This window comes from Sarcophilus harrisii, chromosome 3 (genome assembly GCF_902635505.1).
Source record: "Sarcophilus harrisii chromosome 3, mSarHar1.11, whole genome shotgun sequence".
In the NCBI taxonomy this organism is placed as follows: domain Eukaryota; kingdom Metazoa; phylum Chordata; class Mammalia; order Dasyuromorphia; family Dasyuridae; genus Sarcophilus; species Sarcophilus harrisii.
In genome coordinates, this window is record NC_045428.1 from 570737699 (window position 1) to 570809787 (window position 72089).

At 36.3% G+C, this 72089-nt stretch overlaps 2 protein-coding genes across 2 annotated transcripts; both read right to left on the bottom strand.

Annotated features, from left to right (window-relative positions):
- Nucleotides 1–21188: 21188 nt before the first annotated feature.
- Nucleotides 21189–34969, bottom strand: C3H1orf158 (chromosome 3 C1orf158 homolog). Its single transcript, XM_003766762.4, has 4 exons — nt 34639–34969; nt 32862–32975; nt 22312–22489; nt 21189–21444 (listed from the first exon to the last, which is right to left on the bottom strand). The coding sequence occupies exons 1-4, from the start codon at nt 34741–34743 to the stop codon at nt 21272–21274; spliced, it is 570 nt and encodes a 189-aa protein (XP_003766810.1). The 5' UTR covers nt 34744–34969; the 3' UTR covers nt 21189–21271.
- An 18702-nt stretch (nt 34970–53671) lies between these two features.
- Nucleotides 53672–69464, bottom strand: LOC100929146 (arylacetamide deacetylase-like 4). The gene is made up of 4 exons (XM_003766763.3): nt 69300–69464; nt 61645–61873; nt 55051–55114; nt 53672–54627 (listed from the first exon to the last, which is right to left on the bottom strand). The coding sequence occupies exons 1-4, from the start codon at nt 69462–69464 to the stop codon at nt 53853–53855; spliced, it is 1233 nt and encodes a 410-aa protein (XP_003766811.1). The 3' UTR covers nt 53672–53852.
- Nucleotides 69465–72089: the final 2625 nt, after the last annotated feature.

The following is a 72089-nucleotide window of genomic DNA, read 5'->3' on the forward strand; positions in this document are numbered from 1 at the left end:
TTAACGTCACACAAATAAGAAGAATCTGTGTCTGGAATGTAAACCCAAGTACTCATATTCTAGATCCATCTCCAAATCTCTTATTCTTTGCATTGGCATCTCATTATTCTCTATCTCTGCCTTTGTTAATGTAGTGTTATAATAAGATAAAATAAAAAAGGGAGCTAGAACCAGAAAGAAATATAATAGGACATTGAGGGCATCTACCATATTAAAAGTAAGGCATTTGGAAACAATGACATGTTTAAAATACAGCAGTTTAGGTGGTTCAGTGGCAGAGGGCTGAAGTCAGGAAGACTTACCTTGTGTTCAAATCTGGTTTCACATACTTACTAGCTGTGTCACCCCGGGCAAGTCACTTAATTCTGCCTCAGATTCCTCATCTGCCAAATGAACTGGAGAAGAAAATGGCAAACCATTCCAATATCATTGTCAAAACAACAACAACAACAACAACAAATAAACAACCCAATGAGGTCATGAAGAGTCAGACATGACTGAACAACAAGTATGAGTAATTATGAAGAAGCTTCTTTAAATTAATCAGAAAACCTAACTTTCCGTTTAGCCTGATTTGCAACCAGATTACCAAATAAAGCATTAACTTAATAAATATTAACCTAAGATAATAATAATTGATACTTGCATTTTCATTCTAAAGTTTTCAGAGCTATTTATACACAGATAAGGAATTTCTCATTTGGAATTTAAGCTTGGAAGAGGTAAAATATACACATTGAAAGGTAAAAGGGAAGCTCTAGTGAGTTTTCTTCTATTTTTTTCTTATGGAGTTTGGGTGACTTGTGTTCTTTTGGAAAGTTAGTGACTTAAATTCTTTCTATACATTCTGTTTTCAAGATAAATGTGTTTTGCTTATATAGATTTAATGTTTTCCTTTAATCTGCCCAATTGGGGAATGGCTGGATGAGTTATGGTATATGAATGTATTGGAATACTATTGTTCTATAAAATATAGTATACTATGTTATAGTATACTATAAAAAATGATAAGCAAGCAGATTTCAGAAAAGTTTGGAAGGACTTACATGAACTGATAAGCGAAGTGAGCAGAACCAGAAGAACATCATACATGGAAACAGCAAGATTATATGATGGTTAATTTTGATAGATTTAACTCTTCTTAACAATACAGTTATCTAAGTCTACCCCAATAGATTTGGCATGGAAAATACCATCTTCATCCAAACAGAAAACTATGGAGACTGAATATGAATTGAAACATATGACTTTCACCCTTGTGTGTTTGCTTAACTGATTTATCTTTCTTTTGTTTTTTTTTTCCGTTTGGGTCAGATTTTTCTTTCACAACATGACAAATATGGAAATATATTTTAAAGGATTGTATATATTTAAGCTACATCAAATTGTTTGCTTCTTGGGGAGGAGCAGAAAAGAGAGGAAGGGCAAAAAAATGTGAAACTCAAAATCTTTGATTACATTAAGTCTATTTATTTTTTTTACTGAGGCAATTGGGGTTAAGTGAATTGCCCAGAGTCACACAGTTAGGAAGTGTTAAAGTATCAGACCAGATTTTACCTCAGGTCATCCTGACTTCAGAGCTGGTTCTCTATTCACTGTGCCACCTAGCTGCCCCTGAAACTCCAAATCTTATAAAAATAAGTTGAAAACTATCTTTACATGTATTTAGAAAAAATGAGATACTATTGAAAAAATAAAAGTATAATTAGAGGTAATTCATTTTTTCCTGGAGAGTCTTCTGTTAAGCAATTAGCACTCCTACTAAAGGCAGTAAAACCTCTGGTTTTAGAGAAGGTGTCAGTCAAATCAGGACATGTCAAAAAACATTTATTAAGCAACTACTATGTAAAATGGTATGTTAAGCACTGAGAATAAAAGGAAAGAAAATAATCCCTGCTCGACAAGATTAGAAGGGAAGCAATAAACTGGGAAAATATTTTTACAGTCAAAAGTTCTGATAAAGGCCTCATTTCCAAAATATATAGAGAATTAACTCTAATTTATAAAAAATCAAGCCATTCTCCAATTGAAAATGGTCAAAGTGATATGAACAGACAATTCTCAGATAAAGAAATTGAAACTATTTCTAGTCATATGAAAAGATGCTCCAAGTCATTATTAATCAGAGAAATGCAAATTAAGACAACTCTAAGATACCACTACACACCTGTCAGATTGGCTAAGATGACAGGAAAAAATAATGATGATTGTTGGAGGGGATGTGGGAAAACTGGGACATTGATGCATTGTTGGTGGAGTTGTGAACGAATCCAACCATTTTGGAGAGTAGTTTGGAACTATGCTCAAAAAGTTATCAAACTGTGCATACCCTTCTGATCCAGCAGTGTTACTACTGGGACTATATCCCAAAGAGATTATAAAGAAGGAAAGGGACCTGTATGTGCACGAATGTTTGTGGCAGCCCTTTTGTAGTGGCTAAAACTGAAACTGAATGGATGTCCATCAGTTGGAGAATGGTTGAATAAATTGTGGTATATGAAAATTATGGAATATTACTGTTCTGTAAGAAATGACCAACAGGATAATTTCAGAAAGGCCTGAGAGACTTACATGAACTGATGCTGAGTGAAATGAGAGGACCAGGAGATCATTATATACTTCAACAACAATACTATATGATGACCAGTTCTGATGGATCAGGCCATCCTCAGCAACGAGATCAACCAAATCATTTCTAATGGAGCAATAATGAACTGAACTAGCTATGCCCAGAAAAAGAACTCTGGGAGATGACTAAAACCATTACATTGAATTCCCAATCCCTATATTTATGCACACCTGCATTTTTTATTTCCTTCACAAGCTAATTGTACAATATTTCAGAGTCTGATTCTTTTTCTACAGCAAAATAATGTTTTGGTCAGGTATACTTACTGTGTATCTAATTTATATTTTAATATATTTAACATCTACTGGTCATCCTGCCATCTAGGGGGGGGTGGGGGGGTAAGAGGTGAAAAATTGGAACAAGAGGTTTGGCAATTGTTAATGCTGTAAAGTTACCCATGTATATATCCTGTAAATAAAAGGCAATTAAATAAAAAAAAAGAAAAATAAAGTACACAAAATTATATGCATGAAATATAAATATAAATGAAAAAGAAGAAGAGGAAACTAGAAGATGCTTGGAAGGTCTGAATGCCACATGTTAAATCATTACATTAAAAAAAAAAAAGAAAACTATATAATAGTATAATATTGTATAATCATTTTTTTTGTTTGTTTTCAGAAATGTTTGTTTTATTTATTTGTCTAGCTCATTGCAAAAATTAAAATTTTAAGTTAAATATAAAATAAAAAAAAATAATCCCTGCTCTCAAGGAACTTACAGTTTAATGAGAAAGATAATATCTAGATAGCCATAACTAAATAACCAAGATAAATATAGAATAAATTGGAGATAATCAACAGGAGTAAGGCACTAGCATTAATGAGTGTCAAAAAAGGATTCTCTGTAATGTTCTTCTTTTCTAAAATATAATCGTTCTCTAGGAACAGGTTTCTTGGGGAGCTGCTGGAGGCAGCCTTAGTTTCAGTTCATTATAATAATCACCTCGAATGCAGCCAAGTATTAAAGTCCAGTCCTTTTATTGTCTCTTCCTGTTGCAATCCTTACAAAGTGTTAACTCATTAGAGGTGATAGAGACAATAATTATCTAATTTAGCATAGTTCAGTATGATTGATCTGATCCTATGAGATGTTATGGGCCAAAACTTGAAACAAGGTACTAAGTGGAATTGAGGAGACAATGTTTAAATCTAGTTTAGCATTGATTTAATCATACAACAAATAATGGTTTCCCAGTGATATAATGATTGGTGTGTCTCAGTGAACAGCATATAAGCAAGAAGCTCTCAGGGCCAAAGAGCACTCTAAGAGATACAGAAGCCCACAAGCCCACTTTCGGAGGCAAAGTCAGATTCATTCCATCTTCCACCTTTGTGCTGGCTGGAGGCTGAAGAAAGCAGAGGCAAAGGACAAGCTGCAAGAGCTCTTGGAACCAAGCAGAGAGATAAGCCTCTAAGAAAGCTAACTGGGCCCAAGGAAAGGGATAAGAAATAAACATTTGGATTTTATCAGCTGGCTGTATTTGAAGTGATTATTACTCTGAACTGAAATTAAGGCTGCCTCCCAGAAAACCTCTCCAAGAAACCTGCTCCCAGAGAGAATCATTTATATTATATAAAAGAAAAAGAATACCACATCTTCCAAAATAGCTTGGTTAGCTTTCTTAGAGGCCTATCCCTCTCCTTGGTTCCAAGAGCTCTTGTTGCTAGTCCTTTGCCTCTTCCAGCTTCAGCCTCCAGCTCTCTCTGAATCCTGCCTCTGAATCTCCCCAACTGAATTCTGACTCTCAATGTCTCAAAAGTCTCTAGTGTTTGTCTTTTTATATGCTCTTTTAGAGGTGTAAATTCAAAGGTTGACTCCTCCTCCGAGAGTGGGATTGTGGGAGCTGTGACTTGTGATTCTCCTTCACTGAATTTGTGAATCTCATACTGAATCTTGACTTGTGAATCTCAAACGCTAATGTGTGAATTAATGTGTGAACTCTTAAAGGTGTGAAAGGTGTGAACTCTGAACTAGAGAATTGCTTGCTAAGCACAATGCTAAAATTAGACTTATCACTTTGTAAGAATCCTAACAATTCTCAAAGAAGATAGAATTTTAATTGAGACCTGAAAGAAGCCAGAGAAACCAGGAGGTAGAGATAAGTAGGGAACAAATTCTAAGCACTGGGGATAACCAGAAAAAAGATGACCAATCAGTAGATAAAGTGGAACAGCAAGGAGGCCAGAGTCAATGGATCATAGAGTTGATGGAGAAATATACCACCCTGTGGAATTAAGAGACTGTTAAAGACTGGAAAAGGTCAGATTATGAAGGGCCTTGAAATCCAGATAATTGTCTTTTTGATGGAGTACTAGAATTTATTGAATAAGGAAGCGATGCAGTCAGATCTATACTTTTAGGAAGACCAATTTGACAGCTGAATGGAGGATGGACTAGAGTGAACATACACTTGTAGAATGGAAATCAACCAGCAAGGTATCGTAAAAGCTAGATATAAGATATAAGAGCTCACACTAGTGTGGTGGCAATATCAAAGGAGGGAAGAAGGCATATAAGCAGATTTGCAAAAGACAGATTCAACAGGAGTTGGCAACTGATTGGATTAGGGGTGGGTGAAGAATAAGTATTTAAGGGATGACACTTAGGTTACAAGGATGGTAGTTCCCTTGATAGTAACAGGGAAAGGTTAGAATAAAAAACATAATGAGAATAGTTTCAGACATATTGATCTGAAGATATCTACAAGACATTTAGTCCAAGGTGTCTAGGTAGTTGGAGATATAAAAATGGAAGTCAGAAGTAGGCAAACAAATCCAAGGATCATCTGCATAGAGATGATAAGATACTGACAAGATTTCCAAATGAAATAATATTGTAGGGAAAGAGAAAAAGTCCTAGAACAGAGAAAGAAGGGATACTTGCAGTTGGCGAAAGCATGGAGAACATGGATGAAAATCCAACCAAGGAGATAGGAGAGAAGTGGTCAGATAGATAAGAAGAGAACACAGAAAGAGCAGTGTCACAATACCTAGAGAAGAAAATATAAAAAGAAGAGGGAGATGAACTACATCAAAGATTACACAGATGTCAAGAAGGATTAGGATTGTGAAAAGGTTATTAGACCTGTCAATTAAAAGATTACTGGCAACTTTGGAAAGAGCAGTTTCAGTTGAATGATGAGGTTGGAAGTCAGACAGTAAAGAGTTAAGAAGAGAAGAGAAGAAAGGAAGTGGTAGCATCAATTATAGATGTCCTTGCTAAGGAATTTAGCTATAAAGTAAGAAGGGATATTGGACATTAACTAGCAAGGGATTGACACATCAAATTTTTTGAGGGCTTTTTGAAAATGGAGGAGATAGGATGAATAATAGCCTTAGAGGTCATAAGAGAGAGAAAGATGGAATGAAAAAAGATTATAATTAGATAAAGGTATTTTGAAATTCATGAACATGAATGTTGAACACGTGGATGATGGTAAGAAGAACAAGGTTAGAACCATCTTTGTGTGTAATTAACATAGGACAGAGGAGAAGTTGTAGGAAATCAATAAGTTGAGGAAATCTTGTTTAAGGGAGAGTCAATATATATGTTGAATTCCCCTAGTATATATAAAGGAATTAAGAAGCAAAGAAAGAGTGTGAATCAGGAAATGAATTCATTGAGAAAGGAAGAAGTGTGTCCTGGAAGTCTAGTAGACAACAACCAACAGAAACTTAATTGAGTGATAAATATAGATTGGATAAACCTCAAGAGAAAAGATGTTGGTGAATAAAGATGCTAGAAGGGGAATCCAGACATGGAAATGGGAAGTAAGGAATATTGCAATCCTCATTCCCCTCAAGACCAATAAGTGGGTTGAGGTATATGAATGAAAATGTTACCAGTGCTAGAAAAGGTAGCCAAGGAAATTGTTCATATGCTGGGCAGTCAAGTCTTAATGAGTCCATGTTATGGAAGCAATCTGCTAGTGGCTGCTGGGTGTTATGGAGCCACCTATTAATGGCTGCTGGGGATTTAATTCTGACCAGCAGAATATATCCCTTCATATGAGAGGATGATAATGTTACAAGGAAACTGAGAGGCAGGTGCATTCTCTAACCTCTCTCCTCTTCCCTCTTGCCTCCAATTTATTATTTCATTCCCAATTCATAAGAAACATCTGTGTCAGTAAAAGATGTTTTGCAGTTCCTTCAAGAATCTTATGATTCACAGCTGTGGGGGCTTTCGGAGAATTGACCTGCCCCTTCACACTTAGACATAGTCCTTAACAAGTTCAAAATAATAAGAATGAAAAAAAGATTGAATTGAAATGTTTAGAGTGGGACACTGGAGAGAAATGGTTCATTTGAAGGAATGGCTATAAGAGAATGGGGTAGTGAAGAATGGGATTTTATCCCTGGGGTGTCCAGGTTATGATAGAGTAGGAGTAAGTGAATCAATAAGTAAGGAATTGAAGTTTATCATCAATCCTACAGGTTTGGTTTCAGAGTGGAGTCCTCCAAGGGCATCAGGAACAATGTGTGGATGAAAATGTTTGTGAAGGTGTTGGTGGAGGGGTAAGGAGACAAAGTAGCTAATGTGGAGCTGTTGGAGGCCAGACAGGTTGCCTGGAGTATCATGGAATGACTGTTCCAGGGAATAATAAAGTGAAGAATGTCTGCAGTTTTCCTTTAAAAAAAATCTTATTATTCTCTTGGAAAAGAAAAATAATATAAATTGAATATGCTTGTGAGATTTAATTGAAATTCCCACATAAACTCTAAAATGAATTACATAACAAAATAGAAAATTTTTAACGTTAGGATATAGAGCTAGAAAGGTGCTTAGAAATTATGTTGTTTGATACCTGGCATTTAGGATATACTTTATTAAAAAAAAATTTGTTGACTGACACGTCATATGTAGCAGACCTATGGATTCTAACTTCTGACTCCAAATACAGGACTCATTCCACAGCTTATGTTTCTACTCTTTAGGATTATCTATGCCTTAGCTTTCTCATCTCCAGAATAAAAGAGGCTAGATCAGGTCTCTAAGGTTCCTTCCAAAAGGAATCCCTAAAATCCTATAATTGTTTTTTAGAACCTGATGGGGCAGTTTGCTCATTTCAAGTGTACCACTAGATGTCAGACTTGCTCAATTATTAGTATGGCATTCTTTTCCAATCTGAATTGAGAAATCATTTTACAAAATCACAGAATATTAGTTAGAAAAGACTTTGGAGGACATCTTTTTCTACCTATATGTGAACAAGACCCTCCTACAATATATCTGAAAAGTAGTCAATAAAAGTTTACCTAAAGACCTCTAGTCACTGCTAACCCACATATTATACATTTGCATAGCTTATTTTTAGAAAGTTTTTTTTTCTTGTAAGGAATTAAAATTTATTTCTTCAACTCATTAGTTTTAGTGATGGAGTTGGAGTAGCAATTGCTACTTTGAAATATGTAGTGCAAGGCGCAAGGCATTTGTGACAAATTCACAATGACATTCTCTTTGCTAAAAGTTACCTTTATTTATGAGAAGAGGTTACAGACAAAATGAAGAGATAAAATAGACAAGGGGTGGTAAATGTGAAATAGTTTCAGAAGAGCAATAAAAAAAGAATATTATAATTAGCAAGGAAAAGGGTTTTAACAATCAACAATAGAAAAGATAAGTCTCCTAGTAGAACTCACAACTAACCAAAAGAAAGAGAATATGACATGAGGTGGGAATATGCCATTGACTAGCAAACTAACTCCATAGAGGAATTTAGCAGGCTAATCCTAAAAGGGGTTAGCAGGGGAAGAGAATTACACCATTGACTGGTAGACTAACCCTAAAAGGAATTTAGCACTCTAAAAGAGCTATAACAAGGAAAAAAATATCATGAGGCATGAGAGGAGAAGGTGAAAAGAAAGATACCATGAGGCAAGATGCTATGGCCAGGCTAAAAAGGGATTTTAACAAGGATTTAGACCATAGGCAGATTTGTAGGGGAAATTTAATTTAGGGGGGCTGACGTCATAGCTTGGGTTTCTCATTGGACACAAAAAGATGGGGTTTCCAAAGACCTCCATTGGGGATGGGACTGTAATCCACTTGAACAAAAGACCTATTTAAGAATAAAAGGTTTACTTAAAGCTGAGATGATCACTTCAATGCCCTTTCCTGCTTGCTTCAGGGAGTATTATAATTTTATCAGTACTTTAGGCTTTCTCTATTAATCTAACAGCTCAGGACTAGAACTTCCTCTCTAGCTCAAGCACATCAAACCAAATCCTTTCTTCACAAGACAGTCATTAAAATACTTTAAAACACTCTAAAGTTCCACCTTACTTAAAAAGACTAAACATAGGGCATTTCTCTTAACAAATCTTCATTCAATTCAGCAAAAATTTACTAAGCATAAATGAGGCTAGAGATACATTCCTATAAATTCTTTTGCCTCCAGGCAATGACTTTACATCATCTGGCATGAAAATACTTACAGATGTAGTGATATATTCTTTAATTTGCTTACATATATGCTTGTTGACTCAAGTTCCTTTCATTTAAAAACTTTTTTATATTCCCTTGCATGAAGTATTGAAAAGTGAAAAGAGAATGTTGTAACAGTAATATTACTCAAAGAATAATTGTATCAACTAAATTATTCTAAGAACTATAAATACTTAAATCAACTACAACAGGCTTATCTGCTATTATGTGCCTCCAGAGAAAGAACTGATATGTAGAAGTATCCATAGAATAATTTTACATATATTTATAAATTTATGTCAAATGATGGCTTTTTTTAGTGCAAGGTGGAGAGGAAACCAGGGATACAAATTAGAACTTAAAATATGACTCCCCCCCATATTAGTTTCATTAAAACACACACACACACACACACACAATTTTATATCCCTACTGCTTAATCCAGGCCCTAGAATACAATAGAGGTTTAGTAAATGTTTGTCAAATTGGAATGAGCTCTGACCTTGGTAACTACCTGATATTCAACTCCTTCAATAAAACCTAAGATATAATACATCTGGTTTGAAGTACCCACAATATTATCAGTGGAGATGACTGCAACCATACAATTAAAAAGTTACATTGGAAAATTATAAACAGCAACAAGATAAATGAAGTTACCATTCCCCCTCTCTCTGGGCAGAGGTAGGAGGTCAGTGTGTGTGGAAAAGTGTGACAGCTATTTTAACATTTTTTTCTCCCTTGTTTAGATTAATTTTGTTGATTGTTTTTTCTCTTCTTACTCTTTTTTTTCTTTAAAAAAGTTCTTTTTTGCAGAATGAAGTCAGCAGAGCCAAGAAAACAATATACATAATGAGTACCACAATGTAAATGGTGGTCTCTTGTTTCTATTCACTACACTTTTTAATACTTCTTGTAAGGAAATATAATTTTTTTTAAATGAAAGGAACTTGGGTCAACAAGAACACAACAACAAATAGCATCACAAAACAAACAAAAGTAAATATTCCTTATAGAGAACAAGCCTGACTTCACTGAGAAGAAATGAGAAAATACTGCCCTTCCCACAAGCTTCATCCTTTATAAGTTCATCATTTTCAGACTTTTTTTGGATGTATTGATCAGTTATGCTATTTTTCCTCATCTTTTTTTTAAATATTATAAGGGACTCTTTGAGAGTCCATTGTATATGGACTTACCTGTGTTTGGGAGGGAGAAAGGGAGAGATTTGGGGGAAAAAAATCTGAGTGATACAAAAACAAAAGATGTCAACAAAATTTATTTTAAAAATATTCTTTGTTATAGGGGTGGCTTCCTGGAAAGGTGAAAGAAAGGGGCAGAGGAGGAAATTTAAGTTATGTAAAAACAAAGGATATCAGAAAAATTATTTTTTAAAAGAGAGGAATAAACTTTGAACCTCAAGTGTGATATTATAATGACTTTGAGCAAGCAACATAAGCCTTCTGAACCCCAATCTCCTAATCTATACAATGAGGTTGTACCACATGACTTGAAAGGTACTTCCATGTAGAAATCAATGATTTCTCCAGCCTCTAATTGCAGTATAGTCAGTTAACAGTCTGCTAATCTGTGTTCCTTAAGGAAGATAAATTGAGTAAGATGTCAGTGAAAGAAGCAGCCAAAAAAATCCTTTGGATCTGGACTGTCAGCCTGGAAAATAAGTAAAGCTTGCTCCAAAGTCAATCAAAATTGCCCCAAATGGAGCAAGACCTATTTTACTTTGAGCAATAGGTACATTCCTGAAGAAGAAAAAATCCTGTAAATTACATTTTAATGAATTAAATTTGATGACAAAAACACCAAAGATGTTTGTTATATAATGAAAATACTCAAGTGATGAGTCTTTTTGTCAAGCAAAAAATTACTGCATTTAGTGAAAAGCGTTACCTTGAGAGGATTAAAATAGCCTTTGTTCAGCCATGGACTGGCAGGGTTCTAGTTAGGTTCTGATTCTTATTAGTGATCAGATATTTGCAAAATGTTTAGCATAGTAATCCAGTCCATAATGGGCACTTAATACATCTTTATTTCCTTCTCCCTATTCCTACTAGTTACCTTTGAAATTTTTCTCTCTGGGTCTTAGTTTACATAATTATGTAATATATAATATAATAGAGGTAGAATGTTTGGAAGCAAGGTGGTACAATGAAGAGAACACCAGCTGGAGTCAAGAAGACTCATCTTCATGAATTTAAATGTAGCCTCAGACACTTACTAGTTATATGACCCTGGGCATATCATTTACCTGTGCTTGCCTCAGTTTCCTCATCTGTAAAATGAACCAGAGAAGAAAATAACAAACACCCCAATATCTTTGTCAAGAAAATTCCAAATGGGTGTGACTCTCTTCAACATTGAGATGATTCAAAGGGACAGCCAGGTGGCGCAGTGGATAGAGCATCAGCCCTGAAGTCAGAAGGACCTGAGTTCAAATCTGATCTCAGACACTTAACACTGACCCTGGATAAGTCACTCAACCCCAATTGCCTCAGCAAAAAAAAAAAAAAAAAAAAAAAAAGATGATTCAAACCAGTTCCAATTATGCAGTGAGGAAGAAAGCCAACTACACCCAGAGAGAGAACAGTGGGAACTGAGTGTGGATCACAATATAGTATTTCCACTCTCTCTGTTGTTTTTTGCTTGCATTGTGTTTTCTTCCTCAGTTTTTCTTTTTCTTCCTTCTTGATCTGATTTTTATTGCCCAACAAGATAATTGTATAAATATGTATACATATATTGGATCTAACATGTATTTCAGCATATTTAACATGTATTGTATTACCAGCCAGCTAGGGGAGAGGGTAGGGGGGAAGGAGGGGAAAATTTGCAACAAAAGGTAATGCAAGGGTCAAGAGTCAATGTTGGAAAAATTACCCATGTGTATGCTTTGTAAATAAAAAGCTTCTGTTTTTAAAAAAAGTTTGTTTTTAAAAAAAGAGAGAGAAAATCCCAAATAGGACATGAAGAGTCATACATGACTGAAATGACAAAAAATCGGTTCCATACAGCGCTCTCAGATATTCCCTGTCAGTTTCCTATTCAAACTGTGGAACTTTGGAAACTGTTTGTAGTCTTCAATATTCTAGTTCTATATTGATGATTAAGATCCTTAATTACTTTTGGAGAAAGAAAAACTGATGAGGGGCTGCAGACCTAAAACTAAGTTTACATACAAAAAATATATTTCACTTGCTATCTCTTTACTCGATGGCTTCTATTGAGAAAAGTTGGATTGAATTACTGGAAGCAGAAAAGGCAGCTGGTTTTATATATATATATATATATATATATATATATATATATATATATATATATATATACATTTTTTATTAATTTAATTTTTATTTATTTATATATATGCATATATTATATATATAATTATATATAAATTTAATTTATATTTATTAAATTAATTTAATTTAATATATAAATATATACATTTAAATTTCTTTTATGTTTATTCTTTTCTGTTTGGTGAATGAGTATTCCTAGATGGGAATACACAGGAAATGTGATGAGTTTGGGAAATCAGGAGATCCTATCAGAAGTTCCAGTAGTATTCAGAGTGAGTAGCAAAGTCCGCTGGAAATGGTCATAAGTGACCATCAGAGCAGTAGGAGTTGACCATAAAGGAGTCTCCTGCAGAAGACTATAGGAATCATGTAGGTAACCAAGCCATACTAAGGTATGAGACACAGGGGAATGAATACTCAATCTGTAGTTAGAATTCATATCCTGATTATTGTTCTGTAAGAAACGACCAGAAGGATGAATACAGAGAGGATTGGCGAGACTTATATGAACTGATGCTGAGTGAAATGAGCAGGACCAGGAAATCATTATATACCTCAACAACAATACTGTATGAGGATGTATTCTGATGGAAGTGGATTTCTTCAACAAAGACAAGATCTAACTTAGTTTCAATTGATCAAGGATGGACAGAAGCAGCTACACCCAAAGAAAGGACACTGGGGAATGAATGTAAACTGCTTGCATTTTTGTTCTTCTTCCCGGGTTATTTCTACCTTCTGAGTCCAATTCTCCCTGTGCAACAAGAGAATTCTGCTCATATATATTGTATCTAAGATATACTGTAACTTCTTTAACATGTACAGGACTGCTTGCCTTCTGGGGGAGAGGGTGGAGGGAGGGAGGGGAAAAATCGGAACAGAAGTGAGTGCAAGGGATAATGTTGTAAAAAATTACCCTGGCATGGGTTCTGTCAATAAAAAGTTATTTAAAAATAAAAAAATAAATAAAAAATAAAGTTGGGAGGAGCAAAAAAAAAAAAAAAAAAAAAGAATCCATATCCTGGCTCTGCCATTTATTACTTGTGTGACTTTGGGCAAGTCCCTTACTTCTCTAGAACTCACAAGTTTAATGAGCAGGCTGGACTTTATTCCCTAATTAGAATATAAACTAATCATAAATAGGGATGGTTTAATTCTTTCTATTCCCAAAGCTCAGCTGTGCTTGGGACATTGTAGGCACTTCATTTTTGTTTATTGACTAATTGATTAATTAAAGCCTCTCTAAGCCTATGAAGAATGAATGAAAAAAAAAAAAAAAAAAAAAAACCACTTATCACATACAAGTCGTGCTAACCGCGCCCTCTAGTGGGAGGTGGGACAATAAGGATTGGAAACGAGGCGGCTGGGCTGGGCGAGCGCGCAGGCGCAGCCCTGAGTCGGGAGGAGGACGTGTGCTCTCGGGCTCCGTGTCACCGCGGTGGCTTGTGGGAAAAGTAGCGGAAAGTTGTGAAAGATGACTCGCGGGAGCTCTCCCGACTGGGAGCCGTGTATTGCAAATGCAAAAAGCAAGATGATTCCTCACCTCAAAGAGTTTACAAACATGTGAAATACTTTGCTGGCTGTAAGGCTAGCCGTTACTCCAGTGGAGGAGGCAAAATCGATAGTGGTGTTTCAGCTTAGAAAGACGTGGAGAAGGAGAGTGGAGCCAGGACACGATTAATTAGCACAAGGGATGTAGCCCGCATTTGGCTGGTGCGTCCAGAACCAGAGGTCACAAGAAAGGTGGCGGTGGGAGAATGGTGAGTCAGACGGGATGACGTTAAAACGGAGAGAGAACAGGGGCGGGGCGTGGGTCAGGCTAGACGTGGAGGACTCTTGCCATCCGGGATTCTCTGAGTTGTCTCTTACTGCCCGTGGGGACGGCCCGAGTCAGGCTGCCTCCCTCATCTCCTCTGTAAGATGAGAAACCGGATAGAGAGCTCCTCCAGTTTTCCGTATACCAAGAAGGAAACAACAGTTTTCAAGCACTTGCTATTATCTCACTGGGTCCTCCTGAGGATTCTGGGAGAAAGATGCTGCTGTTATCTCCATTTTACAGAAGAGGAAAACTGAGGCAGACTCAACTTGTAAGCATTTAAGGCTGGATTTGAATTGTCTTTTTGATTTCAGATCCGGCACTCTTATGAATAAGTGGTCACCTAGCTGACACTTTGGCTAAGCGACCTCCAGGTCTTCCCCACTCCAAGTTCCAGGGCGGAGTAGGGAGGTCCTTTCAGTCCTTTCAGCAGCGCCAAGTGATGGGTTTCAGAGACTATGGATAAGGGAAACCCAGGAGCAGGCTGCCCCCTAGCGGGAGGTGGGACAATAAGGATTGGAAGCGAGGCGGCTGGGCTGGGCGAGTGCGCAGGCGCAATCCGGGCGCACTCCCTGAGGAGGGACGACGACGTGTTCTCTCGGGCTCCGTGTCGCCCCGGTGGATTGTGGGAAAAGAAGTGGAAAGTTGTAAAAAATGACTCGCGGGAGGTCTCCCGACCCGACATTGCCCTGAGGTCCGAAGAGGCTGCTCCCAGTAGAGAGACCAGTGAGGGGTGGAGAACCCTGAGTCCTCAAGGAGGCGGGGGTGGGGGAGGGGAGCAGCCAAGGCACTTCCGGGGTCACGGGAGGGACCCCAATGGCGAGCCGCAGCCGAAGAGGAGGCTGCTTTCTACCATGCCTGACAATCAGCATCCAGATGAACAGCCCACCATCTAGATCTAGATTTAGAGATCATGAAGACTTCTAGTGATGAACAGCCCACCATCTAGATCTAGATTTAGAGATCATGAAGACTTCTAGTGATGAACAGCCCACCATCTAGATCTAGATTTAGAGATCATGAAGACTTCTAGTGATGAACAGCCCACCATCTAGATCTAGATTTAGAGATCATGAAGACTTCTAGTGATGAACAGCCCACCATCTAGATCTAGATTTAGAGATCATGAAGACTTCTAGTGATGAACAGCCCACCATCTAGATCTAGATTTAGAGATCATGAAGACTTCTAGTGATGAACAGCCCACCATCTAGATCTAGATTTAGAGATCATGAAGACTTCTAGTGATGAACAGCCCACCATCTAGATCTAGATTTAGAGATCATGAAGACTTCTAGTGATGAACAGCCCACCATCTAGATCTAGATTTAGAGATCATGAAGACTTCTAGTGATGAACAGCCCACCATCTAGATCTAGATTTAGAGATCATGAAGACTTCTAGTGATGAACAGCCCACCATCTAGATCTAGATTTAGAGATCATGAAGACTTCTAGTGATGAACAGCCCACCATCTAGATCTAGATTTAGAGATCATGAAGACTTCTAGTGATGAACAGCCCACCATCTAGATCTAGATTTAGAGATCATGAAGATCTCTAGTGATGAACAGCCCACCATCTAGATCTAGATTTAGATTTAGAGATCATGAAGACTTCTAGTGATGAACAGCCCACGATCTAGATCTAGATTTAGAGATCATGAAGACCTCTAGTGATGAACAGCCCACGATCTAGATCTAGATTTAGAGATCATGAAGATCTCTAGTGATGAACAGCCCACCATCTAGATCTAGATTTAGAGATCATGAAGATCTCTAGTGATGAACAGCCCACGATCTAGATCTAGATTTAGAGATCATGAAGACTTCTAGTGATGAACAGCCCATGATCTAGATCTAGATTTAGAGATCATGAAGATCTCCTAGTGATGAATCAGCCCACTGATCTAGATCTGAGATTTAGAGATCATGAAGATCTCTAGTGATGAACAGCCACCATCTAGATCTAGATTTAGATTTAGAAGTCATGAAGATCTCTAGTGATGAACAACCCACGATCTAGATCTAGATTTAGATTTGAGAATCATGAAGACCTCTAGTGATGAACAGCCCAGATCTAGATCTAGATTTAGACTTAGAGATCATGAAGATCTCTAGTGATGAACAGCCCACGATCTAGATCTAGATTTAGATTTAGAGATCATGAAGATCTCTAGTGATGAACAGCCCACATCTAGATCTAGATTTAGATTTAGAGATCATAGAAGACTTCTAGTGATGAACAGCCCCGATCTAGATCTAGATTTTAGAGATCATGAAGATCTCTAGTGATGAGACAGCCCACCATCTAGATCTGAGATTTAGATTTAGAGATCATAGAAGACTTCTAGTGATGAACAGCCCACAGATCTAGATCTAGATTTGTTAGAGATCCTTGAAGATCTCTAGTGATGAATCAGCCCAAGTCTAGATCTAGATTTAGATTTAGAGATCATGAAGACCTCTAGTGATGAACAGCCTACGATTAGATCTAGATTTAGATTTAGAGATCATGAAGATCTCTAGTGATGAGACACTCCACGATCTAGACTCTAGATTTAGCACTTAGGAGTCATCACTGAAGAACTCTAGTGATGCAAAGCCACCATCTAGATCTAGATTTAAGATCCATGAAGATCTCTAGTGATGAACAATCCTCACGATCTAGATCTAGATTTAGATTTAGATCATGAAAGACCTCTAGTGATGAACAGCCCATATCTAGATCTAGATTTAGATTTAGGATCTGAAGATCTCTAGTGATGAACAGCCACCATCTAGATCTAGATTTAGAGATCATGAAAGATCTCTAGTGATGACACTTCATGATCTAGATTTAGATTTAGAGATCATGAAGACTTATAGTGATGAACAGCCCACGATCTAGATCTAGATTTAGAGATCATGAAGACCTCTAGTGATGAACAGCCCACGATCTAGATCTAGATTTAGAGATCATGAAGACTTCTAGTGATGAACAGCCCACAATCTAGATCTAGATTTAGAGATCATGAAGACCTCTAGTGATGAATAGCCCATGATCTAGATCTAGATTTAGAGATCATGAAGACTTCTAGTGATGAACAGCCCACCATTTAGATCTAGATTTAGATCTAGAGATCATGAAGATCTCTAGTGAGCAAGAGCTCAGTCATCCCAGCTTCCCTTAAAGACTTCTAAGATGAGCAGCTCCCAGGCAGTCATCCAGCCTCCCCTTAAAGACTTCTTAGTGAGCAAGAGCTCAGTCAGTCATCCAGCCTCCCCTTGAAGACCTCTAGTGATGAACAATCCAGTCATCCAATCTCCCCCTGAAGACCTCTAATAAGCAAGAGCTCAGTCATCCAGCCTCCCCTTGAAGACCTCTAGTGATGAAGAGCTCATTATTTCCCATTCCACATTGTAAGATCATAAGAGCTGGAAGGGACTCTTAGAAGCTTTGAATCTTCCACCTCCGAAGAACTTTCCTCAGAGTCTTATGGCTTATAAAAGTCTGAGGTGGGATTCGAACCCAGCCCTTCCCAAATTCAAGTTAAATGCTCTATATACTGTATCATGCAGTGCTACTTTTTAAAAAAAAAAAAATTTTCAGATTTTTAAGCCTAAATACCTCTTTTCAACTTCGGATTCTGTCCTTTGGAAGGCCAAGCATGAAGAGGCTGCTCTCTGTTCCCTGAGAAACCCTGGCAAGTATTTAAAAATAGCTGTTATGTCTCTAGACGCTTTAAGATAGCTATTACAGTGAAAAATTTGGAAGAAGGAATACTGGCTGGACTGATTTCATTGGTGTCATATCTGAAGAAACTTTATCAGTGCCAATTGACACCTTCTCTGCAAGTTATAGTCCAGACCTACTCAGAGTACTGAGATTGCTAAGTGATTTGTCTAGGGTCACGTAGGCAGCGTGTGAAGAAATATAGAAGATCTGAAAAAGCACTCCTGTTATATCAAAGTCTGGGAAGCCGAGGGAAAAAGAGAGTCAGTAGCTAGATTTCCATTAAAGTGCTTGAGGAAAAACATCAGGCTCTGACCTCAGTCCAAAGAATAGTAACTGATATTTCATTTGATTCTCACAACTTGGCATGGTATATACTCATTCCTATTTTAAAAGAAATGTAACCTGATGAAGTGATATAACCTATGTGCTTCATTGACTTTCTCATGGTCACTTAAGTTTTGGAGACAGATTTTGAATCCAAATTCTCCTATGCTCTATGCTCTACTTTATGCTTCTTCCCAGGATAATAGGCCTCTGTCTTAGGATGACCTCAATCTTTAATTTTCCAGGATGGCACAGTAAAACTCTTACCAGGTTAGTTCAGTTATAAGGCTCTATCTCTGAATACCTTTTTCTGACTGGTTACTAGAGACAAGATTACAAAATCACCAACTAGACATGTTAGACCAGGTTGTTTCAGTATATTAGATGTCAGTTCATAAGATGCAAGAACATCTATAATTCTGGGATTTCCCTAAGACTGGCACAAGATGTACAGTTATGCTGTTGTGCAACAATAATCCTGAAAATTCCTGGCCAACTTGAGTATAATTCTGAACAAGTCAGGTATCAATAAACCTTCCCCTCCACAGTGAATAATTGCAGATCCACCTTTTTCAATTATCCTCCCTTTGGAGTTTATTGTTTACATTTAGATTTTGTGGAACTGGCTATTTCCTTAGGATTTGGAATAAAGACTTTTGTGCCCAGTTTAAACTGTAAAGGAAATCCTTTTAAGTCAACTATTTAAAAAAAAAACTTTCACATCCTATAGAATTGAGCAAATGTAGTATCAGGTTCTTTATGGAATACTCCCAAAGCCATTGACATAATTTTCAATCTGGAGGACAATTTAATTTTAGGGGGTGGCATTCACTGTCAATGTGTGATATGGGAACCCAGACAAAAGGAAAAGGAGGGGAAAGGTGAATTTACAGAATTGTCAGTGTCATAGGTAACTCCTAGCCATGAAGCAAATGAGACCCAGTATATCTTCTTTCTACTTGCCTACAAATAATAATTTATTTGAATTTTTATATGTATTCTAATATATTCACATACTTATACAATCAAGTTTTGATTATTCATATTTATGGAAAGGAGCAGGGGCTTGGATAATTCAAACCAGGAGATAATTCATATATATTTTGTAAGTTTGGAATACAAAAAAAAAAAATATATATATATATATATATATATATATACACACACACACACATATATATGTAAATAGATATTTTATAAATATATATAATTTATATAGATGTTGATATATTTATATCTTTGCTTTTTTGTTTCATGGGTTGTTATGCTGAGGATAGTCTCAGCACATTTGGGTGGACCATTGGGGTGAATCTGTGGGAAGTCTTGGACAAAACTTATTAGACTGGCAGGCATGAATGTGTTGTAGCCTAAATTATTTCTAAATCAATGAGATCAGAGATCTTTTTATGTATTGTTCATTAGTTGCAGCAGCTGATTCACCTTCATAATTAGGCTTAATTTAGATTATTGATACATGTTTCCATTCTGGATGTCCATAGGGTAATATCCCCTGCTACTGAGAATTAACAAAATGGATAATCCACACACAGATAAATGATAGTTGGCTGTTCATACCCAGACAGGTGAAATTTTACTATAAAAATAATGTTCTGTAACATTTCCCTATCTCACAATTTGGGACATAGTAACATTTCATTTTTCAATCTAATCTAGTCATAATAATTTCTTGTTTACTAATAATCCAATAAAACAAAATCTTCTTGATCCCTTTCGTGAAACCTTTATGTTTTTATAACTTAAGTATATAGTTATATGTATTTTGGGTGGCAGGAAGATAAAAGCTGCATTTACCTTTAATAAGAAAAAAGAAAAGACCAGTTCCCCTTTCCCGTTTAATTAGAGTGGAAGAAGATGTCTTCACTAAACAGGGCAGTTGATTATGTTATGGTTCAGAAGAGAATTAAGTTTCATTTTGGTGATGGTGAAAAGAAGAAAACAGAAGTAAATTTAGAATAAAAAGTTTTTTAGCAATACAGAAAGAACTTTGTAGCATGGATATACAAGAGGGCTTGGGTAAGAAGGGAATACAGAGTGCGATTAAGATGAGAGTATAGATAAGGATAGGCTTGTGCCTAAGTGGGTAGGATGGGAATAATGAGAATAGTAGACACTGAGGAATGGGTGAGATTGAATGGATGTATAAATTACACATAGGAGAATGCTCTAGGGAACCAGGATGCTGAGGGAGGATGATGACCTTTCACACACAAACAAATGCCCTTGTATCCACACAAAAGACATGCATCCACAATATCCAGGTCGGAATCAGGTGCCCCACTTGAGAATGTGGTTTAACAAACCTCAGTTTTTCCTAATTGTGGGAATTGTTCAGCTTTTTTAAACAGATCATTGTGCTGGGGGGGATGACCCTAATTTCAGACCATCACCATAAACACAGCCCCACCAGCAGAGCTAGGAGGATGAAAAAGCAGGGGAGGGGAGGTGAAACCTCTCATTTATCCCATAGAGTTTAGATTATTTAGCATTATAGAGTTAGAACTGGGAAGGACTTCAGAGATTATTTTAGTCCAACAACTTCAAACTGACCACCAGAGAGGTGAAAGAAATTGTCTAAGACCACACAGGCAGTAGGTTTGGATGTGAGATTTGAACTTAGGCCTTCAACTCCAGAGCTAGTGCTCTTTCTGCTTCAGGAATGTGATTTCTAACAATTTGGCCATTCTGGGGAGTTAAAAAAAAAAAAAAAAAAAAAAGAATTTGATCTCTGTAGAATGTGCTTAATTGCTCCCATTATACTAGAAGCCCAATGAGAGCAAGCAGTGTATCTCCTGTTAACATCAACTTTAATAGTTACCAATAAAATTTAATTGTGGAAAATAAGGGAAGAGGAGCCTACAGTTTGGAGGAGAGACTCCAAATGTCAGTTACTCAAATGTGCCAGTAAGGGAAGGAGGTAGCCATCATTTTTGCTTTCTTGGAATTTGAAAATGTTAAGATTCTTTGGTCTTGTTTCATTTTGTCCAGAGAAGATTGTGGCTGTCAGAAGGATGGGCCAGATGACTCACCGTAGGTGAGGAAGAATCGGGTTTGAATGTTGACGCTGCCACAGATTACGCCGGGACATTGGGTGTTTTACATAAGACAAGTTGTAAACGCTGTTCATGAGGTCACACCTAGTAGGCTTTTCCCATTTCTTCAAGAGACTCTCAAAAAGGCCATAGTTGGTGGGGGGAGCTGCAATAGAAATCAGCATCAGGTGGTGAAATCATGAATGAAAAACTGGCCCCAACCCAGGAGGGAGGGAGGGGAGAGGGAAGTGAATGCTTGTATTTTTCTCAAGTTAGACTGAGATAAACTTGTGACTGGAGTTTAAAAATATTTAACAGAAAGGAATCAGGTCTGGGAGATACTGGAAGGAAAGTCATGGAAGACAGGGCTGCGTTGGTATTCCCGTAGAGTCCCGTAGAGGCTATCTGCCCAAGGACTTGGGGGTAGGAAGCCTGCTGTCCTGGTGGGGAGGAAACACCTATAGCCTTAGCTATCTGCTTCAGTCAGCATTTAAGTGCCTACCATGTGCAAGGAATTGTACACTCCTTGACGCTTGCCAGAGACCTTATTGGGAAGGAGGAGCTAGTGTCATAAAGAAAGCTCCTTGCATTTCTGTGTAACTAGTTGTATAGTTGTATATCCAATACACATTAAATGAGTGAGAGGGGATGTTCAGTTTGTTCACTGAACAAATAAAGCTGGAGAAAGCTGCTTTGGGTCTGTAGGTTCATGTAGGTGTAAAGTTATTTCCCCTCGGACCAGGCACACTTCTAAAGAAGACATGTGGCAGAACCCTATATTCTGATTAGAGCATTGGAGGTGGATGGAGTTTGGCAAAGAACCTGGGGTTGGGGTAGGACACAGACCAGTCCCTGTGCCAGCTATGACGAAATACCAAGCAGCTAGAGACAGCTGCTCAGCACTGTTCAGCAGAGCCAGCAAAATGCTTGTGAAATGGGGGAAAGGGGCAAAAAAGGGAGCATGGTATCCCCATGCCTCAAAATACATCCCAGAACCTTTGAATGTTATTATAAGGGAAACTATATAAAGTACCAAGGAGGGGAAAGTCCGACTTCTCTGGCAGCCACATCTGTTTCTGCCCATTCCAGGTACGGATTGGTGGCAAAGCAGGGTTGTAGCCATGCCTGTTGAAATGGTCTTCATATGTGCTGATCAGATGCCGATGTTTGGGTTCATTATGATGGGTCATCAGGTTCTTATACGGTAGTCCCTGGAAGGGCAGACATATCACTGCAGTTTGGGGGCGAGGGGGGGGGGGAGGGATGACAAGGAGGATCATTAGGGAATCCCAGACAAGTAATTCTGGAAAGGGAGGAGGAGAGGGTATGGAGTTAGTACAATTATGAAGGTGTTACCTTTAAGGATCAAAAAATTGTTGCAGCTTCTCCAACTAATTAAGACTCCAAACCAAGGAAAACTATGCATTAATGTAATTGGTTAGTTTATTTCATTATTTAAAGTTTAACTTAGGCACTTGCTAATACCATCTTTAATAAATATTTTGTTCTCTGGAGGAAATTTTGATTTTCCTTGTATAGACTATGGCAGTGTATGTCTAACATTACTGGTATCTTAGAGGATCAGATTTTATTATTTTATTTATTTAGTAGCATAAATATACTTTCTCATGATGTGTATGCTTTTTAAAGTTACTCTGTCTTAAAAATTAAATCTGATTGTAGAAATGGTTATGAAGCTTTACTTAGTGTTATAAGTGCCAATTTTTAAAATCCACTAAGAGGTCACTGACCTCTTAGGCCGCTTAAAGATTCTGTTAAATCTTTAACAGATTTAACAGTCTGTTAAAAAAAGACATGTCTCTTCTTTGGACTTGCCTTCAAATATATGGTCTGAAATAACTTTCCAGAATTTGTTTTTCATGTGAATGAACTCCTATCTAATGAATACCAAGTTAATTCTCAGTTTGGATGCAATTTATGCATAGTTAAAATAACAGTTAGGATTGTTTAGTGGACAGAGAGTTAACTTAGTACATGTCTTTGTAAGCTGAAATCATATCCCTTTTGCTATATTCTGATTTTTCCTTCAGAAAGGTGAAATAGTATCAAGCTTGACATTTATACCATGTTTTTCAACTTGTTACTATGGGAGGACACAGAGAGATCTCCATAAATTGTCTTCTGCCACAAAAGTTTTACAGGCTTCCTCAGCTGGAAACTGAGAGAATGTTTTCTTTGGTAGCAGTTATTTATTGGGAAAAGAAAGCCATATTCTCTTTTCTTCCCTGGAGAGGAAGATTTACTTAAGTTGGTGAGTTTCCTAAGAAATCCTTTTTATCTCTGGGAAAGTGTCACAGAGAAATGGACTGATTTATCAGGAGGATAATCTTGATTTTCATGCCCTCCCTGATGGCTGGAGAAGACAGTAAGGTTTGTGTTTGCTATGGTCTGAAAATGCCAGCTAAGCTCAATATTTCAAACAGTGATTCCATAAATAAGTCTCCAGTACAATGTTAAAGAGAGAGGGGGGTGATGGCAATGAACAATTAGACAAGGATTTCCAAGATCTATATCCTCAGTGCCACCTGACTCTTCATTTTTAAGGCCAGGGAAAATGAGCTATTGGATCTCCCATTGATTAGAGAACAAATACTGATTAGGCACAATAGTCCATCTTAGACTTATGCTGAGAAAGCTCATGGGAAGGGAAGGAAATATGAACAACAAACGGTTTCCTCACTGGGAAAGCCAAAAAAGATTCTCACCATCCCCTTGGTTGGGAGTGAGGGCAGTAGTGGTGATGGTGCTGGACTTCTGCCAAGAAAAAGGGAAGGGATGTTTCTATCTAATGATTTTGTATTTTTTTCCATTAGTAGTGTTTTAAGTGGGAGCTCAGGGAAATATTTGGGATAAATAAGCAAGCAAGAGACCTTGGAGACTGTCTGAGGAAAAGAAGAGAGATTAATGGGAACAAAAGGTCTAGGTTTTAAATCCACCTAGGTTTAAGTGCATTTAGGTTTTAGCTGAGGTCAAAGAGATCCATAGATTCAGCCTAGCTCAATTCAATTCAACAAAGTTTAAAGTCCTACTATGTTTTAGACATTCAGGGCACAAAAAAATACAAAGATAAGAACAAAATAATCCCTGCCCTCCAGAAGCTTACCTGCTAGGAAGAGTAGGAGGGAAAGAAGAAATATAGCAAATGTGCAAATTATATACAAAATAATTCAAGGAGGAAGGAAAAATGTCTCTTGTAAGAGCTCATGTCTGAGCTCTGCTTTGGAAGGAAGGTAATACTGGGGAAAGTGCATTAGATTTATCAGTTTGGCAGTCTTACAGAGGTTGACTTGGAAAGAGAAAAGACCAGAAGCAGAGAGAGCCAATTATGGGGCTGGCGTAATAGATCAGAGAAAAATCTCAAAATCATTATTTTGTCTTAACCCATATCTATCTAGTCAGGATACTGCAACATTCATGTCAAATCATCCAGCCTCCTGAAGGTTTTGCAGTAAGGAACAGTTCATCACCCCCAAGGCAAGCTATTCCACTTTTGGATGGCTCTAATTGTTGGTACATTTTAAAAGTATATCCAGCCTAAATTCACCTTGCAACTTCTGGTTTTTCCTCTTTCTTGTGCCCTCTGGGGCCAAATAGAACATGTTTATTGTTTTGTCTGAATGAGAACCAGTCAAGCAATTGAAAACAACTCAAAGGACTTCTGAGTTTTTTCTTTGTCAGCATTTCCCTTGACTGACCTTTATATGGGAGGAAAGTGAAGCTCTTTGCTCTTTGGGTTAGACTGACATGACTTGGTCTTGCCAGAACCAGGCTGATTCTTTGTCATCTCTGCTTTTCCTAAATTCACTAAGCATCTCTTTAATAATACATTCTAGAATTTTTTGGGAATCACATTCACACTCCCTGGCTATAGGCTGAAGACCTCTTCTCCTTATTTGAAGATGAGATTTTGTCCTTCTCTAATCTTACCTCTTTCATTTGTTCACTACAATCTTTCTTTTTTACATTACTATTAGAGACTCAGCAAGCACATTCCACGAGTGTGTTCAGTACACGAGCAGGAATTATCTGGACCAGATGACTTGAATTTATCTTCAGTGTTGTCTGTCAATATCTTATTTAGATTGGGTTTCAACTTTTTGTTCTGTTCTTTCGAATTCAAGGGGCATCCTTCTTGGATAAAAGTAGAAATAAAATTACTGGGCAGCTTTTCCTTCTTTAAGATGTTAATTATCATTGTCTCCTTTCTTGTTCTTTTCTCTCATTTTAAGCCAATTCTTCTCACAGAGTGAGTCAGTCAATGTTTATTAAATGGCTACCATAAGCCAGGGACTGTGCTAAAAACGGGGGATACAAAAAAAGAGGCAAAAGATAGCCCCTGTTCTCAAAGAGTTCATAATCTAATGAGACAAATAGGTACAAACAAGCTAAATGGAAGATGAATAAAGAATGATTAACAAAGGGATAGCACTAGGAATGAGGTTGGGAAAGACTGCAAGAAAACATACATGAGACGTTTACAGAAAAAAATCCAAGTTAACTCCATAATACTAAGGACAAAGTCTTATCTCAAGTTTTATCTCTCTCTCAGCACTTAGCAGAGTGTGCTGCACACAGAAAATCCTTAATAAAGAAGGTATGAGTTACAAGAGAATATTTTGAATATATTTTAATTGCATTCAAGTGGATTTCAAGAGAATAGTTGCTTTGCTGTTTTTAATAGGATTTTGTTTCCTTCAACTTATTCTGAATATATAATTGAAATCATAGTCAATTAGTTTTGGACTGAGTATTGCAGTGTTTCTCCAATTGTAGTTCATGGAATTCTGATGTTCTATGTTATGTTAATAGGTGTTCTTTGAAAGCTTTTCAATTTTAGAAACATTTTCCCTTCTAACATATTAAGTATATGTGTTTCTAAAGGAGTGGAGTAAGTAAAAAATGGTGACTTGGGTTTATGCTTTTTGAGGCATTCGTATGGGGGAATCCATAGATTGTTTTGATAGATTAAAAGGAGAAGACATTTGAAAAGTAATATGCAAGTTCATACACCCTTTGCAATGCTGTTTGGAAATGGGTGATCCAGACATAAAGTGAAATATATAACGGTGTGTGGAGTAAGATAGAGTCAAGTTGGGAGATGATTCAAGGAGTGAAATGGGAAACTTATGAGATGTGGGGGCAGTGCATACTTTCTATATACCATTCACTATTGGGCTGGGAATCAGGAAATCCTGGGTTCAAATCTAACCTCAGACATTAGCTCTCTGACTTTGAGCAAATCATTTCACTTCTGTTTGCCTCAGTTCCTCAACTGTAAAATGAGGAAAACAATAGCATCTACCTCCAAGGGTTGTTGTAAGGATCAACTGAGATAATATTTTTTTTCCTTTTTTTAAAAATAATAACTTATTTTCCCTAATATATGCAAAGGTAGCTTTCAACATTCACTTTTGCAAAATCTTGTGTTCCAAATTTTTCTCCCTCCCTCCCCTACACCATAGAACATATTTCTGTAATGCCAAAAGAAACTGAGCAAGACAGAGATTAGAGACCAATTCAGTAGTTTATTAAATGGAGATAAATACTGGGACCAATGGATCCCAGGGCTATAGGAGACTATCATCTCAAAGAGTCTAGCCCCAAGTATCAGGACAGCAAGCCTTGTATGGAATAACAAGAACAACGACATAATGCAGAGACCTAAGTGGGGATAGCCTCATAGATGGAGGTTACTGATATTCTAATGACATTAAGGAATGTCTATGACACCTTTATCTCAACCATTAAGAGGGGACAGTCATAACCTTAAGGCAGAATTACGAAATAGGACAAATGGAGGAACTGGTCACCCCATTAAAAGTGACCTTTGGCATTACATTTCCATATTAGTGAGATAATATTTATAAAAAAGCACTTAGCCCAGTGCCTGAATGCTTGCCTTACAATGCCTTACAATGCTTGGCCTTGTAAATGCTAGCTATAGATAATAGTGGTGAGGATGATAATGATATCAGGTGACCCACTTCTGCCATTATTCAGAGAGGGTGTGTCAGGGGCAAATTTCAACAATTGCTAAAAGCTGAAAAGGTCTGCCAGGTATGAGGATGCTCATCACTGAGTAGAAGGCACCCCTCTTCTTCCCAGAACCATTAAGAGACGAGCATAAAAAATAGAAGAGACTGAAGACTATAGTGAGATGGGAAGCCCTGTTTCACTCCTTTTCCTTTTGAAGTTTGGACATTCAGCAGGAGATTACGTTATAGCAGGAGATTAAAGTTGATCCTACATTATAAATGACCCAAGTGTGAGAAAAGATCAAGAATGGAAGATGATACTGCTGTTCTCAGAAGAGACTGGATACTGCGCTGGAAACAAGTGATGTAGGCAATGAAATACCCATGTTCAGATGGGCGGCTCCACTTCTGATGACAACTCAGCTGACATGGAGTGAAATTCTGGTTTGAGAGTTAAACGACATACATTTAAACCCTATGCTCATCTTAGACTATGAGTAAGTGATTTCACTGCTCTTAAGGTCTTAGTTTCCTCATCTCTAATCTGAGGGAGTTGGACATAATCCTCACTAAGATACCTGCCAGTTCTAAATATTAAGATGAAACTAATTTTATAATATCAAAAGCACAGTCTGTTTCTTCTTCCTGTCCCTATTTCTCTGTCACCCTTTTGAAGTTTGTTTTTCTTTGACAGTTACTTCCTCTTCATTGACTTAGCTATCAAAATTGTGAAATTATAAGTCTTTGTAGGGTTTTAGGGCAAGGAAAATCCTGGAAGGCTTACCTCATCTGTCCCTTATTTTCAGATAGAATCTTTTTGAAGTCACCCAGTAAATGGGTGAGAATTTTGTTTTGGCAAGAGGACTGAGGCAAAGATCCCTATATCCTAACCCATTTGGGATTTTTTAGAAAAGAGGAGAAATATATTAGAGTACTGAAAAAAGAGTCAACAGATGTGACCACTGGACCTTGATGTGACCTTGGATCAGTCTACCTAAAATGAGAGAACGGGAGTTCTTGGTTGTGACTTATGGTCATTAAGTGTTTGACCCACCAGCTTCTCAATCTTCCTTTTCTTATCTGGACACTATGAATAACATCTCATCTCTGGACTTTGCTTTTTGACAGACATGGGATTTACCCCATGCATGGAAGGCACTCCCTCCTCACCCTTGAATCTTCGAAATTTCTCACCTCCTCCAGAGCTCAGCTCTAGCAATATCTTTTGCATGAGGTCTCTCATTTGCCCTAGCTGCAAGTCCTTCTCTTGTCCATTTCTTTGATTTGTTTTATACTTATTCCCCTATATAATTCTTATATTCGGTAGAATACAACAAAGTTGATTTCATTTTTCTGTTTGTATCCTCAACAGACTCTACCCAGAAAGATGCTTAATAAATGCTTATTGCTAGTTAATGAATGATTCATGAAGACTGCCCATCTGAGAACAAAATTTACTGGATGCTGAACCATCAAATGGACCCAATTAAATAAGACACAGCTAAAAGGTACTTTCATGGAACACACGGTCTCATGGACTTAAATGCTAACTTTTATTTTTATAATAATGATAGCACTTGATATAATTTATGAGTTGCTTTCATATATATTCTCATCTTTTAAATGATTGATTTTTAGTTTTTTAAAATTTTTCTGAGTGAAAATTCTGTCTGCCTAGGTCTAAAGGAAACCTTTACCAAAGTCACATGATAGAGAAAAAAGAGCACCAACTTTGGAGTCAGAGGCGCTAGGGCCAAAGCCTACCTTTGATGTGTATTATCTATGTGACATTGAATTAAAATACTTAACTTCCGGGAACTTTAGTATGGGTGTTGGACAAAATGCCCCAAAGGTTTCTTCTAGCTGTGATCCTGTGATTGGAGCAGCTGAACTGGGTAATCCTAGGTCCTGACCTTCCAAATTTAATGTCCTCTTCATTACATTATGTTGAAAAATTTAGGTTTATCCACTTTAAATCTTACAGAGCACTTTCTCAAAACCCTGTGAAATTATACCCATTTCCCAGAGAAAGAAATTGAAACTGAGAGATGAGATATCTTGTTTAAGCTAGTAATGAAGTTTATGTTTGCAGTAAACCATGTTTTGATGGTAGGCAAATTTTGAAGCTCAGAGTTATTACTGCCACTTGTTTACAGTCATGAGTTTATATAATCATTGACTAGCCATCTGAATCCTTTGTCAGCCTGAATGATATCAGAGAGATTTCCTACTATTAATGTGTACTTTATTGAGAAGGGTTCTGGTATAACTGAAAGAAAACTGTTCTTGGGATGAGCTATTGTGGATTTCAATCCTGATTCCACTGCTTGGAAACTCTATGCCTGTGAGACAATTACTTCAGTTTCTAAGTTTCAGCTTTCTCTTTTGGGGGTAGTGGTGACCAATGTTTTATAAACCTTAAAGTGCTATAAAAGTATGAATTACTATAATATATTGATAATATTATAGCAAAACAATATTTGTCAAGTAAGCATCTTATAGAGTATGTCTGTATTTTAACAGTGTGAAGTTTCACCATCCTGAAAAATTCAGGTAACAGTGTGAAGTTTCACCATCCTGAAAAATTCATGGTAAACATGATGCAGATAACTCATCAAATGATTATCCACATATAGAGTTGTTTCTGATAGGAATTATATGTTGATTTTAAAATTAATAACTACATTAATGTGCTTTTGTCAAGGGTTACAAAACACTTTATATACATTCTCTTAGTTGATAAAATTCTGTGGAGGTAGGTACTAAAGATATTATTTTCATTTTACAAATGGGCCCACTGAGGCTCAGAATGGTTAAATGACTTGCCTATGGTCACATAATTCACAAGTAATAAGCGACTGAAGCAACATTTGAATGCAGGTCTTTTTTGATTTCAGTTCTCTTGGAATAACATAAAATACTGCCTCAATATCCTCATCTACATTATTGAGAAATTATTTTCTAGTATTGCTACCTAGTAACTATTTGACTTTGGGCAAGTCATCAAATCACAGCGTTTTAAGATGAAAGACAATTTTGAGTACATCTAGCCCATCTTTTTGCTCAAGAGAGGAATTTCAATGATCTCCTTGTGAAAAAGTCTGGTCTCTACTTAAACTATTAAACATTAAGGGACTCATTATTTCCCCAAATAGCCCATTCCATTCTTGAATAGCTTTAATTGTGAGAAAGTTCTTTATTATGTTAAGCCCAAATCTGTGTCTTGGGATTTCATACTTCTATTACTGAAACTACATGGAATAATGTAATCCCTTTTCTTTATAAGAGCCCTTCAAACATCTGAATATATCTTTTCCTTTAAGAACCTGGTTGAGTCCCAGGTCCTAACATTTTGGAGAGTAGTTTGGAACTATGCTCAAAAAGTTATCAAACTGTGCATACCCTTTGATCCAGCAGTGTTACTACTGGGATTATATCCCAAAGAGATTATAAAGAAGGGAAAGGGACCTGTATGTGCACGAATGTTTGTGGCAGCCCTTTTTGTAGTGGCTAGAAACTGGAAACTGAATGGATGTCCATCATTTGGAGAATGGCTGAATAAATTGTGGTATATGAAAATTATGGAATATTACTGTTCTGTAAGAAATGACCAACAGGATGATTTCAGAAAGGCCTGGAGAGACTTACACGAACTGATGCTGAGTGAAATGAGCAGGACCAGGAGATCATTATATACTTCAACAACAATACTAGATGATGACCAGTTCTGATGGATCAGGCCATCCTCAGCAACGAGATCAACCAAATCATTTCTAATGGAGCAGTAATGAACTGAACTAGCTATACCCAGAAAAATAACTCTGGGAGATGACTAAAAACCATTACATTGAATTCCCAATCCCTATATTTATGCACACCTGCATTTTTGATTTCCTTCACAAGCTAATTGTACAATAATTCAGAGTCTGATTCTTTTTGTACAGCAAAATAATGTTTTGGTCATGTATACTTATTGTGTATCTAAGTTATATTTTAATATATTTAACATCTACTGGTCATCCTGCCATTTAGGGGAGGGGGTGGGGGGGGTAAGAGGTGAAAAATTGGAACAAGAGGTTTGGCAATTGTTAATGCTGTAAAGTTACCCATGTATAAATCCTGTAAATAAAAGGCTATTAAATTAAAAAAAAAAGAAATGATCTCCCACTCCTTAATTTTTCAGAGATCACACATAAGCATCTTCTTGGGATTTCATACTTCTATTACTGAAGCTACATGGAATAATGTAATCCCTATTCTTTATAAGAGCCCTTCAAACATCTGAATATATCTTTTCCTTTAAGAACCTGGTTGAGTCCCAGGTCCTAACATTTTGGAAATGATCTCCCACTCCTTAATTTTTCAGAGATCACACATAAGCATCTTCTTTCCACTCATTCTTATTTGTATTATAGTTATTTGTAAATATATAATTTCTCCTTTTACTGGTTATAAATTCCTAGAGTTCAGCATTTTATCTTTGTATCTCCTGCATTTTGGATAGGGCCTTGAACATATTTGGTATCCTATAAATGTTGAATTGGATTCTTTCATTCCCTATTTTACACTCAAGGAAACAGACACTTAGGTGACTTAACTAATGTCACTCATAAGTAAGTAAATGGTAGAGCCAGGATTCAAACTCAAGTTTTCTGACTTAAACTTCAGTGACTTTTTTTCATGATAATATCTGCCACATAAATGTAGAAGGGACCTTCTGTGGATTAGGGAATTAGACTGGATGAACATTTGAATTTCATCCAGCTCTAAATTATGTTGTTATATTATTTTATAACTAAGTATATTTTTCAGATCCCTTATCAGTCTGAATTCTTTTATTCTAATAAATGGCTCCTACTATCTGCCATAGTACAATATTAATATTTTAGGGTTTTCCCAATGATAAGTGAAATACAAAACTTTATAAGATGTTAAGTTTACCATCCTTTTTGAAATAATACTAGGATAGCAAAGTGTCTCAGTGAATAGAGTGCTAGATCTGAAGTCAGGAAAATTCACTTATATGATCTCAAATCCAACCTCAGACCCTTACTAGCTATGTGACCTTGGGCAAGTCATTTCACTCTGTTTGCCTTAGCTCCCTCATCTGTAAAATGGGCAAGAAAAGAAGATAGCAAACTATTTTACTGTCTCTGCCATGAAAACTCTAAACGGGATCACAAAGAGTTGGACGACTAAACAACAAAATTAAACATATGCTATTGAGAAAAAAAATAACTTTATATAGCTCTTGAATATTTATAAGGAGCTTATATGTTTATATATTACATAACATATAATATAATTATATACTATAAATATGTGCCATATTGTATACATAATTTACATTTTATTCTTTTATATGAAATATTTATAAAAGGAAGTACATTATGGGGTTTGCTTGAGAGAACTGGATAATATTTAGAAGACTAGATTTAAGGGAACATATTAGTTTGTCTTAATATATGTAAAGAGTTAGTATTTGGAAGTGGGTATTTGCTGGTCTACATTAGGGATCTAGGCCTGGATTTTATGTCCCTTGACTGCCCCAAATTCTGGGAAATGGTGAAATTGCTATTTCTCTTACCTCTCTTCTTCTCATAGAATACCATTTTGTTATACAATCTGCTTTGTGTTCTGGGTACCAGACAAAATCCTTTTGGAAGGTGCTCTCAAAACCCGATTTTGAAGTTTTGATGAACTGAAAGAGACCAGAACATTTGTTTAGAATCTGTGATCTCCTTCCTCTGAAAAATCTATACTCCCTTCCTTCTAGCAAACAACACCTAAAGTTACTGTGACAAGAAGTATTCTGTGGTATGTCCAGAATCCAGGTTTTATCTTGCTCCTCAGTGTTCTAAATTGGTATAAATCAGGAGGTCCAAGGACATCTAAAACAAAGCAGATGTTGCTAACATGTTTGGTACATCATCTGTGTTTTTTTCTTCTCCTCTGTCCTCTTACTTTAAAAAGGAAAGCTTTCTTTTTACCCTGTTTATTCTTCTCCTGCACCAACCTTAGGCCTCCTAGGGGCATCTTTGACCATTGTTAAGACTTGCTGATCATCCTCTTGAAAGGTCATATTCATTTTCCTGTCAAATGTTCCCTTTTGTCCTGGTTCTTGTGAAACCCACACACACTCAGTTATTCCATAGTAATCTGCAGGTGATTCTGTAGTAAAAAGCAATCTAGATTATCAGAACTTTGGAATTACTTCAAATGAGCTCTTTCGCCTTTCGTAATTTTATTTCTTATCTTTTTTCACAGAACATTTGCCTCTCTGTCATTTATCTGCCATCTGTTGAAACCAACAACACCTTCTCCATGATCCAAGGCATCAGTTTCATGATACTGAAGTTAGTTTTGACTCCCTTCCTTTCCCTCATTCCACTCATCAGTTGACAAATCTTGTCATTTTGCCTTCCAACCTCCCACATTTGTCTTCTCTTTTCAGCTTCCATTACAATTATTCTCATTTAGCTCCTTTTCCCCCTATTTATCAAACTTTTGTGATATCCTTCTAAACCTTGATCCATTCTATCTCTTCTCCCATATAGCCTTCACATCATATGTATACTTTATGTAATATATCTTACTCTCTTCAGTGATAGTGCAGTATAAAGTATGCTGACTTTAGAGCCAGAGGACATGAATTCTGATGCTGATTACTTTTGTGATCTTAAGAAAATCCAAAAAAAAAAAAAAGAAAATCCATGAACTTCTTTGTGCCTCAGTTTCCCCAATTGTAAATTGGGTAGTTGGATTAAGTGGTCTCTGAGATCCTTTCTAGGCCTACAATTCTGATCCCATGAGCTCTCGACTCTATAGCAAGTGAAGGCACAAACTCTTGTTCCAGGGTTAAGGACCCTGCACATAAAAATAGGGACTGGACCTGTGATTTCATGGGAGACCTGTTTTGGGTCATACAGTCAATATAGATCAGAGAAAGGACCAAGGACCAGTCTTCCTGGTTTTGAGACTGATTCCTTTATGCCATCTCACTAACATGCAGCAAGCATTTAAAAGTTCAGTACTTGTTTCAGCCTTCTCCTCCCCTCACCCTCCCTGAGTCTTCTTTAGTCTATTCAACTTAAGTAATTTTTTTGCCTTTAACCTATGTAAGACTCTCCTGCCCTTAGGATTTTTATTCAATTCAGTGGAAACTATACCAGGTACCAGAGTTCTTAAGTATATATTGACCCCAAGAATAGCATGTCTTTCACTTTGTATTTTGTTAAGGCTACAGACATCATTCCCTGAATTTCTCACAGACTATATATAGGACCTTTTCATCTCATGATCCTTTTCTCCCCCTTAAGACCACCCTGCATACCTTTGTCTCCCACCTTCACTTAGCTTCTTACCTTTCTTCTCTCTTCTCCCCAGTTTCCAATGAGCACTCTGGTTGAAAATGTTGGCTCAATTCGCCAACTGGGAGTAGACCATGATTGTGGAGATGTTGTAAGCATAGTAACAATTTTAATCAAGTTTCCCAGACCCTGAGATCTGGGACTAAAGTTAGCAACAACACTAAAGTGCACCACTTTTAGTGTCTATAATGGTACCTAAGGGATTTGCTATGGTTTTAATTTCTTTTCTAAGAGGGGACCATGGAGTAAAAATTCACTGTGGTGAACTTGTGGTACCACTTTCCCCTTGACAAGGAGAATCAAAAGTGAATTCTTCTTTGTTTACTGTTTCTATGGTGATTGATTCTGAATCTACCTAAGTTTAAAAAGAGAACTGTTGATTCCACTAGAACAAAAGAGCAGTTTGTTTTTAATCTCTCTCTAAAATACAAGGCTCAAGAGGACTGATTTTTATATTGTAATGTTCATAACAGTAATATCTCCCTTTTTGAAACAGATAGCTAGTGAAGATTTGAGGTTATTATAATTGGTTACATTAAAACTCTTTTTTGCCAGTCTGTCTTAGTTCTAAAATCCTAGGCTCTGCTCTTTCCCTAAAGGTATGCAAATGAAAGTCCTTTCAGATGGTTTATAGGACAGAGTGCTAAAGCTGGGATTAGAGGGCCACATTTAGTAGCTTTGTGGCCATAGCAAATCACAGCTTTTCTGAGTCTCAGTTTTCTCTTCTGAAAAATGGAGGCAACAATACCAGGAGCATCTCCCTCACAGTATTGTTGTAAGGTTCAGTTATATGATATATGCCAAGAGCTTTCAGGGATGTACAGACGTTATTGGGGTAATCAAGAGAATCCTTTATTTGCCGGACCCAGCCATATAATTGGAACGAATGTTCTCTCGGTCTTTGCTGAGCGGCCTGCCTTGGCTGAGTTGATATAGTAACTTCTGATTAGTTCTTGGTGATTACAGTTTGTCTTAAAAGTGATCAGTGACTGGGAAAACTTGGAGCAATAGAAAAGGAATCAGTAATAAGGGGGAAGGTTGAAGGGGAGGGAAGTGAAGGATGGAAGGGGCAATCTTCTGGAGAAAATGGAGGGATTGAAACCAAAGGCACATGTAGAAGAGTTGATCTTAGATTTCTTTTTCAGTGGCTGGGAGAAAGAAAGAGTGGGGGGGTTGATTTATTTGCATTCACAGCAATTTAGTTTCTCTCTGGTGATATTGAATCTCTAGCCATCCTCTCCAACACTGGCTGCATCTTTCTCATATCCTCTGTCTCATTGGGCATGCCTCAATGAGATTCCAGCTTTAGAAAGCTACCCCTACTACTTTTGGACTCTGCTTCCATCACTCAGCAATTTTGCTTCCTTTGAATTTCATTCTGTTAAAAAATTTTTATGTAGGAGAGATGAAGAAAGAAGAAAGAGAAAAGGCAGGGACTCACCTGAGCTCTCTCCCAGATCCATCCAAATACCTTTAAATAATGACTCAAATGAAATTCTAGAGCTGCAGAACCCACAAAAAGATGGTGTGAAACAATTTTCCAGCCTGAGAAAATTTAGGAGATTGCCAAGAAAGGTGTGTTGTACCAAGGTGAGAGTGGGGTGAAGTCTAGTACAGGCCAAGCCAGCACAGATCAGGCCCCAGCAAACCAGGATCAGGCCTTGAGAATGAATCAGTGGCAGCAGTGGTTGTTTCTCGATGTTTTAGCCCACAGTAAGGGGGTTGGACAGCCAGTCAGAAGGAGATTGCAGGAGTCCTTTTGCTGGCACTAGGTGTAGAATTCTATTGCATCACCCATCCTTAGATCTGGGTCTCAGGCCTGGGTCTCAGCCCCAAGGCAAGGAAGAGCACTTGCAACCAGAGCTTACAATCACAGGAGAGTGGAGACCCTGGTCACAATTCCATGGTGGAAAAGAGTGCTTGTGGTCACTCATAAACCAGTGCATGATACAGAAGAGTAAGAAACACACCTCTCCACAGATCATATCAATTTGAAAGAACTGCAAACTTACCAAACTTGCCAGAATTATCTCTGAAAAACAGTTGTACAAAAAACCTGAAGGTTGGGACAGTTTCCCCTTCACCCTGGAAGCAGAGTTCCACTTGAGTATAGAGTTAAAATTTAAGAAATAGATTGGAAAATGAATAAATGGCAAAAAAAAAAAAAAAAAGATCCTAACTATAGAAAATTACTATGATGACAAGGAAGATCAAAACACAAGCTCAGAAGAAGACAAAAAATTCAAAATTCTTACACCCAAAGCGTTGAAAAATATAAATTGGCTCCTGGCTATGAAAGAGCTCAAAAAGGAGTTAAAAAAAACAAATGAGAGGTAGAGAAAAAATTGAGAAGGAAATGAGGTGCTACAAGACAATAAGAAAAATCAACAGAGGAGGCACACACCAAACCTGAAGGGAATAACACTTTAAAAAACAGAATAGCCAAATGGTAAAAGAAACAAAAAATCCAATGAAGAAAAGAATGCTTTGAAAAGCAGAATTAGCCAAATGGTAAAATATATATATATATACAGATTTATAGAAAACGGAGTCAAATTTATAGAAATAAAGAGCTATTCCTCAATGGATAAATGATCAGTTTTCAGGCAAAGAAAGAAAAGCTATTTATAGTCATGAAGAAATGATCTAAATCTGCATTGATTAGAAAATGGAAATTAAAACAACTCTGAGCTACAGCTACACACCCATCAGATTGGCTAATATGACAGAAAAGGAAGATGACAAATGTTAGATGGAATATGAGAAAATTAAAACACTAATGCACTATTGGTGAAGTCATATACAATCATTCTGTAGAGCAATTTGATCAAGCAATACCACTAGTAGGTGGCCTTGGACCCCTAAAAAAGTTGGGTGGAGTCCCCAGAGTGATGGCCAGGTTTCTCCTCAGTCTGGGGTTCAGCTTTGAAAGAGGCACTTCCACTTGGAGTGTCTTAGGTTCTTCTCCCCTAGGGCAGAGCGTAAAATCAGAATCTTGCAAAAAGCTGGAAGTTCCAGTGTGAAGACCAAGTTAGCACCCTGGATACCTTAGACTCAGCCAGAGTCAGGATAAGCAAAAGTCCTTTATTCTTGGTCTTTAGGTTTAGAAGTGAATTAGATGGATGCAGGATCCCCACAACCTCCTTTTTTCCTCATCTACCCCCAAAGTGACTCTGGCTTGTCTTCCTCCACCCCCTAATCCTTCCCACAATTCTCTGTATACAGCAAAAGATTGAATCAACACAGAATGGTGGGAAGGACCATTTCCCAAGCATATGCTAATAGAGTATTGTCCAATAGGTAATTAGCCTTAAGTGCTCAGTTGTCTGACCTCAGTGCATAAACTCAAGAGTTTCAGCCCTTTACATTCCAGGATTTAGTTCAGGTGAGAGACAAAGGGATTTAGGAGTGCATTGAGATGCAAAGGAAGGCTCCTTTGTCTCTAGAGGGGCTGGATGGAGGTCCTTTTTTTTTTAAAGCAGGGATATTTTGTCTCATTTTTGCCAGGAAAATACTTAGCTTTCCCCAATTCTATAGCTCCTCATCTGTTTCTAGACATTTCTAGAGATAGAGAGCGACAAAAAGGGGCCTTTTGTTGGAGAATGTATTCTCCCTGAGAAAATACTGTCCGAACCTGGGCTCCGATGACTCAGATTTACTTGGGTGTTTGAGTGTCACAATAGCATAGACAAAAAAAAAAAAAAAAAAAAAAAAAAAAAAAAAGTTTTTTGGGGATTTCCTGGTCATCAGGGAACCAAAATGATGAGGTTTGTATCCCCTGAACTCCCAGTGGTGATGAGGTTAGTGGCAATAAAAGAGTTGTTAAAATCCTCTTTTGGTTGGCCCACAGGTTCAAAGTGAAAGAATTCATTTAATCCCAAAATATTAATTGGCAAAAATGAAAGTTTATTGTTGGATAGAAATTAGTTTGCTAAGAGACTGATTCCTATAGTGACAAAGTCCTATTAGGAAAATGGAATCTGGCACTGAGAAGAGGATGACTTCTCAGCAGGCAGGATCCCAGCAAACTACTTGGGCCCCTGCAAAGAGCGAGTGCAGAAACTGCCCTTTAAAAGGAGTTTTGAGGCTTCAGGACTCATGTTCCCAAGTTTAGATGCTTATCAATATCCAGCCCAGACCTCCTATTGGAATTAACAACACTTCAAAGGGGGTGCTTTTTGACCAGGATTTCTAATTGAATCAAAGGCTCTGGCATCCCTGAAAGATAATTTATCTGGGGGGATATGCCTCCCCCAGGAGGGGCTGAGACTCCAAAAGTGATCACAAATCAAAAGGGAATATAGTTTCAGAGTAATAATCTTAAACAGAACATGGCTTCAGTAAAAAGAACAGTTTCCTTCCCCCTTCAGTATCACATACAATTCTTGTTGAAAAAATAAAGAGATGTAGATTGGAAGACAATACAATTTGATGAATTAAAAACTGGTTGGGTAGCTGAATCCAAAGAGTAGTTGGTATCACTTTGGCAGAACTCTAGAAGAGTACACTAGGGATCTGTTTTAGACCTTGAACATTTTATTAAAGCTTTATTATTAGGATTTTTTTTCATTGTTCTATTGAAGGTGAGTTATTGGGAGAGAGAAACAATATTTTTAAAGATATTTTATTTTTTCCTCAATTACATATAAAAACAATTTTTAACATTCATTGTTTTTTCTTCATTTTTGAGTTACAAAGGCAGATGAGTCCTTTGGGATTCTCTTGGATCATTGAATTGCTGGGAACAATTAAATCATTTGTAATGGTTCATTGCACATATTGCTAAAATTTACAATATTTGCTATTTCTCCTGGTTCTGCTCACTTCATTCTATATTAATAAATGTGATTCCAGAATTTTCTGAAATCATACTGCTGATCAGTTCTTATAGCACAATAACATTTCATTGCAATCATGTATCACATTTCTTCATCCTTTCCCCATTTAATGGACTTCTTTTCAACTTCCATTTCTTAGCCACCACAAAAAGAGCTGCTATGCTTTGGGCATAGTTCCAAATTGCTGTACAGAACACTGAGTCAATTTACAACTTCACCAACAACACATTAGTGTCCCAGTTTTCCACATTTCTCCCAACATTTATCATTTTCCTTTTCTGTCATATTAACCATCTCATAGGTGTGATAAGAACCTCAGAATTGTCTTAATTTGCATTTCGCTAATCAATAATGATTTAGAGCATTTTTATATGGTTACAGATAGCTTTGATTTCTTTGTCTAAAAACTGCCTTATTTATTTCCTTTGGCCATTTATCAATTGCAGAATGACCTGTATCTTTATAAATTTGTCAGTTCTTTTTATAGTTGAGAAATAAGGCTTTTTTCAAGGATATTTTCTGTAAATTACCACTCCCTACTTCCAATTTTCTGTGTTCCTCCTAATTTTGATTGCATTGATTTTGTTTGTGCAAAAGCTTTTCAATTTAATATAATCAAAATTATCTATTTTACGTTTTGTAATGCCCCCTATCTCTTATTTGATCATAAATTCTTCCTTTATTCATAGATATGACAAGCAAATTATTCCATGCTCTCCTAAATTACTTAAGGTGTTTCTCTTTTATGTCTAAATCATGTACACATTTTCATGTTTTCTTGGTATATATTGTGAATGGCCCTATTGTTTTCCAGTTTTTTCAGCCATTTTTCTCAAATAGTGAGTTTTTGTTCTAAAAGCTTGAATCTTTGGGTTTATCAAATACCAAATTACTATGGTCATTTACTACAATATATTATGTACCTAATCTATTTCAGTATGAGATTGTTTTGATGGTTACCACTTTATAATTCATTTTGAGATCTGCTATGGTGAGGTCACCTTCCTTAACTTTTTTTTTTAATTGATTACCTTGATATTCTTGATCTTTATTCTTTAAGACAAATTTTGTTTTGTTTTTTTTAACTTTATAATTTTTTGATACTTTGAAAAGTATGACTCTAAGGAAATAGATTAATTTAGTTAGAATTGCCATTTTTATTATATTGGCTTGTTCTATCCATGAGCAATGAATATTTTTCCAGTTTTTCAGATTTGATTTTATTTGTGTGAGAAGTGTTTTGTAATAATGTTTTTGTAGTTGCTGAGTTTGTCTTGACAGCTCGACTCTGAAGTATTTATATTGTTTATAGTTGTTTTAAAAGGCATTTCTCTTATTGTTTGACTTTGTTAGTAATATATAGAGCTAATGATGATTTGTGTGCTTTTACCCTACAATTTTCCTAAAGTTGTTAATTATTTCAATTAGGTTTTTTATTCTCTAAATATGCCATTATATAACCAGCAAAGTGGTAGGTTTCCTCATTGTCTTTTTTAATTCCTTCAATTTCTTATAGCTAAAAGTTTTAGTGCAATAATAGTGATCATAATGGGAATTCTTGCTTCACCCCTGAGATTGATGAGATTGTTTTGATAGTTATCCACTTTATAATTCATTTTGAGATCTGGTATGGTTGTTTAAGGAAAGCATCTAGTTTATCCCCATTATTGATCATGCTTGCTGATGCTTTTTAAATGATTCTAATTATCATTCTAAGAAAAACTCTATTCCTTTACTTTCTAATGTTTTTAATAGGAATGGGTAGAATGTGTATTATATTTTCTCAAAAGATTTTTCTGATGCCCAAAGGGCTATCAAACTATGCATATCCTTTGATCCAACAGTGTCTTTACTGAATCTGTATCTCAAAGAGATCTTTAAAAAAAAGGAAAAGGACCCACATGTTGGAATCCTAGTGTCAACTTAACTTGAAACAAGGTGAAAACTCAAGGGAGATGTCAGAATCCTAGTGTTAACTCAATGGAATTGATATAGTGCTTATTGGTTCACACCTTAGAGTCAATCCTTACAAGGTGATAAGTCCCTAATACTGATAGACAATAATGCTGTGTTCACACCTTTAGAGAGCTCATATAAGCAAGAAGAATTTAAGTACTCAGTGGAGTTCACATGTTTGGGAGATTTCAGGGTTTAGTATTAGATATCCGAATTCACACCTCCCTTAAGCCACTTGAGGGAGTTACTTCGAACATTGCTAGGGGTCGGGAGAGGAGCACTCTGGGAGGAAGCCCACAAGCCCTCTCTCTGAGGCAAGAGAGATTCATTACAATTTCCACCTTAGGGCTGGCTGGAGGCTGAAGAAAGCTGCAAGAGCTCTCGGAACCAAGGAAAGCTGAGGACTCTATTAAAACTACCCGGGCTATTTTGGAAGGACAAGATAAATGTTTGAACTTTTATCACCTGGCTGCATTTGGGTGATTATTACTTTTAACTGAAACTAAGGCTGCCTCCAGAAAAACCTCCCCAAGAAACCTGCTCTCAGAGAGAACCATTATTATTATTTTAAAGAAAAAGAACACCACACCCACATGTGCAAAAATGTTTAGTAGCTCTTTTTGTAGTGGCAAGGAACTAGCAACTGAGATGTCCATTAGTCCATCAGTTATGATATATGAATTTTATAAAATATTATTGTTCTATAAGAAACAATCAGCAGGATGATTTCAGAAAGGCCTGGAGAGACTTACATGAACTGAAGCTAAGTACATTGAATAGAACCAAAAGAACATTGTACACAGCAACAACAAGATTATGTGATGATCAACTGTGATGGATCTGGTAGTTTTCAACAATGAGGTGATTCAGGCCAATTCTTATGATGAAAAGAGCTATCTGTATTCAGAAAGAGAACTATGGAGACTGAATATGAATCACAACATAGTATTTTCACCTATTTTGTTGTTGTTTACTTGCTTTTTTTCTTTCTCTTTTTCCCTTTTTGATTTGATTTTTTTTTTTTGTACAGCATTACAAATGTGGAAATATATATAGAAGAATTACACATGTTTACATATATACAATCCATATATTGGATTATTTGTTGTCTAGGGGAGTTTGGTGAAGGAAGAAAGGAAGAAAAATGTACATCTAGAGAACTGTTAAGGACCCTGCTAAACAACCATTGTCTCTATCAGTTTCACTGACTTGGGACCTTGTAAGAATTCTAACAATGTACCAGGTACTGTGCTAAGCACTAACAATCACTGTCCTCAAGGAATTTATGGTCTTTATAGGGGGACACAACATGCAAATAAATTTATACTAAATAAATTATATTTTGGATAAGTAGGAGATAATTCACAGAGGGAAGGCACTAAAATTAAGAGCAGATGGGAAAGGCTTCCCATAGAAGGTGGGATTTTGGTAAGAATTTAAAGGAAGCTAGAAAGTCAGAGAGAATGCCCAGAGCCAAAAAATGGAATAACCTTGTTTTCTGGAATATCCATGAGGCATGTTACTAAGGTGAAGAATACTTGTCAGACTGGAAGGTAGAAAGGGGCTAAGTTATGAAGGAGTTTGATTGCCAAATAGAGTGTTTTATATTTGCTCTTGGAGAAAATAGGAAGCTAAATAGTATACTTTCATTTCAAAGATTTTGGGAAATCTAGAAGAGTGGAGTTTTAAGAGGGAAAAGGGGGTTTTCTCCCAAAAATATAATCTAAATTTCTGTACTTAAATTTCAATTGTATATGATTAGAATCACTTTCAATACATGTATTTGGAAATAAGATTTTAGAAATATGTGTGCATTACTATTGAAGTAGTGATGAGGTTTGTATCTCCTCGTTTCCTGGTGGTAATGAGATTAGTGGCAATAAGAGAGTTTTTAAAATCTCCTTTTAGTCAGCCTGCAGGTTCATAATGAAAGAATTCACTTATCCCAAAATATTAATGGCAAAAATAAAAGTTTATTGTTGGATAGAAAGCAGTTTGCTAAGAGATTGACTTCTATAGTAGCAAAGTCCTATTAGGGAAATGGAGTCTGGCACTGAGAAGAGAATGCCTTCTCAGCAGGCTGGGTCCTTGCAAGCTGCTTGGGCCTCTGCAAAGAGTAAGTTTAGAAACTGCCCTTTAAAAGAGTCTTGAGGCTTCATGAAGCCAAGGTTCCCAGGCCTAGGTGCTTATCAGTAGCCCAGATCTCCTATTGGATAATAACACTTCAAAGGGGAACCTTTTGACCAGATTTCTGATTGGATCAAAGGTTCTGGCATCCCCGAAAGATAACTTATCTGGGGGTATATGCTTTCCCTAGGAGGGGTTAAGACTCCAAAAGGGATCAGATCAAAAGGGAATACAGTTTCAGAGTGATAAAGGGAACACAGTTTCAGTAAAAGGAACAGTTTTCCTCCCCCTTCAGCATTGCTACTAGAAATTTAAATCTTCATTTTATTTGATTTAAGGGATAAGAAAGGTTGGTTATAAAAGCAGATTATAAAAGACAAGATTAAAAAAACAGTAAGAACTTTGTATTGGAATTAACAAGAGTCAGATTTGTGGGGCTATGCTGGTAGAAATCTCAAAGTGAAAAGACCTATATCTTGAGGTAAAAACAGGCACTTAGTTTCTTCTTGGCTCACAAAAAGAGAGAAAAGGTTTGTGTGAACTGGGAAACAGCCAAAGGTAATTGAGTTTGAATGGAACATCTAATTAGAATTTAGGGAATCTCATAAACTAACGTACTATTTTATTTTAAAATAACTTTTTCCAATTGGTGTGTGTTAAAATTAGAAATTTGACTGTGAATTACATGAGATTTCTATCTATTTTTGTGATATATCATGTTATATTTGCATTTTAATACTATCTGGATACCACTTATGAAAATTGTGAAATTATTGAATTTATTTAGCGTTATTGTCATAGTTCTGAAACCTAAAGTTGATAATTATTACAGGGGTATTGTGATCTAAGAACATAGCCCACAGCAACTTTAAGGGTAGAAAGAAGGAAGCAGACTTAGCCCCTGCTCTGGAGTCCCTTCCTCTAATTTATAAACTTAACAACTTCTTTGAAACTATTTTGCTTGCAAGATCATCAGCCCTAGGGGAGAAAAAAAACCCTTGATTCCTACGTATAAAATTACCTTGCCCTGGTGAAATAGTTTTGAAATCATTCACTTTTGAATTTTTGAATATTCTGGATTAGGATTTGGGGGAGTTGATATGAAACTGAGGATTGAAAACTGTATGCTAGTTATTTGTATAATATCATGGTTTTATTTTAGATCAATTGGACCTGAAAAATAAGGCCTGAGCTTTTTGGTTGGAGGGAATGAAAAAAACTCTACTTACTCATGCTCAGTGCCCCTTCTGATTTCCCTACTGATTAATGAAATTGCTTCCATTATTTAAAGGAGTAGATAATTTCTGTAATGCTGAAGATATACTTAGGCAAGGTGATGAATATCAAGAGTTATACTCCTTAGTAATGGAAGGAATTTTTTTTAAATAAAGCTTTTTGTTTTCAAAACGTATACATATTTTTCAACATTGACCCTTGCAAAACCTTATGTTCCAAAATTTTTTTCTCCCTCTCTTCCTCCCATCCTATCCTCTCCCCTAGAGGACAAGTAATCCAATATATGTTAAATATGTGTAATTCTTCTATACATAATTCTACAATTATCATGCTGCACAAGAAAAAATCAGATCAAAAAGGAAAAAAAAATGAGAAAGAAAACTAAATTCAAGCAAACAACCAAAAAATGTAAAAATACTATGTTGTGATCCACACTCAGTTCCCACAGTCCTCTCTCTCTGGGTGCAGATGGCTCTCTCCATCACAAATCTATTAGAATTGGTCTAAATCACCTCGCTTTTGAAAAGAGTCATATCCATCAGAATTAATCATTGTATAATCTTGTTGCTGTGTATAATGTTCTTTTGGTTCTATTCCATTTAGTATCAGTTCATCTAAGTCTCTCCAAGCCTTTCTGAAATCATCTTGCTAATCATTTCTTTCTTTTTCTTTTTTTCTTTGTTTTTTTTTTTTTTTTTTTTTTTTTTTGTTTTGTTTTGTTTTGTTTTGGGCTGAGGCAATTGGGATTTAGTGACTTGCCTAGGGTCACACAGCTAGGAGGTGTTAAGTGTCTGAGTTCAGATTTGAACTCAGGTCCTCCTGACTTTAGGGCTGGTGCTCTAACCACTACACCACCTAGCTGCCCCTTGTTGATCATTTCTTATAAAACAATACTATTCTATAACATTCATATGCCATAACTTATTCAGCTATTCTCTGATGGACATCCACACAGTTTCTAGTTCCTCTGCAAGGAACTTCTAAAAGAAGTTTGTTAGATTTCTGGTAGACTAAATTCTCTGAGAGTGGTTATTTCAAAGCCCATTACTCCTACCAAGATCTTCATCTGTCTTCAACATTTATTTAATATATATTTATATGTTAATTATATATTTGTATATATTAATATATTTATAATATAAAACATATATTTAACATTTATTTAAGAGCATCATGGTCTCATTTTTTTAATGAGTATGATAACAAATATGTTCCATACATAGCTTTCTTGAAGTACTTAGAGCAGGATTTTAACCTCAACAGTGTTGGTCCTTTTACAAGCAAAACCTCTGGTTTTCCTACACTTAGTTTTGATTGTGCCTTGCAGCCATATGTGACAAGAAAGCATGACATGAAAATGTCTGCTATCATATTAGTCCTAAGATGGCTTACAAATTATTCCTTCTTTCTAGATCTGAAGCTTCTGATGTGAAACTTGGTCATCTGAGAGAAAATGTCTTGGGATTGTAACTGATATCCTTTTGGGTTTGGAATTTGTGTATGAATGTCCAATGGATCATTAAGTCAGTAATCTACCATTCAGGAGAAATGCCATAAGTTACTCAAAGGGATGCCATCCTGAACTATTACAGGGGGACATCTATATCTGGACAAGAGTTGGGAGGACACTTGTGGCCTCCCTTTAAGGTCAGATCCTTCTGACTCAGTTCCTCAGTTGGGTTCCTTTCTTTTATAGGAATGACTCCCACCTGTACCTGAGTCTGGCTATGGAGTGGAATTACAACTGCATGTGTGGTACTCATTTGTGAAGTCATACCTTGGATTCAAATAGAATTAAGGATGCCTTGCTTTTTCTCTCTTACAAAAATTTCTATATTCAGAGCAAGAGTTCATCTTAAAAGCCATGAGCAAAGTGCAAGTATGTAAAATCTTGCTGTTTTCTATCTGAAAATGCATAGTCATTAGGCAAATGACTGTTCATAAGTACATGAATATTTGACCTCATCATCTGCCTTTTACCAGAGATGTATCTTTTTTAGAAATATGTTTGTATAAGGTCTTTAAATCTTTAAAAATGTGAGGACATTTAGCTACTATTGCAACTATTTTGGGGACTCAGCTGTTATTTTATTGATCATTGAAACTAAAGCTGAAACATTTTCAGTATAGTTTGGAGAAGAGAATTTTAGTGTACTCAGGTTTTCTTAGAGAGATGTAACTTATGGAATATTTTGTTACATCAATGGAAAATTCAGTTTTATTTAAGTTTATTCCTAATGTGAGAATAACTTGTTTTTCCTGTATGTTTTATGGCACAAATACATTTTTTAAATAAATAAGTTATTTGATATTCATAAACCAAGCCAAAGGACATTGACTTCCTCATGTAGCCACAATCTGTATCAGCCTTTCTAGTATATCTTATAACAGTCCTTTATGGACTGGTCTCTCACACTACCCCACATTAGTTAGGTTTGTTTTCTTCAAGATTTTGGTCAATTATGGCTATATTGACCAACTTCAGGATATGACTCAGAACCCATTGGATGTTTTAATCACCTCCTTGGCTCACCCCTTCCCAAACTGAGAACCTCTCCAAATTGGGACCCTGTAGGATGATTCAGCTCTATACCCACTCTCAGCAGGAAATAGTTTCAAAAGATGAGATCATCATTCTATAGACCCTGGGCCCCATTTGTTTGGGAGTAACTGGAACTAATTGGTGAATGGACCCTAACCTATACACTGCTTGAATGAATTTCCAGTAAGGAGTTTATTTATCCCATGAAGAGGTTATACAGCACTAATGTTACCTCCTACCCCTGCTACAATAGTATTTGGGATTTAGGATGGGAGACAGCTGTTCAAGATTTGGGTAAATATTACTGAAAAAGATACCACTGACTGATTAAAATCCTGGTTTGGCAAATGGAGAGGAATGGCAGTGTTACTCTTCCCCTTTCTGATAATAGCTGTGGGAATTCTCATAGCTGTGGAATGCTGTGTAATCCTTTGCATTAGACCATTAGTACAAAAGCTGATTGAGACATCTGTGACAAAGGTAACAGCAGTAGGTGTATCCACCAATTTTCAAATGATGGGGTAGGGTCATATCAAAATAATATTTGAAAGGGCACATGACCATTTCCCAATGATGAGCTATGTGAACTGATGCTAAAAAAGGTTTGAAGAAGAGGCAACAGAAAAGGTATAAAAAGGTGTGGAAACCAAATCCTTATTAAAAGAGAAATGGGGGAATTGTAAGGAGTATGAGAATTTAGGTTTCCACAAATATTGTCAAAACAGGATGAAAAGAGGGATGAAATAGCTTTTCAAGGTATCTCCAATCAATCACCATGTGAGTCAAGGAATTCGCTAAACAACAAAAAAGGGTCCAGACCTAAATCAGACCAAATCAGCTAGAGTCAATGACAGGGTACAAGCATTTTCATGTATGGAACAGGCAAATTAAGAGGATTGTAAATCTAATCAATGGTAACTCAGATTGTGAATTGACTAATTGTAACTCAGATTATAAATTCTATCCAGACCAATCTGATCCGTGAACGGAAGGATAGAGAACTTGTATATAAAGCTTGTTCTTGCTTCTGTATTGAGTGTGTGTCTCATTTGGGAGCACACTTCCTTCTCATGAGAATTGCCAAATAAAGAGTATTAGTTATTGACTCAACTTTATAAGAATTCAAGCCATTCTCCAATTGATAAATGGTCAAAGGATATGAACAGACAATTTTTAGATGAAGAAATTGAAACTATTTGTAATCATATAAAAAGGTGCTCTAAATCACTATTGATCAGAGAAATGCAAATTAAGACAACTCTGAGATACTACTACTCACCTGTCAGATTGGCTAAAATGACAGGAAAAGATAGTGATGAATGTTGGAGGGGATGTGGGAAAACTGGGACATTGATTCATTGTTGGTAGAATTGTGAATGGATCCAATCATTCTGGACAGCAATCTGGAACTATGCTCAAAAAGCTATCAAACTGTCCTTTGACCCAGCAGTGTTTCTATTATATCCCAAAGAGATCTTAAAGGAGGGAAAGGGACCCACATATGCAAAAATGTTTGTAGCAGCCCTTTTTGTGGTGGCAAAAAACTGGAAACTAAGTAGATCCCCAACAATTGGAGAATGGCTGAATAAATTATGACATATGAGTGTTATGGAGTATTATTGTTCTGTAAGAAATGACCAGCAGGAGGATTTCAGAGAGGCTTGGAGAGACTTACATGAACTGATGCAAAGTGAAATGAACAGAACCAGGAGATCATTATACACTGCAACAAGCTTATATGATGACCAATTCTAATGGATGTGACTCTCTTCAACAATGAGATGATTCAAACCAATTTCAGTTGTTCAGTGATGAAGAGAGTCATCTACACCCAAAGAGAGGACCGTGGGAGCTGACTGTGAAGCACAACATAGCATTCTCAGTCTTTCTATTGTTGTTTGCTTGCATTTTGCTTTCCCAGTTTTTTTTCCCCTTCTTGGTCCAATTTTTCTTGTGCAGTAAGATAACTGTATAAATATGTATATCTATAGTGGATTTAACATATATTTTAACATTATTTAACATGTATTGGACTATCTGCCTTCTAGGGGAGGGGGGAGGGAGAAGGAGGGGATAATTTGGAACAGAAGGCTTTGCAAGGATCACGGTTGAAAAATTGTACATGCATTTGTTTTGTAAATAAAAATCTTTAATTAAAAAAAAGATTTAAATTCCTTACTACAGAATAAAATGTTGAAATTTTTAAAAACTAAAATTTTAAAAAAGATTGATGGTTGTAACACTACTTCTGACTTAACTTGCAGCTAGAGAAGCAGAAGACAGCAGCAGCTTGTCCTCTGCTTACTCCCCTATCTTGCTGAATTTCAAGGGGTCTTTCTGATCACAGCAGTAATCAAGGCTTGAGGTATGAGGGCCTGACGAGAGTTGGGACAATGTCAGAGGAGAAAAAGAGGGGTATTCAAGAGACATTGTTCTGTGATGGACTTAGCTCTTTTAAACAATGTGGTAATTCAAGGTATTTCCTCAGACTTGGGATGGAAAATGTCATTCACATCCAGAGAGAGAACTATGGAGCCTGAATATGGATCAAAGCATATTTTCACCTTTTGTTGTTGTTTGCTTGTTTTTTTTAAATTTCTTGTGTTTTTTCCCCTTTTTATCTGATTTTTTTTTTGCAAAGCATGACAAATATGGAAATATGTTTAGAAGAATTGCACATGTTTAACCTATATTGGATTGTTTGCTGTCTTAGGGGGAAAAGAAGAAAAATTTTTGAACACAAGGTTTTGCAAAGGTGAAAGTTGAAAACTATCTTTACATGTATTTGGAAAAGATACTATTAATTTTTTTAATGAGATGTTGCACAAGAGAATTGTTCAGTTCTGCACACATATATTGTATCTAGGATATACTGTGTCATATTTAACATGTATAGGACTACTTGCCTTCTTGGGGAGGAGGTGGAGGGAGGGAGGGAAAAAGTTGGAACAGAAGTGAGTGCAAGGGATAATGTTGTAAAAAATTACCCAGGCATGGGTTCTGCGAATAAAAAGTTATAATTATGAAAAAAAAAAAAGAAAGAACAATCAAAAAAAATTTTTAAAAATAAATAAATGAGATGTTGCAAAGCTGAAATCAATAGACCTTGACGACAACTTAGATATGGAGAGGGAGAGAGAGTGAGGAATTCAGGATGACTCCCAGATTGCAAGCTTAAAGGAACTAGGAGGATGGAGTTGTCCTCTAAGTAATAGGGAAGATAGAAGGTAGGGAAGGTTCAAGGGGAAAGATAATGAGTTCCATTTTAGATTCATTGAGTTTAAGATGTGTACTGAAAATCCAGTTTGAGAAATCTGAAGAGCAGTTCGATGTCACATGAAAGGTCACCAGAGGCTTTGGGGCAGGAAAGGTGGATTTGAGAATCACCAGTGTAGAGATGACAATTAAATCCACAGAAATTGATGAGGTCCCGAGTGAAGGTAGTATAGAAGAAAATAAGGGAACCCAGTACCAAACTCTGAGGGACATCTACAGTTAGAGGGAATATTCTAGAAAAATATCTAGCAAAGGAGACAGAGAAGGGGCTTTCAGAGAGGTAGGAGGAAAATTGTATGGTTTTATACTTAAGTACTAGAAAAAATCAAATATTCACCACAAAGTTTTTATTTATTAGAAGTTACATTCTTCCACCCATAAGTCATCTCTTTATAACAAAGAATTTAAAAATACAGAGGAGCTATTCAGCAGTACTTTCCAGCACATCCCTGGCAGCTTGCTGCCATAATAATCTTTAAAGTCTGAGAGATGGCCTGTGACAATTAAAAATGGTCAACAGATATTCTGGGCAATTTAATCATTTTATAAATAGGAATTAAAACTAATTAATAAAAGCAAAGTAATTTGAGCTGCTTACTTAGACCAAAGACTCCTAATGGCAGTGAAGTCAAATTTTATGTGCCCTTTGAAGAATAGGCCTTCCTGAGGGATAGCAATCAATTTGAATTGATTAACACAATGGGAGGTGTGGGCTGTATAAAAATGAAGATCTTGAGGAATGTGACTTAGATTACTCAAATACTGGTCAGAAACATTAATTTACCATCACCTGTTTTGATGATAGGGAAGTAAACCTTTCCTCAGACTTGTTTGAGCAACACAATGAGTATTCCTGGTCATTTCACAAGCCCCAACTTAGAATTTCTTTTACTGTCTGATTAGATCTTAACCTCGATAAATCTTTTAAGAGTTTTCTGGTTTCTAGATAAGGACATAAAAAAGGGGGAAAACCTTGGTCCTAATACAATAATTAAATACAAGAAAGAAATAATTAACTTCTTATAGGCCAAATGACCATCCTTTTGTTTAAATGCTGGCATTATTAATAAAACATTTTAATTATCCCAAAATTATGTCTCTCTCAAACCTTTTTAGTCATTACAATGCCTGGCACATAATAAAGTAAGAACTTAATAAATGTTTATGAGAGAATGACAATAGAATATCTGGATCAAAGAATGTGGACAGTTTAGTTATGTTGAATAAAATTCCTGATTATTTTCAGCCTAATTAGATCAATTCACAGCTTTATCAATATGTATGTATTATGTGCCCCTCCAACATTGACTATTACCATCGTCTGTTATTCTTTCCCATTTGTTGGTTGTAATTTGACGCATTAAAGTTGTTTTGATTCACATTTTCCTTGTTATTAATGATTTGGAGCAGCCTTTCATATGGTGATTAATAGCTTGCAGTTCTTCCTTAGGAACTGTTGAAGCACATATTTCTATTGGCTTCCTATGTTTCTTGGATGTCAGATAGAAGTCACATTTTAAAGCAGTTAGTTGGTGCAGTGGATAGAGCACCAGCCCTGAAGTCAGGAGGACCTGAGTTCAAATCTGACCTCAGACATTTAATACTTTCTAGCTGTGTGACCCTGGGCAAGTCACTTTACCCCAATTGCCTCAGCAAAAAAAAAAAAAAAAAAAAAAAAAATTAATCACATTTTAATAATGAATAAAAAAGCAACTGATTTTTTAGTAAATGTATGGATATGTAAATGTCTTTTTAGTTTTCCTCATAATATTTTCCTAATTTTATGTATAAACAATTTTTATCATTCATATTTTAAAATGTTGACTTCCAAATTCTCTCCCTCCCTCTCTTTACTTTCCCCTCCCTGAGATAGTAAGCAATTTTATATAGGTTATATGCAAAACATATTTCCATATTAGTCAGAAAATGTTTTTTTGGAAATACTTTTTTGTCATTATGTGATTTTTTTTTGCTGAAGATTATGTAACACTCATAAAAAAATGTACACACTTTTAAAAACTGGGGAATTGTTTTTCCCAATTCATTTTTAAAAAATCTTCCAAATAGAGATTTTTAGGGGAATTTTAAACCCATTTGTTGAAAATTTAATCTTCTGATTAGTTTGCAGATATAAATAATCAGTGTGGGGGAAGATGAAAACTTATTAGCTGAATTTCAGCAAAAATTATTGCATACTTGGTTTATGGGACTGAAACAAGAATATTATAAATTAGGACAGACAATTCTTTCATTTGAAGCTTCAAATCTTTATATGGTACCTTTGCTAGTTGTGAAAGCCATTAAAATATCTTAATAAAATTACTCTAGAATCATGTACTTATATATGTATCAATCTAGCAATCTATCTAATTTATATATCCATGTTTCTGTATGCATATGTATGGATACACATATGTTTATGTATAAGGGTAAAGATTGGACTGAGAATTTTACTGGTGTTAGAAGTTCCCTGTGAGTATTTCCTAACCTTTATCATTTAAAGACTTAGGAAGTTGCCTAGAGGGGAGCATTTGGGTGGTACATTAGATAAAGCCCTGATCCGGGAATCAGGAGGAACTGACTTCAAATCTGGCCTCAGACACTTAATAGCTATGTAACCCTAGACAAGTCACTTAGCCAAAAAAAAAAAAAAGAAAAAAAATTGCCTTGCACACTGATTCAGTGATTTGCCCAGGGTCCTATAAGGAGTATGTGTCAGAGGCAGGACTTAAATTCTGGCTTTTCTGACCCTGGGCCACTTCTCTAGACCCTGAGGATACAAATACAAAGAATAAAATTGTCCCCACTGACCAAGAGCTTCATCTTTTCAGTTCCCCATTTGGGCACAAAGAAGCCACTAAAAGTCACAAACAGCCTGTGGAACTTTCCTAGGCTACCAGAGGCACCCAGAGATTCATCACCCTGGCACTATCCATGCCTTTTTCTGGGCTGATTTAATCTTAGGCACATGCCAATACAGACTTAAAAAAGATGATGAGGATTTCCAACCTAGTCTTCCCACTGCCATGTCTATGGACAAGCACTTCTTCAGTCTTTCTTCACTCTTCCATGAATCTCTTGTGTCTAACCCAGGACTAAATTCCCAATCTCTTCCCTGTCAGCCGTAGAACTTGCCCTATCTCCTAAATCAATAAAATGAAACCCAACAGTGAACCTAACTTTAGATAGAGTCCATACTTGCCAGTCTTTCTTAAAAATCCCTGGAGTGGGATTCACAGGTTCTTTATAAAATGGACAATAATATTCAGAATTTTTAAGGAGTAGGGGAAACAAAAGTACTTTTTGTCAAAGGTGAGAAGTACTCCATGAAAACCATCTTCAATGTGGTGCCAGTTCACGGGCACCCCCTGATCCTCCAGCCTCTTCTTGTACAGCAGGGTATCATCCCATAAGATATCAAACTCACAGCTCACAAGCAGGGTTTGGGGGAGTTGGGCAATGATGTCATCGTCAGCAGTTAGGGGTGAACTGATTGTGCTTAACAGCTGTTTGCTTTCCATGTAAACTTCTTCATTAAAAGGGCTAGGTGACATGGGCTGGTACCCTCTCTCTTTAAACCTCTTTGGAATGTTGTCCGCATTTATCATTTCCTCACACTTCTTCCGCATCTCAGGGGACAGATGGGCACCATTCAGAATAGCAGTTTTCCAAGATAAGGGGATATCAAAATATTGGAATATGCAGAAAATGGCAAGATCCCGGGTGAGGAATAAAACATTTTTGTACTGCTGATGTGAAGGTAGCTGGAAATTAAATCCCTGGAGATAGGGGTAGATCATAATCTGTGCTCGTATCTTGGGGAGATCTGGTTGGGTCACAACGGTTTGGCAAATAGTAGCCGTGACTGTCCCTCCAGAACTGTCTCCACACAGGATGATATGAAAAGGATCAACGCCATAGGTTTCCAGAGTTCTCAGAAAGTGGATGAAAGCAGCCATGCAGTCATTCAATACAGAAGGGTGCCTGTGCTCTGGAGCCAAATGGTAACTAAGGAGGCATGAAAAAACATGTCTTATGATTGACACAAAGGGGTCAAGAAATCAGTATAATTCATGTTCTGATGGCCCCCTTAAATGTTCTACTTCTGCATAGGAATTATGGGATACGAGAGCTGAATGTACCTCAGAGAGCATCCAATTCAGAGTCTCTTACCTGGTTCCACAGAGCTCTGTGGATAGAACTTGAATGGGGAATTTTTTTTTTTAATTCATAAAGTAAAATACATTGAATTACAAATGAAATTAATAATTATGAAATATAGTTATCATTTTTTTAAGAACCCTTAATCTAGAAAAAGAGATTCTCCCTTTTTGATTACTCTCAGGTTCTCCTCTCTTCTTCCTCCATTTCCTAAACAACCTATCAACCTGACTACTTCTTCCCTTCTTCCTCACTTTTTCCCTTACTTACCCAATTGACAGAACCACTGAGTCAGTTTCTCTGGACAAGTAGCAGCACAGACTATTGTAGTCATCTAGAAGATAAGGAATTTTCATTAATAGTCTGGAGTTAGTTTTTCTCTCCTACCCACTGTTGTTTCTCTCACACTTTTCATTCTGCAACCCTAGGTATAGAGCAGATACAAAATGATATGTACATCATTTGTAACATATTTAACTCAATCTCATAAATTTGTTTCATTTTGTTGCATAATCTCTCTGTTGATAATTTTATCCCTCTTCATCTGTCATGCTTCTTTAAAATGATATTTCCTGGCTGGCTATGCTTACATGCTCCCAGAATATCCAGATAAAACATAATCAGTTTTAGGCAACTGATTTTTTAAAAAGTTGACTGGTTGTGTGGTCTTTGTGAAAAAGAAAATCTATTCATTGATTTAACTAAGTTTTTCTCTTTTTCACTAGTTGGTGTGGAAACTTCAGGTTTTAAGGCCTTAAAGGGAAGATTATGGTTTCTTCATCATACTCAGAAGATCGATCATGCCAGCACATGACTAAGGTCACTGCCTAAATTACTTTACATAAAAATAAGGTAAGGAGAACAGGAACATGAAAGAACTTACTTGTTACTGCTATTAGTTCCTTTTTGTGTGTGTATATTTCTTTTTTCTTAACTTTTTTATTTATTTTAAAATTAAATAGAAAATAGAAAAAGAAAAAAAACATTGTTATATGTGATATAGATATAATGTAAAGCAATAAATTTCATTTCAAGAAAGTCAATATGAAACATTGTGTTCAGAGGTATCCATATTTTCTTTGCTTCCTTGTAGGATTTTGTTTATTCTCCACTGTGTACTTTTTACTATGTTTTCTTTTTTCCCCTTCCTCACCTATTATCTCCACGAAGGCTATAAACACATACATATATATACCTACATGTACAGGCACACATATACATATAAATATCTATAATCATACATGTATATACATATATACATTCATATGCCTCTGTAAGACCATAATGTATTTGTTTTTTCTCTCTTTCTCTGAAAGTGGATAACATCTTCCTTCATAAGTCCAAGTCTTTCCATATTTTTCTAAATCTACCAATTCCTCATTTTCTGCATCACAGCAATATTCCAATCTTCTACAATCTAGTTATTTTCAATGATCTAAAATAATACTGATTCATATGATTGAAATATAATGGTTTCCCAGTTTTTCCTTTTGATTAAATCTACTTTAGCTTTAATTTTGAGATCATGATTACTACCCGTGCTATTTTTAGAATAAATTTTACTTCTGATCTTTATGTTTGTATATCTGTCTTATTTCCTATAATTCCTGACTCTTCTCCTTTACCTCTACCAATTATTTTGCCCTTCTATTACTTATCCTATCCATCCCTTTAAGGATTCCTTCCTTAAACTCTCCCATCCTCCCCCTATCCTTCTTTATCCCATTCCTGTTAATCTATATATACTCTTTTATACCCCCCCCCATCCTATTCCCTCATGCTCTTATTTCTTTATACATATGAAAGATTTTTATTCCCTTCTAAATGTATATGTTGTTCTCTCTTTAACCCTGATCTGAAGAGTAGGGTTCCTTCTAAAATCCCGTCCCTTATCCTCTCTCCCTTCCCTAATCCTTTATCCTCTTTGTTTTTTTCTGAATTTAGAAGACTTTCATACACTTTTGTTATTTGTATATGCATTTCCTCTTTAACCCATTCCTGATGAGTGTAGCATTCTAGAACTACCAGCTCTTCATTTAATTCTTCTCTCAATTCTTCCTTTCATATCTCATATGTATAAGATAATTATTCTTTTTACTTTTTCCTGTACTGAATTGCTTTTTTAGAATCACATCATACTTAGCTCTACCCCATTGGTAATGACAATCTTAGACATGTGATTTATATTTCCATATATAAAACAGAGAGTTTGTCCTTATTGAATCACTTAACTATTAGTCTTTGGCATTTACCATATATTTCTCTTATGCGTCAAATTTTCTATAAAGTTCAGGACTTTTTGAAACAAAATTCTGAAAGCCTAGCAATTATTTGAATATCTGTTTTTTAAAATTAAAAATTATGTTTTAACTTTGCTGTGTATGATATTTTCAGTTGTAACCCCATACATAGTGTTGTAAGACTTGTGGTCGTTTTATGTCACTACTGCTAGATCTTATGTGAGTCTAATTGGGGCTCCACCATATTAATTTTTTTTTTTCTTGTTGCTTGTAACATTTTCTCCATGACTGGAGGTCTCAGAATTTGATTATGATTTTCCTGTAGGTTTTCCTTATAGGATGTCTTTCAGATGGTGATCAGCAATTTTTTTCTATTTACACTATACCCTCTTGTTCTCATATTTCAGGACAATTTTCTTTAATTATTTCTTGTATTGTTGTGTCAAGATTCTTTTTTTAAAAATCATAACTTTCAGGTAGACCAATTGTTCTTTTTTTTCCCTTGATCTGTTCTCTAGATCAGTTGTTTTTCTTGTGAGATGTTTTCCATTCTCTTCTATTTTTCATTCTTTATATTTTGTTTTATTATTTCTTTATCTCTTCTAATCTTGTTGACTTCTTTTTGCCCAATACTAGTTTTTTAGGAGTCTTCCTTAAGATTTTGGACCTCCTTTTCTAGTTGCTTGACTTTCTATTCGTTATCTTCTTGTTTTTCTTGGATTTTTTTTTTTTTTTTTTTTAGTTTTTCCTCAGTCTCTCTCCTTTAATTTTTAATGTCTTTTTTGAATTCCTCTATGAATTCTGTTAGGGCAGGTAAGCATTTAATGTTAATCTTTGGGGTAGGAAAGGCTTTTTTTGCTTCAATATCCTCTGAAAATGCACTTTGGCCTTCTCTATTTCGATAGTTAACTTTATATACTTAGGTTCTTTTTCTTTTGCTTGCTCATTTTTTTAAAATTAGGAGCTTGTTAGTGTAATTATATGTAGTTTTGGAATGTGGAGGGTGTTGCCTCTGGCCTCAGGTTCTCCTTAACTTCTCCCCTCTAGCTTAGAATTGAAACCAAGAATTTTGCTCTCTTGCCAGCCTAGTCCATGTCCCATGACTGCACTTACTGGATGTGTGCTGATTCCTTTGTGGCCTATGTCTAGCCAGTACAACTGGATCTTATGTCCCTTATCAGCAGAGGTTGCCTCAATTTTCCCCAATTCAGGCACCCATCTCCTTACACTGTCCAGGAAATGAAAATTCCTATGGCTGGGTCCAAAATGATCTCCCAGTCCAGCTAGTTCCAGTACTCACCACTTCCTCTTTCAGAGGAGTTAGCCTGGATACATTTACATATTCCATGAGCCAAGCCTTCAACCTGGCAGTTTTCTTCAGATCTTCTCCAGTTGTACCAGGAAAAACATTGTTCCAACCCAATTCTTGTTTATTTTTCCCTGCTCTACATTCACCCTTAGGTTCTATTTTGTCTTGTTTGTGGGGGATATCTGTAGAGTTTGGAGTTTTCTGACCTATTCTACCATATTTCCAGAATCCTTCTATTAGTCTTTTGTTCTCAGATCTCAAAGCTAGTATATTTTTGCCCTTTTGGAAATGCTAATCTCTCAAATTATTACTTGCCTTGGGTAAATAGCTAAGACTGCTAATACTGTCTAGTTACTTTCGCTTTGGTTTCCATGGAGGAAAGTGGTTTTCAGAAAATGTAGAAGGTATAAATGGGAGAAATTAATGATTACAAATTTATAGGAAGGGACTTTCAGAGACCCCCTTCTATAAAATATTGGAATGAATTAGATTATCTCTAAGGTCCTTTCCACCTCTAAATCTTATTAGAATGCTGTAAATTTTAAAATGAGAAGATTAGTACAGTTGATACTTAAGGACTTTTCTAATCCCATGAGTCTCAGGCAAAGATAAATAGAAAAATAGAAAGAAAGAAAAAAAAGAAGGGAGGAAAGAAGGATGGAAGGAAGAATGGATGGAAGGAAGGAAGGAAGGAAGGAAGGAAGGAAGGAAGGAAGGAAGGAAGGAAGGAAGGAAGATAAATATTGAGCAGGAGAATGACATAGTCCAAACTACATTTCATTCAAATCTAAAATAGAATAGTGGCTGGGTCAGTAGAGAGAAGGTCTAAGAGATGTGAAAGTAGAATCCAAGATTTGGCAACTGATTGGATTGGATGGTGGGGGAGGTAGGGAGAGGACGAACATAAGTCAAAGATGAAGTTGTTAAAATTTGGATGTCTGGAAAGATGATGACACTTTCCATAGTAAAAGGGAAAATTTGAAAGAGGGATGAGTTTATGCAATAAAATATTGTAATATCTATAAACAAAATCACAGACCATTCATATCTGCTTATCCTGTGAGGGGAGGGGAGGAGGAAACAGAAAGGGGGATACCTTTTACTCACTAGTCATTGTTCTTAAGTAAAGAACTTCTACTCTGAAGGGGCCTACAGTAGCTTTGAAGTGATCTTTGGATAAGGAGGAGAAAACAGAATTTTTCTCTTTTTTAAATTAAAGCTTTTCATCTTCAACACACATGCATAGATAGTTTTCAACATTCACCCTTGCAAAACTTAGTGTTCCAAATTTTTTTCTCCTTCCCTTTCCCCTACTGCCTCCCCATATGGCAAGTAATCCAATATATGTTAAATGTGTAGTTCTTCTATCTTTTTTTTTTTTTTTTACAATTATCATGCTGCACAAGAAAAATTAGATCAAAAAGGGAAAAAATGAGAAAGAAAACAAAATGCAAGCAAATAACAAAAAAGATAAAAATACTATTTTGTGATCCACACTTAGTTCCAACAGTCTTCTCTCTGGATGCAGATGGCTCTCTTCATTGCATGACCATTGAGACTGGCCTGAATCACCTCATTGTTGAAAAGAGCCACGTCCATCAGAATTGATCATCGTATAATCTTGCTGTTGCCGTGTACAGTGTTCTCCTGGTTCTATTCACTTCACTCAGCATCAGTTCATATAAGTCTCTCTAGACCTCTCTGAAATCATCCTGCTGATAGTTTTTTATAGAACGATAAAAACAGAATTTTTCTCTATGGCACCTGCACAAATTCTGTGGGTAGTCCTTAGTTTAGATTTTTATTTCCCTGAAGGATTAGTGACAGTCTGAGAAAAAGATAATTGAAAGGAGGCCTATCAATTGCAAAATGACTGAACACATTGTGGTATATTATTGGGATAGAATACTGTTGTGCTATAAAAAATTGACAAGAAGGATATCTTCAGACAAACCTGGAGTTACATGAACTAATATAAAGTGAAATGAATCCAATCAGAATACTGTACACAGAAATAACAATATTGGATAATGATAAATTTGCTTCCAGAGAAAGAACTCCTGGAGTCTGGATGCAGATTGAATGATATTTTTAAAAAACTTTATTATTCTTAGTGCTTGGAATTATTTATTTGTTTTTTTTTGTTTTGGGTTTGGTTTTGGTTTTTGGCCTGTTTTCTTTTGCAACTTGGCTAATGTGGAAATGTTTTTTTGGATTTTGTTTTTTGTTTTTTAAACTATAGTTTTTTATTTTCAAAATACATGCAAAGATAGTTTTCAATATTCACTCTTGCAAAACCTTGTATTTCAAATTTTTCTCCTTCTCTTCCCCCATGTCCTTTCCCTAGATACCAAGTAATCCAATATACATTAAACATATGTAATTCTTCTATACATATTTCCACATTTATCTTGTTGCACAAGAAAAATCAGATCAAAAAAAGAAAGAAATGAGAAAGAAAAAAAAGCAAATAAATAACAATAAAAAGGTGAAAATTCTGTTATGATTGTGGAAACATTTTGCCTGATGTTTTTTGATTGTTATTGTGTTGACCAACTCTTCCTAACCTGTAGCTCACCAGGCTTTTCTATCCTCTTGAAGTCTGTTCAAGTTCATAGTCATTGTTTTCATGACACTTTCTATTCATCTTATCCTCTGCCATCAGACTATCACTGAAAGGTCAAATACTAAAGCTGAAGCCTAACTACTTTGGCTATATAATGAGAAGATGGGACACATTAGAAAAGGCTCTGATGTTGGGAATGAATGCAGTCAAAAGGAGAAGGCAATGGCCCAGCATAAGATGGATAGATAATATCATAGAAGCAACAAACATGACAGAATTCAGGAGATAACAGAAGAGAAAATCCTGCTTTGCTGTAGTTCATGGGATCACAAAGGGTCAGATATGATCAGACAATTGAACAACAGCAACAAATTTCAAATCATGTTGGAATCTAGAGGTAGAGGGAAAAATCAAGAAAAGTCTCCTGCAAATGGTAGATTTTTAACTAAGTCTTGAAGGAAGCCAGGGAAATTTAAGAAGTAGAGGTTAGAAGTGAGAGCATTCCAGCTATGGGAGCCAGGCATTAAGGTTTGGTTAGAGCAATCAACATATCAAGTCAAGTGTTTTAGGAGTTCTTTAGGGTTTTAAAAAGCATTAGCTTTTTTCACCCACCTTTTATATGATCACTTGAAGAAAATCACCATTTAATATTTCCCATAACATCACGCTACCCCCAGTATAAACAGGGTAATGGGGCAATACCTTGGTGGAATTGATCTTTTAAAAAAGCAAAGGAAAATTTATCTTACCCAGACTCCCAATTACCAAGCCACCTCCATGGAAGAAGATAATTCCTTTCCGGAGACTTGTAGATGCTGCCTTTGGTTGATATACTCTCATGGGTATTGTCCCAAAGCATAAGTTTTTTACTACAACTTTTGGATCCTTCTTGATCGGTATCAGTAAAAAGTAAAAAAACAATAAAACGTGAACAAATTTTGGCACTGAGCAAATTCCCAGCTTCTCACAGATCTTTCCCTATTAGAAGAAAGAGAAAGACATTTAAAAGAATCAGGTTTCAGGTATTGGTAGATCATTTTGGCAAATTGTAATGAGTTCATTCTACTGGTTCTGATACTGTAATGGTATCTTTTTGTATTTTTGAAACAGTTTTTCCAATTTTAGTGACTGTTTTTCACAGATCCATCCACACACCCTCATTCTATATCTTATTTTAAAAATATCACACTTTTGCCAAATGATTAACCGGGGTAGCTGAGAAATGAAGGGAATATATGTGTATCTCATCTTACTATATATTTTTTTTCATTGAAGTTCCATTATAAAAACTAATTACTGAAATTGTTATACTATAATTGTTTAAATTACTTGAAGTTAACATTGGTGAAAATAAACTGATTTAGGGCTTTAGATGGCAAAATTAAATCACCTCAACCTCTTAGGAGTACCCCTTGAATCCTGATGGACATATATACTCTTGCTTTGGTGCACCTGATTTATTCATTTGAACAACAGTTGTGATAAAGATGCTCAGATTTAATACAGGTTACATTTGAGGCCTCATGTAGGATAAAATTATACCCTTCATATTTGTGGGGATCCCCTGGAGAAATTCTTCATTTTAGACTTTCATAAATGTATACCTTAGCTTTGGAGATTCAGTAAAGAAAACTTGGCAGGTTTGTTTGTTTTAATTTGTTCGTTTTCACTTTCTCTCTCTTGTCTTTTAACCTATAATTATACACTCTCTCTCTTCCTCTCTGTCTCTGTATCTCCCTCCCTCTTTTTTTCTTAGATATGTGTTTTACAAATAGAACAGTTTCTTTCAAGGTAACTTTTGTATTTTTTGTATGTTTAATTACTGATAGCTGCAATATTACAGAATTTTTGAAAAGTAGAGATTTCATAGCTTTAGAATGTGAAGTCCAGCTGACAAATGTTTCTGTATTTGTTCTGCTTTTAAACAGGCCTAGAGTGTTTGTTACATTGTGATATCCTGTTGTTGTTGTTGTTGTTTGTCCTTCTCAAAGAAAACTCTGACCACTGAATGTGGATCGCAACATGGTATTTTCATCTTTTTTGTTGTTGTTTGCTTGCTTGTTTTTTTTTTTTTTTCTTTCTCATCTTTTTTACTTTTTAATCTGATTTTTCTTATGCAGCATGATAAATGTGGAGGTATGTTTGGAGGAAATGCACATGTTTGACCTATATTAAATTGCTTGTTATCTAAGGGACTTAGGGAGGGAGAGAAAAAGATTTGGAACACAGTTTCATGGGGGTGGGTGTTGAAAGCTCTCTTTGCATGTATTTTGAGAAATAAAAAAGAAAAAAGAAAAACTACTACTATTATGAGAGAAAGAAAGAGAGAACCCTGACATCAAGGAGGTGATGCTATAACATGCAAGTGAATTGGACTGAAGTGAGGGGGAGGGATGTACAAAATCACCTGCCTCCTCACTCCTCCAGAGCCCTCTGTGTCTAGTGTTAAAATAGAGATCAGAATGACTGGAAATGGCTCTAGATGTAGGGAGAGAACCTTGGCCTTTTTAAGCTAACTCTTTAATGAGGTCTCAGTTTGACTGAGGAAACCACCCTTCCAAAGATTAAGGGTAGATAAGAATTGAGATAAAAGAATTGCCTCTTTTATCTAGTCACAAAACAAAAAACAATCCAATCTGGGGAGGGGAAGAACCTTAAGGTTTCTGGTGCAAATAGAAAGAATTATTATTTACTTTCATTCTGAGTCAATCAGGGGACCAAATGATGACCAACTGGGGATTAGTCTGGAATCTATTTTTGGCCAGTCACTGTTAGCAGAAGTGACTTGGATTTAAGACTTGATCCTTAAGAAAGAAATCTAGAGATAAATTCCAAACATTTACATGCCTTTGGGCAGAGTACCAGCAGGTAAGGGTATACTATCTATAGCCACCTAATTGTCACCTAACCCTACAAAAGGGTCATTGAACAATTAAATCTGATTTAGTAGGCTGGCAGTCCAACCTTATCTTACAGATTAAGGAAAAAAAAAGCAATCTAGCTCATAAACCCCAAAATATCTTGTCAGATTTAAGCAATCAAATTTTATATTCTTTTGGACAGAGCTGGACCCAGATAACTCCAGAAGAGAGAGTAATGAATTTTTGAGAATGAAGGACAAAAATATAAAATAGTATATTAATATATTTAACATTTAGCATATATTAACATATAGACTGAAACCATTTAAAATACCTATTAGGGTTTTAGCATTGTCCTAAGCAATTGGAAGTATGACTTTAATCTGGAAATTCAAGTGAGAAGTATTTTCCTTTTTACACACCCATTCTATTTTATTGATTCCGGTGTAAATTGGACTTTATGATCATTTTCACTGTGGTCTTGCAAGGGCCTTTAGAAATAATGTTTAAAGTGAAGAAAGGCTTTTCCTTGAGTATGAGAATGGCCCAAGAAGAAACTGATTTTCAAAGTGATGACAATATGATTTTCCTAGAAATATTCAAGTGACCAACATTAGAAAAGCATATAGACCTTTGACCAGACTTAAAATGGACTTTAGATACCTCATCAACGGCACTGAGATTAATGCTTAGGAATAAAACATGTTGAAAAATATAAATTATTCTATCACAAACTATATGTAAATGCATGGGGGAAAAAATAGGTAGAACTCAAGTGGGCCTGAAGTAGCTATAGACCTTATAACAAAGGAGAGAAAGGAGGCAACACATACAAGCAAGGCAAATTACTACCATCTCCCTTCATAGCTCTGCAGAAAATTGCCCATCACTGAGGAGGTCTTGGGTAACTTCACCCTGCTGTATCCAATCAGAAAGCCAAGGTATGATATCAAACCCCCAGGGTTAAATTTCCCCTATAAATCTATCCATGATAGTTTACCTCTCAGACCTGTGGAAGAGGAAGGAATTTATGACCAAAGAAGAACTAGAGATCATTACTGATTACAAAATAGAAAATTTTGATTATACCAAACTGAAAAGTTTTTGTACAAACAAAACTAATGCAGACAAGATTAGAAGGGAAGCAATAAACTGGGAAAATATTTTTGCAGTCAAAGGTTCTGATAAAGGACTCATTTCCAAAATATATAGAGAATTGACTCTAATTTATAAGAAATCAAGCCATTCTCCAATTGATAAATGGTCAAAGGATATGAACAGACAATTCTCAGATGAAGAAATTGAAATTATTTCTAGCCATATGAATAGATGCTCCAAGTCATTATTAATCAGAGAAATGCATATTAAGACAACTCTGAGATACCACTACACACCTGTCAGACTGGCTAGAATGACAGGAAAAGATAACGCGGAATATTGGAGGGGATGTGGGAAAACAGGGACACTAATACATTATTGGTGGAATTGTGAATACATCCAACCATTCTGGAGAGCAATTTGGAACTTTGCTCAAAAAGTTATCAAACTGTGCATACCCTTTGATCCAGCAGTGTTACTACTGGGCTTATATCCCAAAGAGATCATAAAGAAGGGAAAGGGACTTGTATGTGCACAAATGTTTGTGGCAGCCCTCTTTGTAGTGGCCAGAAATTGAAAACTGAATGGATGCCCATCAATTGGAGAATGGCTGAATAAATTGTGGTATATGAATATTATGGAATATTATTGTTCGGTAAGAAATGACCAACAGGATGATTTCAGAAAGGCCTGGAGAGACTTACATGAACTGATGCTGAGTGAAACAAGCAGGGCCAGGAGATCATTACTATATGATATAGGAGAACAATACTATATGATGACCAATTCTGATGGACCTGGCCATCCTCAGTTTGAGATGAACCAAATCAGTTCCAATGGAGCAGTAATGAACTGAACTAGCTACGCCCAGCGAAAGACCTCCGGGAGATGAATAAAAACCATTTCATTGAATTCCCAATCTCTATATTTTTGCCCACCTGCATTTTTTATTTCCTTCACAGGCTAATTGTACAATTAAAAAAAAAAAAATCTATCCATAGCCTACGCCATCTTTGCTAAATCCATTTTGGGTAAGCCTGCCATGTGGTCTACCCCATGGTATCCTTCCTCACCCCTTCCCCCATGCCTCATGGTATCTTTCTCCTTATCTCTAACTAACTCTTTTAGAATGCTAAATTCCTCTTTGGATTTAGTCTGCCAGTTGAGGGCATAGTCCTACCTCAAATCTATTTCATATTTACCACTTCTGGTGTCTATTTTACCTCTTCATTTTGTCTGTAACCGCTTCTCAAAAATACATGTGTCATTTGGCAAAGAGAAAGCCATTGTAAATTGTTCACATGTGAATTGTTACCAAACCCTGTTATTTGGTGCCAAACTTCATCATTTACTGTTTACACCTTTATCTCATCCCTATCTTGCTCACAACTACCACTGCCAGCCAAAGAGCAACTGCTAAGTTGTCCTGTAAATTACAGTTGTTCCAGAGAATGGCTCTCTATTTAAGACCTCTGGGAATGATGGTACCTTCTGGACTACAGGACCTACTTTCATTCTCATGCCCATCCTTCAAAGCCATCATCCTGGGAAGAAGCCCTTAGGGAGACACAGCCTAGTGACTAGAATTGCCAGTGCTGCAGCTACAGATAAAGACTTAGAAAAGAAAGTAATTCCACCAAAATCCTTAGTCCTATCACATGGGTCAACATCAGACACTGATAAGACTTAAACATGAAATTCCATATTACTATATACTTGGTCCCTGTACCCCAAGAACCAGGGTACCTTTCCATATGAACTGCTGCTGAGACCTTCCATATCTGATGGCTTCTTGATTAGAATGTGAACTCTTTAAGAACTGAAGCTATCTTTTCCACTTATACCCTGAGTGTTTAGCACTATGCTTTGTACATATTAAGTGTTTAATAAATGCTTTTTCAATCTTTCATTCACCATTGTCCCTGCCTTCCTAAGGATCAAGTTCAACTGTTAATGTCCCTTTCCATCCCAATGTTATACATTCTACCCAGCATGAGAGGGTATTCTGAGGTAACTCCAGATCTCTCTCCTATCTCTGCCCCTTTTGTTTATGATTAGAGAGTCTATATGGATTTATTTGCTCAAATTGTTGGCTCCTGCTGTCCTTACCCTTTGAAAAATAACTCTTACTTCCCATTACTACCATATTTTGAAGCAGTTTACTTATAAATATGCTATAAGTGCATATAATTCTTTAAGATAATAAGAGAAGAAAATAGAATGAACCCAAATATATTAAATTCTCAATGAAGACTATATGCCTGCAGATTAAGCAGCCAAAAATCAAACAAAACAAAAACCCCTTTGGTCTACAAGCAAATCAAAACCCCAGGAGTTGAGATTAACAGTTTAGGTGCTCAGATACAAATCTCAACCTTGTCCATAGGAAATTCAGAGCCATAACTTATTCTTTCCTCATTACTTTTATAATTTATGTCATAGAACTATTTGAGTAGCAAATATTATTTTATTTAATCCTCAGAACAATTGTATAAAATTGGTAACATTAATTTTTTTTCTTCTCATTGCTAAAGGTAATATTTCTAAAACGATATTGAATAGTTATGGTCATAGTGGGAAACCTTGTTTCACCCCTGATCTTATTGAGAATGTCTCTAGTTTGTCCCCATTACATATGATGCTTGATGATGGTTTTAAATAGATGCTACTGATCATTTTAAGAAAAACTCCATTTATTCTATGCCCTCTAGTGCTTTTTAATAGGAATGAGTGTTGGATTTTGTCAAATGCTTTTACTGCATCTATTGAGATAATCATATAATTTCTGTTAGTTTGGTTATTAATATAGTCAATTATGCTAATAGTTTTTCTAGTATTGAACCAGCCCTGAATTTCTGTTATAAATCCTACTTGGTCATGGTATATTATCCTGGAGATAATTTGCTGTAATGTCTTTATTAATATTTTATTTAAGGTTTTTGCATCAATATTCCTTAGGGAACTTGGTCTATAATTTTCTTTCTGTTTTGACCCTACCTGGTTTTAGTATCAACACCATATCTATGTCATAAAGGGAGTTTGGTATTATGCCTTCTTTTCCTATTTTTTCAAATAGTTTTCATAATATTGGAATTAATCGTTCTTTAAAAGTTAAGTAGAATTCACTTGTAAATCTGTCTGGCCCTGGAGATTTTTTCCTTAGGGAGTTGTTGAATAGCTTGTTCAATGTCTTTTTCTAAAATGAGAGTATTTAAACATTTTATTTTCTCCTCTGTTAACCTGGACAATTTATATTTTTGTAAGTATTCATCCATTTCACTTAGATTATCAAATTTATTGGCATACAATTGGGCAAAATAGCTCCTGCTTATTGCTCTAATTTCCTCTTAATTTTTGATCCTAGCAATTTGATTTTCTTCTTTCCTTTTTTCCAATCAAATTAACTAAGAATTTATCTATTTTATTGAGTTTTTTCATAAAATTGACTCTTGGTTTTGTTTATTAGTTCTGCAGTTTTCCTACTTTCAATTTTGTTAATCTCCCTTTATTTTCAGAATTTCAAATTTGGTATTTAATTGGGAGTTTTTAATTTGTTCCTTTTCTAGGTTTTTAAATTGCATGCCCAATTCATTGATCTCTTTCTCTATTTTATGCAGGTAAGCCTTTAGAGATATAAAACTTTCCCTAAGAACTCTTTTGGCTGCATCCCATAAATTTTGGTATATTATCTCATTATTGTCATTCTCTTGGTTGAAATTGTAGATTGTGTCTATGATTTGTTGTTTCACTCACTTACTCTTTAGGATTAGATTATGTAGTTTCCAATTAACTTTTGGCTTATTTTTCCCTGGCCCTTTATTACATGTAATTTTTATTGCATCATGATCTGAAAAAGATACATTTACTATTTCTGCCTTTTTGCATTTGGCACCCTTATTATTCTCATGCTACAGATGCTAAAGTTCAGAGAGATTGAGGGACATCCAGAGACATATAGCAAGAAAATATCTAAGATAATATTTGAAGTCTGTTTCTCTTATTTCAAATCCAATCAATACTCTATATATTGTGAGATGCTGCTTCTTCAAAATGGAAGAGTATGGGGAGGTTATTCTTGGCAATACCCAACCATTGATGGAATTCTTATTTTATCAGAAAAAATTAATCCCCAAATCCTTGGACTCCAAAATTCTACTGTTAGACATATCCCCCAAGGAGGTCATTGGTAAGAAGGGAGTCTCCCTATATTCAAAAATAAATAATACAACTAACTGCCTGAAACCCTTCTTCATCAGAGAACACAAAGCATTCTAAAGCCAATAGCATGAGCACTGTTTACCCAAGGCCCCAGTCTCCAGGAAGGCCCTTCTAATGTGGGCTCTGCTATATCACTTAGCATCTGCTTTCTCTCAATCCCACTCCCATTCCACTCACATTCACCAATCCCTAAGAAGGGCCCAAGAGGCAAAGAGTCAAACACTCACGAAATTTATCATCAGTTGAAAGGCACAGTGTAGAATACGGAGTTGCATTGTGTGGCCAATGGCAGCAGGGACATCTGTAGTAAAGAAATGTTCAAAGACTGCCCATAGTCCAAAACCCAGGCTAAAGATGCACCCTGCCAGGAGGAAGAAGAATAGCAAGGTCATTATCCTACTTTGTCTTAGAGTGAGACTGGAAAGGAGCTTCTCTTTGGAAAATTTTTGACATGATCTGGTGCCCTTATAAGTTCCCTCACTCTTGCTTCTCCGCCTTTGTTCTGGTTCCCTCTGGGCAAAAACTTTGCCAAGTCCTCAAGATTTTCCTTAAATGAATAAGACTAGAATAACCTGACTGAAGGAGTAATTCAATAAGCATTAGGTATTAATTACTCAATGCCAGGCTCTGTGCTAAGTTTGGGGACACAAAGACAGACACAAGAGAATCCCTTGAACTTAAAGACTCCCTGCCTAAAGAGGGCAACAAGGTATAAATAACTAAGTACAATTAAGATAGAGACAGGATAAATTGAAGATCATCAATACAGGGAAGGCAGCAGAATTAAGAGGGATTAGGGAAGGCTTCTTGCAGAAATTGAGATTTTTGTCTGGGATTTGTAGGAAGTCAGGAGGCATGGATGAGGAGAAAGAGAATTCCAAAAATGAGAGATAACTAAGTGAAATCAGAATCCTAAGTGAAGGCCAGTCTCTCCTGGGGCAGAGTTTGTCAGGGAATTTTAATTGCAAAGAAAAGAGTACATCAAATCACTCTTTGTACACAGGAAGAAAGGAAGACTATAAATTCTATTCTTCTAGATCTTGAGCCAATCATGAGATCTAGAATTACAATCCAGAGCCCTGGAGAAGAATGAAATCCAGCCTCTCATTGTATGTAATCTTTGCAATCTTTTGTTTCTGTTTGTTACATTACTGAAATATCTATATATTCCTTTCTCTCCTCCCCCTGAGTGCCATCCCATGTGATAGTTTTTTGTTTTTGCTTTGTTTTTGAGAGTAAAAATAAAATTAGCACAACTAATCAATATATTGAGAAAGTTTGAAAACATGTGCAATGTGTAACACCTGTGGCCCTCAACTCCATGAAGGAATAAATTGGGGGTGTTTTCACATATTTTTTCAAGTCCTGCTTGAATTCTGTAACTTTGTTACATTTACTTTTAGTTTTTTGATTTGTCATTATTCTTTCCTTTTACAAGGGTGTAGTTACTACCTATATTGTTTTCTAGGCTCTGCTTAATTCTGCATTAGTTTATGTAGCTTTTCCCATGCTTCTCTATTCTCTTATGCATTCTTTCTTACAGCCAAAAACATTCCATTACATTCATGTAATACAATTTTTTTAGTCATTCCCCAGTTGATGGGTATCTTGCTTCCATTTCTTAATATCACAAAAGGTGCTATTATAAATATTTTGGAATATGTGAGGACTTTCATCTTATCAGTGGCTTCCAGGAGTATGAGCCCAATAATAGAGTCGGGTTCAAAGGGCATGGACATTTTAGTCACTCTATGGACAATCAAGTCAAAGCTTCTATATCTAAAGCTTCCTAGAAAAATATAAATTGGTCTCAGGCCATGTAAGAGCTCCAAAAAGATAAGAGGTAGGGAAAAAATGGGAAAAGAAATGATAGTGATGAAAGAAAATCATAAGAAATATGTCAACAACTTAAAGGAGACCCCCTTTAAAAAAATACTGAAGAAAATAGCAACTTTGAAAACAGATTAGACTAAATGGTAAAGAAAATACAAAAAGCCAATGAGGAGAAAAATGCCTTCAAAAGCAAAATTAGCCAAATGGGGGGGGGGGGGGGGGGAAAGGGGGGGGGGGGGGGGGAAAACAATTCATTTTTTTTTTTAATTTGGGGAAGGTGTATTTTGTTCTTTTTTGTAATGCCAGAGAAACTGAGGCAAGATAGAGATTAAAGAGGGCTTTTAATATTTTATTAGTGGAGAGTTTACACTGGGGGCAAAACAGGATCCATGGCCAAACAGGATCCATGTCCAACCCCCACCAGGCTGGATGGGACTCTTGTCTCAAAGCATCCAACCACGAGCAAGGGATTCCAGAGACTCTTATAGGGCTCTAGCAATCAGGGAAACAAAGACAAAGCAGGGTGGGTGGAGCACTGGATGGAAGTTCCAGGAAAGGACCATAAATTTAGTTCCAATAGGTTGGGAGTAAGGAAGTATTATAAATTCTGATAAGTTGGGAAGAAGCTACAAGACACTAAATCTGAGGCAGAAGATATCCAAACATTTGAAATAAGCCATCTGGAGATTAAAATGCCACTGGTCAGAGCTCTGCAGCCCTAATTATCTCAGTCCTAATGGCCAGAAAGGGGGGGGGGGGGGGGGGGGGGGGGGGTGTCCCCGGGAGGGGGACAAGGTTGGGGGGGGGGGGGGGGGGGGGGGGGAGGTAGTTTCCACTAGGGAAACCAATTTTTAGTGAAAAGACAATTGAGGTTAAGTGACTTTCCTAGGGTCACGAGCCTAATAAGTGTCTGAGGCCAGATTTGAATTCAGGTCTTCCTGAATCTGGGATCAGTGCTGTATCCATTGCACTATCTAACTGACCCCAAAACAACTCCTTTAAAAGTAGAATTGGCCAAATGGAAAAGGAGGTGGAAAAGCTTACTGAAGAAAATAATTCCTTAAAAATTAGAATTGAACAAATAGAAACCAATGAGTTTATAAGAAATCAAGAAACAATAAAACAAAACCAAAAATGTGAAATACCTCATTAGAAAAACTACTGATCTGGAAAATAGATCAAGG

Excerpts from the sequence above, each read along its gene's own strand:
- C3H1orf158 (XM_003766762.4), bottom strand. The coding sequence starts at position 34,743 with ATGCTTACAACATCTCCACAATCATGGTCTACTCCCAGTTGGCGAATT. Across the intron at positions 32,976-34,638 it reads GGGGAGAAGAGAGAAGAAAG|TTCATCAAAACTTCAAAATC; the intron begins GTAAGAAGCTAA and ends GGTCTCTTTCAG. Across the intron at positions 22,490-32,861 it reads ATTCTATGAGAAGAAGAGAG|GGACTACCGTATAAGAACCT; the intron begins GTAAGAGAAATA and ends CTGCCCTTCCAG.
- LOC100929146 (XM_003766763.3), bottom strand. The coding sequence starts at position 69,464 with ATGACCTTGCTATTCTTCTTCCTCCTGGCAGGGTGCATCTTTAGCCTG. Across the intron at positions 61,874-69,299 it reads TTCAACTGATGATAAATTTC|GGAAAGATCTGTGAGAAGCT; the intron begins GTGAGTGTTTGA and ends TTCTTCTAATAG. Across the intron at positions 54,628-55,050 it reads TCAGTGGTTCTGTCAATTGG|TTACCATTTGGCTCCAGAGC; the intron begins GTAAGTAAGGGA and ends ATGCCTCCTTAG.